The sequence below is a fragment of the Camellia sinensis genome, chromosome 10 (genome assembly GCF_055761805.1).
Source record: "Camellia sinensis isolate YWXY chromosome 10, ASM5576180v1, whole genome shotgun sequence".
Lineage (NCBI taxonomy): Eukaryota > Viridiplantae > Streptophyta > Magnoliopsida > Ericales > Theaceae > Camellia > Camellia sinensis.
Window position 1 is genome coordinate 28,259,320 of NC_138970.1, and position 72,089 is coordinate 28,331,408.

At 37.5% G+C, this 72,089-nt stretch overlaps 2 protein-coding genes across 2 annotated transcripts; both read left to right on the top strand.

Moving 5' to 3' along the window:
* Positions 1-3,023: 3,023 nt before the first annotated feature.
* Positions 3,024-31,412, top strand: LOC145800254 (uncharacterized). The gene is made up of 3 exons (XM_082889916.1): positions 3,024-4,495; positions 4,577-5,404; positions 31,179-31,412. Exons 1-3 carry the CDS (start codon positions 4,016-4,018, stop codon positions 31,410-31,412), a joined length of 1,542 nt encoding a protein of 513 aa, XP_082746042.1. The 5' UTR covers positions 3,024-4,015.
* A 30,724-nt stretch (positions 31,413-62,136) lies between these two features.
* LOC114281662 (Pentatricopeptide repeat (PPR) superfamily protein) lies at positions 62,137-64,470 on the top strand. The gene has a single exon (XM_028224219.2). The coding sequence runs from the start codon at positions 62,207-62,209 to the stop codon at positions 63,935-63,937; it is 1,731 nt and encodes a 576-aa protein (XP_028080020.2). The 5' UTR covers positions 62,137-62,206; the 3' UTR covers positions 63,938-64,470.
* The last annotated feature ends 7,619 nt before the right edge of the window (positions 64,471-72,089 follow it).

The following is a 72,089-nucleotide window of genomic DNA, read 5'->3' on the forward strand; positions in this document are numbered from 1 at the left end:
ATTGAAAATTATCTTCCCTAATTTGACTTGTTTTAAAACCAGTTTTGTTAGGTATTTATTTATTATTATTTTGTGACATTTATTCAATTTTTATTGTTTTTACTTTCTGGTTCTTTTGAACTAGAAGTCTCTAAAAATTTAAAATTAAAAAATATTTCTAAGAAAAAAATTAAAATTTTCTAGAAAAAATTGCCCTTTAATCTAGTATCTGAAAATTAATTAGTTGTCATAAAATCTTACTTAAAAACAAATGAGAGAATAAATTCAAAGGCACCATAGAAAGGGCCAATGAAATGGATCACACATAGCTTATGTAATCATTATATTATAATTATGTATTATTATAATAGAGATTTTTTTTAAGGTCCATAATATGAGGATTTTATAAGATAAATGATATAATATTTTTATAATAATTAAGATTTCTCAACATTTTTACAGAGAAAATGCGCCTTAGAAAAATTTTAATTTTCACAGAGAAATTTTGAAATTTTCTTAGTGTGATCACATAGAAATTTCATTGAGGAACTTTAACTAATGAAAAAAATAAAAAATCTTAAACCTCTCTTATTATATAAAATTAGAGAAAAATATTTAACTAATTTTCCCTATTATGATAATAAGACTGGACTACCTTTCCTCTTTTGTGCCATTAAATATTAAGAACCCATATATTAGCGGATGAAAAGTGGATGAAATGCCAATACTTTTGACTAAAAATGCGGTATCATTATCAATTAAATATGTTCTTTTGTCTTCCCCATTAAATTTATGCCCTAGCAAAGATTCCTCTTTGCGAAGACATTAGTCAAATTATAAAATATATAATTTTATAAATTATTCTTATTAATCATTTTTGTTTAGTGAATGGATTCAATTATGGACTTGTTTGGTACAAATTTTCAACTTTCACATAATTAACTTTTTAAAATTTATTTAAGTTATTTTAATTTTATAAATTATAAATAAAAAATGTATCAAATACTTGACACGAATGTTTAAAATAAAAGTAAAAATGGTTCCAATAAACTGCACCAAGCCTATGTGGGCTACAAAGAGATAAAAACAATATAAAGAGTTTGTTTGACCGAATTGTATATAAAATTTGGCAAAATTTCTAGAAACAATCCAATATTTCATCCATTACTAATTATTTTCAAAAAGTTGGGTTTAAAACATTTTCAATAAATGATCGTAGTTTCAAATATTTGATCATTTTTTATTTAGAAAAAATCTTGACAAATGAATTCCAAAAGTAAGAACAAGAACAAGTGAATTTAAAAATGCCAAACTAGGCATTCCTCTTGCAAAAGCAAGCACGCAACAATTTCAAGACTTGTTGATGATATGTCTTCTCACTCAACATCCTATTATTTTTTTAAGGGGAGCTTACTCATAAGTTTTATATACAAAATTTAAAATTTATTTAGTCTCAAAATAAAATATTTATATCAATTAATTTTATATATTTTTAGTTGTTACCAAAAAATTCTATTTTTAATTTTTTTTTTAAAGATACTACTACATTTTACTATTGTTGGAGTTCTATCAGACGTCATCGGAGCCTCGCTAGAATGCTCAATGTGTGGGTAAAAATCTGACCACACTACCCGTTTAGTGATCAGCAGCTAAGCACCGGCAGAATAGATGGCTCCAGCAACCTGTAACAGAAAAGAAAAGCTCCGGCGGTGGTTCTTCCACCCGGGGGCACTCCGACGATCAAGTCAGTATGATTCTCAAGGATAATCAAGTATTAAACTGAATACTCAAAGTATGAATTACATACCTTAGACCCACGGGGGTGCCTTTCTTTTTATAATGTACTCAATCCAAGTCCAACTAGAAGTATGACTTCTATGAACTCCAATCTTAGTGCTTACTCTGGACTCTTTAAGAGATAGAGATAAACTCCCTAAGAGCTTTATCCTTATCTTAACTAAGTCCCCTCTTTGCCTTAGGACTCTTGTCCCTTATCTTCGGACTCCGACATCTTCGGAGATGACCTCGGCTTCTCCGAGATTACCTCGGCTTCTCCGAGATTACCTCGGCTTAACTACCAGGGCACGTGGCACTTCGGCTGACACGTCGGCGTCATCATGCCACGTGTTGGTATTCAAAAAATATGTCCCCACAACTGCCCCCTAGGTTCTATTACCTCGGCATTCTGAGGTGATAGAACCTATTCCGAATTTTTTGTCACTTCCTTTCTGAATAATGGCTCAAGAAGACTGCTTTGCCAGGATTATCTTCTTTCAGCCGACGTGTTCTCTTCGGAGAACGAGGCTTCGGTCGTACTCCCCTATGCACATGAGCTGTCATTCATGTCTAACTGTTTCTCCCACGTGTTTCGTCTTTGTTTGAGCGTGTCAGTGACGCGCCTGGAAGCTGTCTGTTCGTTCGTCTGCGCCGTCTGACGCGTGCGTTACCCTAGGCGCAATAATTGCCCTATTTTTGCCGCCGTTTCAAATTTTTGACAAAACTTCTTTTGCCTCTATCTTTTCTTCACTTTTTCTTTTCATCTTCTTTACTCTTTCTCTTCCGAAAGCTCGTTCTTCCTCTTCAAATCTGCCATTGCTTCAATTTCTTCTCTGGAACTGTTCTTAATCCCGTATTTCTTGCAAAGCCTCTTTTGCTGTCGCAACTGGTTTCTGGGTTCGACGAGTATTGCCTTGGCTTCACTTCTCCTGGTAAGTCCCCTTCCTTTAATTTCTTTCATTCTCTTTATGCGCTATTGTCAGTCTGTTGCCATTACTGATCTTACTCGAGGTCTGGGATTTATTTGTATTTTGAATTTTGTGGCTATATTTTGAACCTCTATGCTTTTCCATCATTCTTTTCGCCGCTGTTCTTGATTTTTTTCTGTACCTCTATTGTTTCTGAAAATTATACCTCTGTTCTTGAATCTGAAACCTCGTTTTTGTTTTCTCTTTTTTGTATCTGCCCCAGATCTGTGCCCCCGATCTTTATCTTAATAGTTCGTAGATTTGGGATTTGTCTGTAGAACCCTTAATCTTTAGGGAAACCTTAAAAACGCCCGTCTTCTGAAACATATTCCTCTTAATTTAGGCCGACACAATGGGTATGTGGAGGCACAGGGTAAATACCCCAACAAGTCTTGAATACTTTAGGCAAGAATTCTCTATCCCAGCCGACGTTCATCTTAAGCTGGCTGGGGATAATGACACTATCGTGCCTACAGACCATACAATGCCTTTTCCAGTAGTTGCTTTTATCGAATGTGGACTTCGGCTTCCACTTGATCCCCTTTTTCGTCAAGTTCTCTATTTCTATAAGCTAAACCCCATGCAACTTACTATCAATTCCTATAGGATAATTAATGGTATTATAGCCTTAGCTAGGCAAGAAAACCTCAGAATCACCCTCGCCGACCTTCAATATTGTTATACCATGTGCCCTCTTGATCTGAAGGATAGGGGTTTTGTATATTACCTTAAGCCGAGATCCACTCAGTACAAGATTATAGCCGACCTTCCAGACTCCAACAAGGGGGCTGGAGATGACTATCTTATTGCCTCTGGAAATTGGGAATTTGGCCCAGATGAAGATGTCCACCTTTACCCTCTTCCTCGAACACTTACAGAGGGCAAGAGTAAGAGCCCTGAGTCAACACTTAGTTGTTTTCATTCAACACTTAAATACTTTTGTTGTTTCTGACGTCTGATTCTTTGCAGATCTTCATCAACCACCGAAAAATTTTCGTCAATCCTTCTTCCCAGGACCAGATCTGAGAACACTTCTTGGTCTTCCAATCCTTAAACGAAAAGCCCCAGTATTATTAAACTTTGTCCCCACACACAAATCCATTTTACCCGACGTCCCTCGAAAAAGGAAGAAGAGTCTCTCTCCACCAACAGCCACAACCTTAACTGCTTCTACATCTCGGACAGATCAAGAGTCCACATCTGACCCAGCCGATCTTCCATCAACTTCGGCTCCCTTCTTAATACCAATTCCTGAACGTAAACGCCGACGAAGGCTAGTAAAGACTGCCGAGATGGTTCGTCCGAGGCCTGTCGTCCAAGACCTTCTCGCCGATATTCCAACTGATGCCGAAGCCGCACCGGCGCAATCAACGCTCCCTCCCAAACAAAAGAGAGTAAAAAAGGCTCAGCCTAAGGCCAAGGCTACAGACGCCGAGGCTGAGGATGCTCTGCCGATTTCGAAGCTAGCTGAAAGCAAAAAATCGGCCTCTACTTCAACCAAAAGGTCTGCTGAGGGCCAACCCTCAGGATCTACACAAACAAAGAGGCCAAGGTCATCGTCTGCGACGACCTCGGCTTCAAAGAAGCCCGACGTCCCATGGGCCCCTGATCTATCTCTAGAGGACAGGCCTATCATGGCTAGTGAAAGTACTGATGATATCAACGTTGCTGTCGCCCTTAGTACCGCTCTTCTTCTACCGAATGATTTGGAGCGAAATGCCAAGTTCAGTGAGTATGAAAATTACGCTCTGATGCTCCAACACTCTGCCCAAGTAAGTATTTCTATTTGTTTTTGTGTTTTTTCCTTCTGTTTCTTTCTGAGAACACTTTCTGATACTCTTGTTTTCATTCAGGCTATCCAACATGCCCATTCATTTTCAATGCAATCCTTTGAGAATCGTCAAAGATTGGTTGATATGAAGAGGGAAGCAACTTCAATGAAGAGAGAATTAAGGGCCCTTGAAGTAAAAATGAAAAAACTAGAGGATCAAGCCGAGGCTGCAACGAAGAACCAAACCTTAGCTCTTGAAAAGGCCGAAGCTGCTGAGGCCGTTAAAAAAGTAGCTGAAGCCGAGAAAAGGGAGGCCGAGGCTCAGAAGGTCCAAGCGCAAAAAGAACTTCAACAAGCTTTGGCCACCAAGGAGGCCGAAGTCAAAGAGGCCGATGAAAAGGCCTATGCTCAAGGCATGGCCGACGTTGCAGAAGAATACAAACTTCAAGTCAGGCAGGCATGCAACAGGGGATTTTCCCTTGGTTGGATGTCTCTGATAAAGAAGCTTGATCTCCCTGCTGACTCGCCATTGCGCCAGGTTGATGCTAATCTTCTACCATTTCTTCCTCCAAGTCAAGCTGAGGATGAATCAGAGACCGAGGTAGAAGCTGAGGGTGAAGACGAAGAGAAAGATGAAGGTGAAGCCTTGGTGAGAAAACCCAAGGGCGCTACTGAGGCCAAGTCCTTTCCAGCTGAGCAAATTTTAGACTTAACTCAAGATGAAGTGGGTGATGAGGCTGAGGAAGTGCCCAGGGAACCTGTTCAGGGGTGTCCATCATCTGACCTTCTTCTGACTGACAGAAGTCTTGACACAACTTTAGCAGAGATAGATGCCGAGATACGAGCGGAGAAGGTGGCCGAGGATATTCCAGCTGAATCATTCGAGGTTCCAGTTTCTGCTGCTGCTGATGTTCAAGAGTCTTGATTTTCCCTTCTTTCTTTTCTGGATTTTGGACTTTGTTTTTTCTTTTAATTCCTGAACAATGTACGTTCCTTCTTATGGCCGATGTGCCTTTTTCAGTATGTAATTGCAACTGTTCTTGCAATGGATATTTTTGATCTTGTGATGTTCTGTTGCTTGCTTCTGCATAGTTCTATACTTAGAAATTTTTGCATGCTTTCTTTGTGCAATCTTCTCGGGGCTACATACCCTGGGTATAACTGCAAGGCTTTTACTTTGGCAAGATACTGTCCTGCAAACTTTGTATAAATTCTGTGAAGAACTAAACATATACTACTCAATGTATACTTTTGCCATTTTTTTAAGTTTTCAATAAGTATTTAAACAATGATTTCGTTCTAACCTACTTGTAAATTGCTACAAATTTCAACAAGTGTTTAAATAATATACTTAACCTTTGTATCGACCCGTTAATTTTCTGTATACCTCAGCGGGTGATCATACGTCGGCTTAACATAGCCTTGTAAATGGCTACAACTTTCAACAAGTGTTAAGCATCTTCTCTAGGGTTCAGACAACCCACATATTGCTATGAGAACTTACGCAATAACCTCGGCCTATCTTCGACTTGTAAATTGCTACAAATTTCAACAAGTGAAGGTAGGGAATCAGCTTGATTCCAACTTGTGAATTGCTACAAATTTCAACAAGTGGATCAAGGAATAACATCGGCTTAACTTCAACTTGTAAATTGCTACAAATTTCAACAAGTGAAGATAAGGAATCAGCTTGATTCCAACTTGTAAATTGCTACAAATTTCAACAAGTGGATCAAGGAATAATATCGGCTTAACTTCAACTTGTAAATTGCTACAAATTTCAACAAGTGAAGATAAGGAATCAGCTTGATTCCAACTTGTAAATTGCTACAAATTTCAACAAGTGGATCAAGGAATAATATCGGCTTAACTTCAACTTGTAAATTGCTACAAATTTCAACAAGTGAAGATAAGGAATCAGCTTGATTCCAACTTGTAAATTGCTACAAATTTCAACAAGTGAATCAAGGAATAATATCGGCTTAACTTCAACTTGTAAATTGCTACAAATTTCAACAAGTGAAGATAAGGAATCAGCTTGATTCCAACTTGTAAATTGCTACAAATTTCAACAAGTGGATCAAGGAATTATATCGGCTTAACTTCAACTTGTAAATTGCTACAAATTTCAACAAGTGAAGATAAGGAATCAGCTTGATTCCAACTTGTAAATTGCTACAAATTTCAACAAGTGGATCAAGGAATAATATCGGCTTAACTTCAACTTGTAAATTGCTACAAATTTCAACAAGTGAAGATAAGGAATCAGCTTGATTCCAACTTGTAAATTGCTACAAATTTCAACAAGTGGATCAAGGAATAATATCGGCTTAACTTCAACTTGTAAATTGCTACAAATTTCAACAAGTGAAGATAAGGAATCAGCTTGATTCCAACTTGTAAATTGCTACAAATTTCAACAAGTGGATCAAGGAATAACATCGGCTTAGTTTGCCTGAGTTTGATATGTCTTCAATAACCATTACTCATACGTGTTGAGAGAATTCTGAAAAGACTTTATTGATAATATCGGCCAAACAATGATGTTTATCTAATGATAGAAGAATTTCAAGTTACAAGTATTCCAAGGTCTGGGTAGTGCTTTGCCCTCATTGTCTTTAAGCCGATATGCTCCATTGCCCAATACTGAAGTAACTCTGTAGGGTCCTTCCCAGTTCGGGCCAAGCTTGCCTTCCCTGGGATCCTTCTTGTTTCCGACGACTTTTCTTAGGACTAAGTCGCCAACTTGAAAATCCCTTGGATTAACCTTCTTGTTGTAAGCTCTGGCAAGCTGTTGCTGGTATACTGCAAGCTGAATTGCAGCCTTCTCTCTTCGTTCTTCCAGTAGATCCAGGTCTCGGGCTAAGAGTATGTCATTGGTGCCATTCTCTACTCCCTGGGTTCTGATCCCTGGGATGCCGATCTCCAATGGGATGACTGCTTCTGTGCCATAGGCCATGGCAAAAGGGGATTCTCCCGTTGATCTTCTCGGCGTGGTCCGATATGCCCAAAGTACGTTAGGCAGCTCGTCCACCCACTTTCCCTTTGCTGCTTGGAGCCTCTTCTTTATCCCATCCAGGATTACTTTGTTGGACGCCTCTGCTTGCCCATTACTTTGAGGAAAACTTGGAGTTGAGAAATAGTTTTTGATCTTGAATTTCGCACAGAAGTTTTTGATAAGTTTGCTGTCGAACTGTGTTCCGTTGTCGGCAACTATTGCTCTTGGAATCCCAAATCTGGTGATTATGTTTCGCCAAATAAAATTCTTGACATCCACATCTCGGATTTTGGCAAGAGGTTCTGCCTCTATCCATTTTGTGAAGTAGTCCGTTGCTACCAGTAAATATTTTCTTTGCCCAGTTGCCTGGGGAAGTTGTCCCACCAGATCCATGCCCCATTGGGCAAACGGCCAGGGGCTGGATACTGGGTTTAGGTCGGCAGCTGGCTGATGTATCAAAGGTGCAAACCTTTGACATTGCTCACATCTCTTTACATAGGCTTCGGCATCCTTTTGCATGTAGGGCCACCAATACCCCTGGGTAATGGCCCTATGGGCTAACGATCTGCCCCCGGCATGGCTTCCACAAATTCCTTCATGGATCTCATAAAGAAAATCTTCAACCTGCAAAGGGTGTACGCACCTTAAAAGTGGTCCAGTGAAGGACCTCCTGTAAAGATGGCCTTCCGCTGTTAGGCTGAATCTGGCGGATTTCAGCCTAATTTTATGTGCTTCTTTGTGGTCTTCTGGCAGCTTCCCCTCTTTTAGGAACGCAATGATTGCATCCATCCAGCTTGGTCCAAGGCCCACGCACATTGTTTCTTGTTCGGTGCTCTGTTTATCTATACTCGGGGCCGACATGTAGTCGATCATAATTGTCCTTGTTTTTCCAGTTTGAATTGAACTGGCCAGGTTGGCTAATGCGTCGGCATGGGTGTTGTCATCTCGGCTGACTTGGAGTAATCTGCAGTTCTGAAATAGGGCCGCCAGTCGGATGACTTCCTTTGCATATGCCGACATTCTTTCGTCTCTGGCTGCAAATTCTCCTGTTGACTGGTTAACAATTAATTGCGAATCACAAAAAACAATTACCTCGTCTGCCTCTGCTGCTGTTGCTAGCTTTAGTCCTGCAATTAATGCCTCGTATTCTGCTTCGTTATTGGAGGCTTTGAACCCCAGTCGGATGGATTGTTCTACAATCTCTCCATCTGGAGATATCAGCAGTACTCCTGCTCCTGCTCCCTGGCGGTTTGAACTTCCATCGACATATAGTCTGAACGAATCGCCGATGTAGATGCTGCATGGTCTGAGCCTTTCTTTCTCTTGCTGTTTTGTCTTTGACTGGGTTTCTTTTTGTTTGTCGGGGTGATGCTCATCTCGGCTCGACGGAGCCTGAGGTGCGATGGCTTCAGGTGTGAGTTCTGCGACGAAGTCGGCCAAAACTTGGCCCTTTATTGCTGTTCTTGGCCTGAATTCTAGGTCAAACTGTCCCAGTGTTACTGCCCATTTTGCTATCCTTCCTGTTAAGTCTCCTTGATGTAATAAGGACTTCAATGGGTGCTCTGTTAGAACCACAATCTTGTGTGCCTGGAAGTAATGGCTTAGTTTCTTTGAGGCCATTACCAAGGCTAGCATTAATTTTTCCAGTGGTAGGTACCTTGTTTCTGCGTTAGCCAAAGTCTTGCTTACATAATAGACAGCTTTCTGTTCCCCTTTTTCCTCGCGGATTAGCACTGCACTGACTGCGTGTTCAGAGACTGCTAAGTACAAAAATAATTCTTCTCCTGGAACAGGGTTAGAAAGGACCGGGGTTGTGGTCAGGTACTTTTTCAGATCGGCTAAGGCTGCTTCACATTCTTCGGTCCACAGGAAGTCTGTGGCTTTTTTTACCAGGTTAAAGAAGGGTCTGCACTTGTCCGAGCTTCTGCTGATGAATCGGTTCAGGGCTGCGGCCCTTCCAGTGAGCATTTGGACTTGCTTTGCCGATGTTGGGCTCTGTAGCTCCAGGATGGCTTTGATTTGGTCTGGGCTGGCCTCTATGCCCTTTCTTGTTACCAGATAGCCTAGGAATTTACCTGACCCAACTCCGAAGGCACACTTTGCGGCGTTGAGTCGGAGCCGATATCTTTTGAGTATGTCAAAGACCTCTTTTAGGTCGGCAAGATGACCTTTTGACTCCTTGGTCTTTACGACCATGTCATCAATGTAAACTTCTACTGTTTTGCCGATCAGATGTTTAAACATCTTTGTTACTAACCTCTGATAGGTTGCTCCTGCGTTTTTCAGCCCAAAAGGCATTACCTTATAACAGTACAGGCCTTTCGGGGTGATGAACGCGGTCTTCTCCTCATCTGGAGGGTACATAGCAATCTGGTGGTACCCTCTGTATGCGTCTAAAAAACTCATCCTTTCGTGTCCCGAAGTGGCGTCAACCAGTTGGTCGATTTTGGGCAGAGGGAAACTGTCCTTGGGGCAAGCTTTGTTGAGGCTGGTAAAATCCACACAAACCCTCCACTTGCCATTTTTCTTTTTTACTACTACTGTGTTGGACAGCCACGTTGGGTACTGGACTTCTCGGATTGCCCTGGCTTCAAGGAGTTTGTCTACCTCTTCCTCCACTGCTTCGACGTGTAATAACGTCGGCCTTCTGGCTCGTTGAATCACTGGTTTTGCCGATCTGTCGACATTCAAACTGTGGCAAGTGACCTCGGGGTCAATGCCAGGCATTTCATAGGGTGTCCAGGCAAATGTCTCTATGTTTGCCCTTAAAAAATCTTCTAGTTCTTTTTCTTCTTCTTTGGCTAGGCCGGAGCCGAGAAGAAAAAATCGTTCTTCGTCGCCCTCCTGGACGAAGATTTTCTTTAGTGCTTCTTCGCTTTTCTCGGTCGGTTCTTTCCCGACGTCTTCCAGGACTTCCATGTCTCCATCTTCAACTTCTGCTTTCTTTGGCTCCTGTATACTACAGGTGGACTTTATTGCTGCCATGGAGCAATTTTTGGCTTGTAGTTGATCCCCTCTGACTTCTTCAATCCCATGCTCCGTTGGGAACCGGAGTAGTTGATGCAACGTCGAGGGAACTGCCCCCATTGCATGCAACCACGGTCTTCCAAGGATGATGTTGTATGGTGAGGGTGTGTCAATGACCAGGAATTCTGTCCTGATCTTCTTAGTGCCGGCTTGTACTTCTAAGCTTGTTGCACCCAGTGGCCATGTTGGTGTTCCATTAAAGCCGACCATCGGGCCGCTGGATTGCTCTAGGTCATCGGGGTGAAGGCCTAGCTCTCTGTAACATCTGACGTACATGATGTCACAGGAGCTGCCTTGGTCTATTAGGATGCGTTTTACTTGGCATTCCCCAACCTGGAGGGATACTACCAAGGCATCATTATGCGGATGTTGGACCAGTTCTAGGTCGGCTTCGGTAAAGGCTATCGTTGGCCCTTGGCATTCTTCTGGCCGATGTCTCTTGTCCCCAACTTGGTGGATATGCTGTAAATGTCTTACCCTCTGGGTTTCTCCTCTGACCTCGTTTTCGTTGACCCTTGAGTGGATCACATTGACCACCCTTGGTTCTCCTGCCTGTGGTCGCTGTGCTGGGGGAGGGGGTGCTGCTGGTGCTTGAGGCAACCTTGCCTGTTCTTCCCTTGTTCTGGCCTCATCGACCAGGTCCCTCAGAAGGCCTTGCCTTACTAGGTCCTCTAAGTGTGCTTTTAAGGCCCTGCAACCTTGAGTTGGATGCCCTCCTTCATTGTGGTAGGCACAATGTCTGCCGACGTTTTTTCCCATGAATTCCCCTGGTGCTCTTTCTGGAGCCCTGAAATATGGTTGATTCCGAATCCGATCCAAGATTTTATGGATGGGGATCCGGAATACCGTGGTTACCGCCTGTTTATTTCTTAATTCTATTTCTTGCCTGGTGAGTCCGTTGTTGACTCGGCCTCGCTTCGGTGAGCCGTTTCCCTTTTCTTGCTTCACTTCTTTGTTTCCCGACGTATCTTCCTCGGCCCTGGCGTATTTCTCAATTCTTGCCATGAGTTCCTCCATGCTCTTTGGCAATGTTTTTGCCAAAGACTTCCGTAGTGGGCAGTCATCGTTCAGGCCGTTCTTGAAAGACACGACTGCTACTTCCTGGTTGCATTCAGGTATTCGGTTGAACACCTCGTAGTATCTCTTCGCATAGGCCCTAAGGCCTTCTTCCTTGGTGATTCTTAGAGCCATCAAAGCATCAACCCTCAGGGGTTGCAGCTTGTTGGTTACGAACCTGGCCACAAACATCTCGGCCAGGCCTTCCCATGTCTTTATACTTCCTTTCGGTAACTTGTGGAACCAATCAGATGCAATTTCCCCAAAGGATGAGGGGAATACCTTGCAGAGCAATGGTTCGTTCCCGCTATATAGTGCCATTGAATTTAGGTATAGCCCAACATGAAAGTTTGGATCTGACTTACCATCATAGATTTGGAACCTCGGCATACTGAACCTCTTGGGTGGTTCGAATTTGTCCAGTTCTACCGAGAAGGCTGTCTTCGGTTTTACTGGGGAGTTTACCTCGGCCTCTGCATTTTGCTGCCTCCTCTTGAGGTAGTCCCTTAAGTCTTCTTTGCTCCTCCCTAGAGCTCGGCTGTCTTTTGATTTTAGTCTTTTTGGTATACTGCTCTCGGCCTCGAGGTGGGTCCGTTTGGGTCTTTCTTCATGGGTTGTGTCAAAGTGGAGTACTTGCCCCTGAACATGTCGATGTTCTTTGGGGTCTGGATTCTTCATGTGTTGCGTCCTTCGGGACTCCTCTTGCCTTGGCCTTTCTCGTCCGACTTCCCTGGAAGACCGGTGAGAATGCCTGCCGCTCCTGGTATGTTGAGGGACCTCGGGGATTGTTTTTCCTCCACCTTTCTGGGTGTTGGTTGCTGGCATCGGCGTATCTTGCAGCGGGTATGGTGGTTGCATAACATTGTTCTGCATCATGAAGTTGACGACCGACTGGAGGTCCGCCAACTTGTTTGCTAATTCCTTTACTTCCTCGTCTCTGCGTAGGCACCTGTCCCTCCATACCTGGAGGTTGTCTTCATTGTAGTATTTTCCTTGGTTTGATCTTTTTGTTGTGTCACCTTCCTGGATATCGTCGTTCTCCTTGTGACCCTGGTCACGGGTTTCTGTATTGCGATTGTCTCCTTCGGTGTCAAGGTTAATCGGTCTGCTGCTTCCAGAAGGAGCATCGTCCCCAGCGTTTCCTTGTTGTCCGTTACTGGCCATCTATTCTTCCTTCGTTCCCACAGACGGCGCCAAATTGTGTGGGTAAAAATCTGACCACACTACCCGTTTAGTGATCAGCAGCTAAGCACCGGCAGAATAGATGGCTCCAGCAACCTGTAACAGAAAAGAAAAGCTCCGGCGGTGGTTCTTCCACCCGGGGGCACTCCGACGATCAAGTCAGTATGATTCTCAAGGATAATCAAGTATTAAACTGAATACTCAAAGTATGAATTACATACCTTAGACCCACGGGGGTGCCTTTCTTTTTATAATGTACTCAATCCAAGTCCAACTAGAAGTATGACTTCTATGAACTCCAATCTTAGTGCTTACTCTAGACTCTTTAAGAGATAGAGATAAACTCCCTAAGAGCTTTATCCTTATCTTAACTAAGTCCCCTCTTTGCCTTAGGACTCTTGTCCCTTATCTTCGGACTCCGACATCTTCGGAGATGACCTCGGCTTCTCCGAGATTACCTCGGCTTCTCCGAGATTACCTCGGCTTAACTACCAGGGCACGTGGCACTTCGGCTGACACGTCGGCGTCATCATGCCACGTGTTGGTATTCAAAAAATATGTCCCCACACTCAACATCACCGGAAAATCGCCAGAGTATCGTCGGAATGTTTTTAAATGTTATGGGAAGTCGTTGGAATGTCTAGTATGTTCGCTAGACATCAAGAATATCACCGAAGACTCATCGGAATGTTTAAAATATTACCAGAAAAAAAGAAGAAGAATAAAATGAGAAATTAAGGTTAAAACACATAGCAAAATGTGTTAAATATTAAGAAACTGAAAGAAGAAAAAAAACCTAAGAACAATAAATAGCAATAATGGAAAAAAAAAATATGTTATTTTCAATTTTTGTAGGATTTAAGCAAATAATTTTTAATATTGAACAAACTAAAAATAAGTTTTGAAACTGTAAAATGTTACATTTTCAAAGTATGATTCTATTGTATTTATTCGTATTAATCAAATTGAAAAGCATGTTATAAAACTGTAAAATTTTATAATTTTAAAGAAAGTTATGAAACTGTAAAATTTTACAGTTCAAAAAAATGATTCATTTTAGCACCAAAAAAAAAAAAACTGAAACTGTAAAATTTTACAGTTTTCAACGCTTGTAATTAAAACTCGAAAATAACTTATTCAGAATTTGAAAATCTTTTCATTATAACAGGAAAATAGAAGTGTGTAGTATAAAAAAAAAATATTAAAAACTGAGAGATTGAAGGAAAGAGATAAATATAGAGAAATGCTTGTACTCCGACAACTGTTTTTGGGTTTAAATCTAGCCGAATCTAACGTAGATCTTCAGATCTGATGTAGATTTGAGCAGATCTATATCAGATTTGAGTAGATCTATTTCATCTTCTTTGCCTTCGGTGAGCACAAAGTAAGGAGTTGGTGCTTGACAAGTCGTTACATACACACAAAAAAACCACTAAACTATACCAAATTCTTTTAGAATAATGGCAAGTCGATATATCGATCCACATGGACAATTGTGAAATTAGACTAGTTTAATAGCTAAATTCCTAAATTAATTTTGATTAAAAAGATTGAGAGATTTTATGGCTAATAGGGAATTAAATGAAATTAAAAAATTAAATTGATAATTAAAATTAGGGTTTGAGATATTAATTTTTGAAAAAAATTTTAGGGCAAAGAATTCACCACTAACCATATAAACGAGATTAAACATCGGTTATCAATTGCAATCCAGTTTGAAATATCCAATATTTCTGTAACAACCCTCGTCACTATTTACTGATTAACTACCGATTACTGCTAAACTGAGACTGATTGTGATTGATAACTGAAGTAACTGAACTGATTGAAATACTGAACTGACTGACTGAAAGCTGAAACTGATTGATTGACTGTATCTGTTTAAATGCATTTCCTATCTATCGATTGTTAATTGATCTGTTCGTGTTTTTATGGTTAAATGGCGAATTGAAGGCCTTATCGGCGGCCGAACCTGAAATTGATTAATGTTCTGTGTTAGTTAGAATTTATAGGATTTTATGGCATATTTATCTGAAAATTGATTTGGTATGATTAAATTAGATTAATGAAGTTAAATTGCACAACTTAGACTTAATTACAACCTTGCCCTACTAGTGGCCACTATCTTACACATTGTGAGACTTGTAAACAAAACATTTCTTCTTCCATTTCTTGCACACAACCGACCAAGAGAGTGAGAGTGAGGGAATTGAGTTCAAGTGAGAGCCTAGCTTGGAGACTTGGAGAATTTGCAGGAGATTTGCTTAATTGAACTTCTACTCTTGTAATTGAAGACCTAGGTAAGGAAATTCAACCCCTCATTATTGTGTTTAAGTTGACTCTTGCATGGTTCATGTCTAATTGAAGGGTTAAGTCACGAATTGGTTCATTAATGTTGAATTGGAGCTCTTTCCATACATGCATGTTTGAATTGTTGAATGTTGAGTTGATTCCATGGAGAATTGTCTCATGCATGATCATGGTTATGTTAAGTCCATGATTTCATCTTATTTTTGGAACAATTGGCTCCTTAGAGCATCAAATTGAAGCTTTGAAATGATTTAAATTCATGCATGTTTGTATGTTCTTCATATTCATGGAAATTGGTTTGAATTGGATTTATTTGAAACACCCTTGGGCTTTGATTTTACAAATTGAGCTTTGACTCATGTTAAAGTATGAGTTTTGATGTGTTTTCTGGAAAATTGGCCCAAGAGGATCGAAATTTATGGTTTAAAACTTGGTTTTGAGCTTGAGGTTCAAATCTGGAATTTCCAGAATTTGGACTCACGCTCGAGCAGGGTGACTGGCGCTCAAGCGTGGAAATCGTGCTTCCAGCATTTTGTTCTGTTTTGAAGTCCGCTCGAGCGGAATAATTGACGCTCGAGCGGGACATTGTGTCTCATGCTCGAGCGGGTGTCGAGCGCCCAATTGAGCGTGATTTTCGCCTATCCAGCACTTTTGACTATTTTGCAGAACGCTCGAGCGGGTAATTCTACGCTCGAGCGGAAACCTTTGTCTGCATATCCGCTCGAGCGAAGTAACCTACGCTCGAGTGTGACCCCTGTTTTCTGAAAAGTCTGAAAATGCTTTTAAAGTGCATCTTTGCATCCTCATCTCATCCTAGGTATTCTTAGGCCTAGTTTAAGGCATCTTAATGAGGACATAGATGTAGAACACACCGAGGCAAATTAGGGATTAAGTTATTATTTTCCCAACTGTGTAGCTTAGTGTGTGTTCAATTTGTAACTGTGTAGGGTTGGCGACTGGGGACGCGCTCTAGTTTTACTGTAGCTCAGAACTCTGAGTAACAATTGTGTAAAGATATGTTCAAAATGATTATCTTCTGAACAATTGAACTGTACTGCTTTCTGAACTGTTACTGTTAATTGAATGAATGTATGTCCTATATTCTGAACTGTATTGTGGCATCCTTAGCAACTACTGTTTACTATTACTGTTATAGAGATCTCTGTCGGTTCCCTCGTTGGAACCACTACTGTTACTGACTGATGGCCATCATTTACTGTTCGGTCTTTTAAGACCTACTGTTCATTGTACTGTTATGCTAATGGATGTACCACATATGATTATATCAACTGAACGACTGAAATACTGATTTAATGAACTATTTTCATTACTGTAAGGACATTCGTTCTTAACCCCTTTACGCATTGTGTTATTCACTAGGCTTTAGCTCACTGCTCATATATATATGTAGGTGTCCAGGCACCAGACCGCAGCTAGGAGCGTCGGGGTAAACTCCAGTTTTGTCGAGCCAACCTATGTGCCTCAATGCGAGGTTCCGAGCCTGTCAAGCTACGGCTTAGGGGTGTTTTTAATTTCCCCGTCTGTCTCTGTATCTGTTTTGCATAACTGTTACCGTACTGTTTAATAGGGATTAGGTCCCGGAACTGAATGAATGTATATATGTATATACTGTTTTGTCTGATTGTATATATTTGAATGAAGTCTTTTTGCATACAGACTGCCACAGCTCATTGGAGACTATTTATTTACTGTATTGGCTTCCGCCAGCCCCTGTACTCTGTCTTACTGTACTACTGTTAAGCAGGCCTTCGGTAATCTTGGATTACTGGCCGGTTACGGTGCTAAACCCATAGGGGCGGGTTTGGGTCGTGACAGAGTGGTATCAGAGTGATACTTACCACGAGTTATACCGCACACACGTGTCCAAATGAGCTATAGGGTGTCCTAGAAAAGTAAATAGGGCATCACATGAGCACGATAAGTGTGTGGCTATGACATGACTGAATATATGCTAATGTGTTAATCTGTTTAAATGAAAGACTGCCTATGTTGATAACTGTTATAACTGCCTATAGTGAAATGGATAATGCGAGAACTGCAAACGAATCTGAAACCTCATCCTCTGAGGCAAGAATGGCAAGACTGGAAAGAATGATGGAACTAATAACTGAAAGACTGGACCAACAACAGAATCAACAGCCCCCACCTCCTCCTCCAATACAGCCGGAACAGAATGCCAATGTTAATGATGGGGACATAATTGCTCTCACCCATAAGTTCAACAAAATGAAACCGCCGTCCGTTTAGGGAGGCCTTGAACCGTTAAAAGCTGAAGCGTGGGTTTTTGAGACTGAAAAATTGTTTGAGGTTTTTCCATGCTCTGAAGCACATAAAGTACTATTGGCCACCTTTACTCTGCAGGAAGAAGCTAGAAGGTGGTGGATGCTTATCCGTGATAACAACACCGTAATGACTTAGGCTCAATTCAAAGGAGCCTTCTTCGAGAAGTATTTCCCTCAGTGTGTTAGGGATAGAAAGGTGACTAAGTTTAAACAACTAAAACAAGGCACCATGTCGGTGGCTGAATATGAAACAAAATTTACTGAACTTGCCCGTTATGCACCACATATGGTTGACACTGACTACAAGAAGGCCAGAAAGTTTGAAGGCGGCCTTAATGTTGTAATACTGGACAGAATAAATGTTTTGAAGCTACCGAATCATGTAAATGTTCTTGACCGAGCCTTGATGGCTGAATCGAATATCGAAGCACTGAAAACTGAAACACCAGCGTCTGAATGGCGTGGTAAAAGGCAGGGCTTTAAATACAAGAAAGGCAAGCATAATCCATTGAACAAGAAACAGAATACGGGGTCAACAACTAGCCCCAGCCTAGGGAGTGGATTCATACCACCCTGTTCTGAGTGTGGCAAGAAGCACAAAGGGGTCTGTTACAAAATATCTGGAGCCTGTTACAGTGTGGCAAGGTGGGCCACATGGTTAAAGACTGCCCCTCTGCTCCACAAACCAGTAGTAAAGCTGCACCAAGCGTGGCAGCATCAACTATTGCACCAAAATCGAACCCCAAAGCTACCGAGAAAGAGCCCATGAGGCAGGGCCGAGTGTTCGCCCTAGTACCGGGAGACGTGTAGAATACTGAGACCGTTGTGTCAGGTATTCTCTCTATTTGTACTCAAAATGCTTATGTACTGATTGATTCGGGGTCTACGCATTCATATGTGTCGCATGCTTTGTCGCGAAAACTGAATAGACCATTAGAACCCATGAATTATCTGTTAGCTGTATCCTCACCTATTGGGGAATCTATGACCTGTGCATATATGTACCCTGCTTGTGAAGTTATTGTTGGAGATGCACATTTGTTTATTGACTTACTGCCTCTGAACATTGATCATTTTGACGTAATATTGGGAATGGACTGGTTAACGAAATATCATGCTACCATAGACTGTGTAACGAAACAAGTAGTTTTCCGTCCACCGGGTTTACCCGAATTTGTGTTTAATGGGGTTTGAGTAGTACCTCCTCCGTATTTGATTTCATCTGTGAAAGCTGTTAAATTGATTAGAAACGGGTGTAAGGGATATCTGTGTTCTGTATTGACTGTATCTACTGATGATAATGCTAACGTGAACAGTATTCCTATAGTCAGAGAATTCCCAGATGTATTTCTAGATAATCTGCCAGGGGATTTGACTGACAGGGAGATTGAATTTACCGTTGATGTGATTCCGGGAACGCAGCCAGTATCTAAAGCTCTTTACCGAATGGCTCCAACTGAACTGAAAGAATTGAAAGTGCAACTGCAAGAACTGCTAGATAAGAAATTCATCAGGCCTAGCACTTCACCATGGGGCGCTCCTGTTTTATTTGTAAAAAAGAAAGACGGCTCACTGAGACTGTGTATTGACTATCGTGAACTAAACAAGGTAACTGTGAAAAATAAATACCTATTACTGCGCATTGATGACTTATTTGATCAGTTACAGGGTGCTCAAGTGTTTTCTAAGATCGACCTCAGATCAGGATACCATCAGTTGAAAGTTAAACCAGAGGACGTTGACAAAACTGCTTTTCGAACGAGGTATGGACATTACGAATTTTTAGTTATGCCTTTCGGAGTTACCAATGCACCTGCTGCATGCTAGGCTGTATCTTAGTTGCATTCATGCATGTCATGCATATTACATCGTGTTCGGGATAGGGGTTAGCCCGGGCACGGGAAACGAGGTGCATTTCGTACTCCGAGTGACGGAATGTGTCTCAATTCCAAGTCACCGACACTCCGGATCATCCATGATGGAGTTAGGTCTTGTTGTGTTTTCATGTGCATTCATCCTATATTGAGTTGTGCAATTCGACTCCTCGGCCATCATGCCTTGGTATGCGTGATTGGTGGCACGAGGATCGAGGTATGCATATATTTGTGAAATACATTGCTATGCCCCTTTCCTGCTCTCTGTTGCAGCAAAATCAGGAATCAGCAATTTTTCGGGACTTGGCACGCATTTCAAGAATAACTGCTAAACAGAGGCTAGTTGGGGCATCCTGGTGGATTTCCGCGCAAGACAACCCGGACATGCATCATCCATCAGAAGCGAGGCAGTCCCTGGCTTGCACACCAGTTTATTTATTTTCTTAGTTAATTTGTAAATTAATTAGGAATTTGTATATTATTTGGACTGTAATATTTGGGCTGTAATATTCTTTCATTCGGGACTGTATATTTATTTGGACCCTCTGCGCGAGGGCAATGCTGTAATAAGTGTGCGTGTGTGTGTTGTATGTCTTCCAACCCCACGTCTTTCTCCCTTTTATTTATCCGCTTTTGATGGTTAGATTAGGGCATATTTCAATTAGCATACAGTATGATAGCATGTTTGCATCATTCATCTGTATTGCATGCACCGGGCTCGGCGCACCATACTAACTGCATCGTACTTTCAATTCCAAATTGAATACATGATAGCTGTAGCATTCCATATGCCATGTTTAGAATAGCCGAGCCTGCTATAGTTGCATTTTTGCATGTGTTGCATTAGGCATTTTTTTGTATACTTAGGATCATGCATGATTTCTAATGTAGTTTCTATTTTGGCTTGGAGTACTCGGTAAGTTTTATGCTTTAGCATCCTTGCATGCGTGTGAGTGACTGCCATGAATAGCATGCTTACTATGAGGCTATATGCTTATGTGATATAACTGCCTGAATGCCTGTGGGTGAAGGTTGGGTTATTTGAATTGGAATAATTCATCAAATGCGTGTTTTAAGCCCACTGGATAGTGGCAAAATCATGTTTTCTAAGCCCACCCGAGGGTGGCAAATCCACGTCTTAGCCTACTTGCGGGTAGCACCATCAAACCACTTTCAAATAAACAAACATGAAATGTTTTGTTCCAATTCAGGCAACTCAGTGTATACTTATATGCTGTGTGCATCACATAGTAACCTAGGCTAATAACCGGAATAAGGACACACAAAGTTTTCAAAAATTGATATCATGGTTAGTAGAGGCCGATCTTTGATCGGGCGAGCGGGGGTGCTCACGAAGTGACCTTCCCCAATCGTACCCAAGTTCCCGAGCCGAGGCAACTCTGGTGATGACGGACACGTGGCCTTTGGCACCGAGTCAGGGTTTCCTAAATTTTCCAAAATAAAATATCTAGGTGGCGACTCTGTATCTGGCAAAGCAGTCCATGTTTGGCACTTCTTTTCAAAAATCTGTTTCTCAAAACGATTTGCCGGATTTGGACTCTTTAGTTCAGACTTAGAACCGTGACAAATTTGAGAGTCCTGAGCTGTAGTGACCCCAGTATGAACAGAACGGGAGCTCGTTCCTCCCGGGGCGTTCGGGGACGTCTACACTTAATAACTTAAGTTGAAAAGACTACGAATCCGAACAAGTCATTCTCTTTATTTTTCCTTAATTGTGCAATGTCTAAGTCCCTTAAGCTTTCTAATTAACCCATGTAATAAGTATTGGGCCAATGACTCCCAAACTAGACGGTTTTAGGGCACTAGGTGTAGAGGCACCTCTACGGGCTTAATAACTCAAGTTAAAAAGGTTACGAACCGAAATAAGTCAAGTGTTTTTTATTTTTTATTTAAGAATCTTGGCTACTCATTTGTTCTTTTCTGCAACCCTAGCCATTATCAATGATGTACACCAGGGATTATAATAAAGAGGTCACTGCTATGATAGTGTGTTCATGTGAATTAAGGCATATTCATGACAAGTGTACTAATACCACAAACACAAACAACTATCCTAGTGCAAACATCACATGTAAGTATTTACCCAATAAACCCTTTTCATACGAGTCCACTATGTTCCCCAATTAACATATGCTCACATCATTACCATACTGGCACAAAGTGAACGTTAAGTGAAGTGGTATAATCAAGTGTAGCAAGTACAAACATGAATGGTTATTATAAATAACCTCACCTCCCAACTGGAATACAACATTGTCCTCAATGTAAGCAATTGTACATGAGATAGTAAAACGAGAGAGAGGATCGTACCAGACTGTAATAACCCTGTCCTGTACTATGTTAATTAATCATGATTATGTTTGTAATTATGTGCTTAATTTGAATTTGGGTGTTAATTGCATGATTATATGTGATTTTGGCTTTGTATCTGTTCACCGTAAGAAAATCTGTTAGAATTTATGCTTTGAACTGAAAATTGAAGGCCTTATCGGCCACAGAAACCGAAATTGACTACGCCATTGTGATTGACATAATTTTTAGAGCCTAAGGTGAAATTTAATTAGAAATTGATTTGGATCAAAATAATTAGATTAAACTGATTGAATTGGGAACAATTAATTAGCCTTAACCAAGTCTAATTAGATAAGCCTATAAATAGGCTGATATACACTCAAGTCCCTCATTTGTTGAACTCAAAAATCTGAATGTACTCTAGAGAGAGAAAGGGGCTCAAATTATGAATTTTGGCTCAAAGCTTGAGGATTGGAAGCTAAACTCAAAGAACTAACTAGAATTTGGAAGATTGAAGTTCCTAGGTGAAGATTGAGCATAAATTTATGAGTTGAGTTTGTTATTTTGTAAATTCAAAATTAAATGGTGTTCAAAAGCATGAATTGAGTTGATTATGAAGAGATTGAAGTCTATATGCACATGCATGTTTAGAATTGCTATGAAATTGCATAAGTTAGCATGTAATGTGTTAGTTATGAAAAATTGAGCATTAAAGCATACATGCAAGCATGGTTTTGTTGAGTTTCATGATTATAAGCATCATTGGTGCCATTTGAAATGGAATTGAAGTAAAAAACTTACATGCATGCATGATTGATGGAGATATGAGGCTTGTATGAAGTTTGAATACATAGGTTTTGACCATACAAGAGGAATGTTGATTAATTTGAGAGTTAGATCAGGATTTTGAGCAATTGGCCTCATATTGGTTATGTTCTCATGTTATATAATGTGTTTCCATGTTTTTGAACCAAGATCATGAGTTTGGGGCCTTTGAATATTAAGTTTAAGCTTCAAGAACAGTTCTGGAAATTCCAGAATTTGGCATGTCCGCTCGAGCGGGGAAAGCGCCGCTCGAGCGTGAAATGTTAGCTCCCAGAACTTATGCAGATATTGATGTACGCTCGAGCGGGAGGAGTCGCGCTCGAGCGCCCTGTCACATACTTGACTCTCAGCTTGAGCATCCAAAGTCATGCTCGAGTGTAAAAATGAAGTAACCAGTACTTTTGCAGACCAAAGGGGTCCGCTCGAGCGGCGAAAGCTACGGTCCAGCGGGGAGCCTTGTTTCAGAAATTTTGTAAAGATAATTTTATGTTTTGTTTCCATTCTCTTCCACTTCTAAGCACTCTTAGGTATGCATTGAGCATTTTAAATGGACTAAGAAGGTAAGAAAGAGGCCTAAGAGGAATGTATGAGTTAAGAATGAATTGAATTGTTTGTGACCGATATGTCTTATGTATTATGTAGGGTCGAGTATAAGGACGAATCTACCGGCAGAACACTGTGAGTAATATCTTAGTATAGATATTTTCAAGTATGTTATTTTTCAAATGCTACTACTGCATAAACTTCATGGACTTGTTGATTTGAAATATGAATGAGTACTCTATATGCCTAATTTTGTATAAGGCTGTTTGACACGTTTGATATGTCTGAATTGGGCCTAAGGCCGTTTGCCGTTTGATACGTTTGATATCTCTGAATTGGCCCTAAGGTCGTTTGTCGTTTGATACGTTTGATATATCTAAATTGGGCCTAAGGCCGTTTGCCGTTTGATATATCCAAATTGGCCCTAAAGCCGTTTGCTATTTCATACTTTGATATATCCGAATTGGGCCTAAAGCCGTTTGCCATTTGATACGTTTGATATATCCGAATTGGGTCTAAAGCCGTTTGCCGTTTGATACGTTTGATATATCCGAATTGGGCCTAAAGCCATTTGCCATTTGATACGTTTGATATGTCCGAATTGGGCCTAAGGCCGTTTGCCATTTGATATGTTTGAGTATAAAGATGGGCCAAAGGCCATTTGAATACCGTGATGGTCCAAAGGCCGTTTGAACATGAGCGTAATGGGCCAAAGGCCATTTGAATGAAAAAGGGATCATGATCATGAATATGAAATATGCGTAGATATAAATATAAAGAGAATGGGTCCGAGGTTGTTTGATATGCCTGATATGTTTGAATTGGGCCTGAGGCCATTTGACATGTTTGAATTGGACCAAAGGTCGTTTTGAATAAAGAGTTGGTTGGACCAAAGGTCGTTTTGTATAGATGGACCCAAGGTTGTTTTGTTTTATATAAGAATCGGACCAAAGGTCGTTTTGTATAGATGGACCCAAGGTCGTTTTGTTTTATGTAAGAATTGGACCTGAGGTCGTTTTGTATATGGATATGATGTGTTGGACCCAAGGTCGTTTTGCTTTGTTGAGATTTGTAAATCGGATGTGAATGAGAATAGTGGTTCAAATGTGTACATCATAAGTATGACTCATTTATAAACGAATCTCATTCATTAACCTCTTTATTTTGATATTATTCATTAGGCGTTAGCTCACTCTTATTTATATGTATGTAGGTGAGCAAAGGGACGTTCAACCCCAGCCTTAGTGGAATTTAATAAAGGAACCCGAGTTTTGTGAAGTCAGCCCAGGTGCCTAACGCAAGAGGCTTTGTTTATGATCTTTTGTATTTCTTTTGCTACTTCTATTGGTCATGATAGACTGTTTATGTGTATAAGCTTTTGGTTTAGCTGACTATGTGTCTGAAAGATCCTGGATATACACCAATATGTGGTGTGAGGTATTATTAAGTTATGTGAAATGTTTTGATATGCCATATAAGCATAGCTCATTGGACAAAATTTTTAAGTTTGTTTCCGCATCTAGCCCCATATTATTAATTATAAATTGATATTAGGTTTGAGGCCGTAGGTGATCTCATAATTACTGACCGGTTATAACCTTAATCTATAGGGGCGGGTTCGGGTCATGATAGAGTGGTATCAGAGCACGAGTTAATAACTCACGCACTTGTCCAAATGAGCTATAAGGTGTCTAGCAAAGACTTAAGATGCATCTATTTGATAAGTACATGATGTAAGCATTGAGAACATGTGATTATATGAGATATAAATTGTTGCACTAATGTGTACAACAAGTTTTGTTTTGTTATAATGCACGTACATGAACATACGAATCATGAAAAGTTGCTTATGTGCATCTGTGTTTATTTCTGTATTGGGCATTCCTGTATTTGGTATGGCTTAATAAGAGTTTGTGTAGATCATGGATAAAGTAAGGGCATACGAGTTGGCAGACTCTTCCACAGCCCGACTTGATAGACTGGAAAGAGTAATACGGGAAATGGCAGAGATCTTAAGACAACAACATCGATTACTGCTACGGCAAGAACCTTTGCCACCACCAGCGCAAGAGCACCAAGTGAATGTATTGGAAGTCACAAAATATGTTGAGGTGCTAGACCGAACACGGATGACCGAAGCTAACATGAACTGATCTTCTGAATGGAAAAGCAAGAGACAAGGCTTTTTCTTAAAGAAAAGATCATTTAAAAAGCAAAATACGGGATCATCGCGCACATCAAACTCTACAAGGAATACAACGTCAACGTGTAATGAATGTGGTAAGAAACACCGAGGAGTTTGTTACCGAATTTCTGGGGCTTGTTATAGGTGTGGTAAAATGGACCACGTGGTAAGGAACTGTCCCCGGACTGAACAAAACGTGAATAGACCTGTTGTCTTAGCTGGATTCGTACCAATGGCGGGAACTGCTAATCAAGATAGAGTAATTGCACCCATCCCAGAAGACACTCAGAATACTGCGACCGTTATCCTAGGTATCTATATTGTTTATAAACGAATGCCTATATGTTGCCTGATTCTGGATTGGTACATGTGTACATCTTTGCTTGGGATATTATTTGATTCGATTCGGCGCATTCTTTCATATCTGCTAAATGTATCTAGATTGGTCGGGCCCACAGGATCAATGCTTTATTCACTGTATGTATCTACCCCATTTGGGAAATTTGTGAAATACGTATTGGGATATTAATTGACTCTGTACATGCACATATACATCTAAACCTATGCTCAGGGTGATTTGTTATATCACTGTCTTCAATGACTAAACCACTGGGATTATGACTCTGTGATTATGTGACTGAGTTGAGCACCCCAAATAATGAACTCTATGAATTGTGAGATCATGTATTTTGATTGGTAGAAAATTGACTGGACTATGTGACTATACTAGGCTTGACTCGTAAACCTATACTTTTGTGACTGATTTGGAACTTTTGCGTAACAAATTCTATATTATGTGCAACCGAGGAACTTTGTTTAATGTGTTACTGTACACCATGTACTTGCATATAAGTCTTATTTGGAAACTGCTGTATTGATCAGGATACATTCCTCCTAATATGAACAACTGTATGCATATGCAACTACATATGAACTTTTGTGGACAATGCCATATTGTACATGACCTAAAATACTTTGATATGGACAATTGTGATGAATGACTCTGATATGACTTTGAGAACTGACGAACTTAAGGAAATTGTGAAACTCTTGACTACGTACCTAAGCAAACGAAGTATGCCTTACAGAACCAAATGCACCCTATTTGAGAAAACTTTTATCTGATTCGATCTGATAGAACTTATATTTGATTGGGCCTGATAGGACCCTCATTTGATATAATTTGATGGGACCTTTGTTTGATTTAATTTGACAAGACCTTTGCCTGGATTGATTTGATAAGAATCTCTATCTGATTTGATTTTGTTAAGAGGGATTACGAATTGTTCATGAATAAATAACCTGGTTATTCTTGACGAGAAAACTGATAGACCCAAAACTTGAATCCATTTGGAATACTTGACTTATTTAGAAGACCTTGTGTGGGCTATTAACAGACCGATCTAACTAAGAACACCATTAAGAACCAACCTTTAATTGTTGGAGACATACGTGCTATAAATGAACGGAATTGAGCAAATCCAGTGATTGGATGTTTAAGGAATGACTGCTTCTGTGTTACTGAATTCTTATCTATTTGACACTATGGGAATCGATGGCGGCAAATTGATTTGATTATAAACAGTACTGAACATTTATCTTTGACTGGTCGAAATATGTTTTGTTTTGAATGGGAGAATAGTTGTTTCAGTGTTATCGGAGGTTGGGAATTTATGTTACGGTAATTGTTAACCGGGAACAGCCTTGATTGTGAACACCATTGGGATTAGAAAACCTCGATTATCCGAAAATGTGTGAATTTAGTGTGCCCTGTAAATGACTGCCCAGTGCCATTATATTATGCAATTAGGGCTTTGAGGATGTATAAATTGTGTTTAACATGTGATTGACTCCTCCGATGTTACCTTTGATGTCATGGGATTAATATACGAATTGTTTTATGCTCATTGACGACTATTAGATAACGTTGAAAGACTTGATGGAATAGGGAACCAAACATTGAATTGAATTGTAAACTGTAAACTGTTGAATGATTGAGAACACGTGTATTATGTTAGAAATTGACTGCTTCGATATTATTGTACTTTACAATCAATACTATAGGGATATAAGAGTTATGTACGTCGTTTGGTTGATTGCTTGGTTGTTACCTTTGTTGATTCGGGAATCAGTGTTTGGATCCACTTTATATTCCTGAAGACTTTTGATTGACCTTGGATAACTGTGATGAGTCACTAAACTAAATACCGAATTGGATTGTGAATTGCGATTATGAATTGCAGAATTATTGAAGAATGAATTTAACTTCTATGACAAGGGAATAGACCAAACTTCTATGGTAAAGTTAGCTGACATTTAAAGTAAATATGTTGGTGACCTATTATGAAGAAGGCAATTGTTGAATTTGTGTCTAAATATTTTGGGTGCCAACAAGTCAAAGTCGAACATCAAATATAGGAGGAGCTACTCCAATCTCTCTCTATTTCGGGATGGAAATAGGAATCCTAAATTGTGTCTAGATTCTGGCAAGCCTTCAACAGGCAATGGGAACTGAATTGTGATTCAACACTGCTTTCCATCCGCAAATTGATGTATAATCATAAAGAACTTTTTAGATTTTGGGAGAAATGCTCCAAATGTATGCATTAGATTTTCAGGGAAGTTGGAAAAATCTATCCATTGTTGGCAGACTCTGCTTACTACAACAGCTTACACTTTAGTTTTGGTGTGGCACCGTGTAACGCCTTTTATGGCAGAAAAGGTACGTCTCTGACTGGTTGAGGATAGAGTGTCGCTTGATTTAGAGACTGAGCAAATGACTATCAAAAGGATTGGAACCGTTGAATAAAAGCATTCCGAATTGTTTTCGACTAAAGGTAAAATAAGTTTGGAGGACCAAACTTCCTAAAGGGGGAAAGATTGTAATAACCCTGTCCTGTACTATGTTAATTAATCATGATTATGTTTGTAATTATGTGCTTAATTTGAATTTGGGTGTTAATTGCATGATTATTTGTGATTTTGGCTTTGTATCTGTTCACCGTAGGAAAATCTGTTAGAATCTGCGCTTTGAGTTGAAAATTGAAGGCCTTATCGGCCACAGAAACCGAAATTGACTACGCCATTGTGATTGGCATAATTTTTAGAGCCTACGGTGAAATTTAATTAGAAATTGATTTGGATCAAAATAATTAGATTAAATTGATTGAATTGGGTACAATTAATTAGCCTTAACCAAGTCTAATTAGATAAGCCTATAAATAGGCTGATATACACTCAAGTCCCTCATTTGTTGAACTCAAAAATCTGAATGTACTCTAGAAAGAGAAAGGGGCTCAAATTATGAATTTTGGCTCAAAGCTTGAGGATTGGCAGCTAAACTCAAAGAACTAACTAGAATTTGGAAGATTGAAGCTCTTAGGTGAGGATTGAGCATAAATTTATGAGTTGAGTTTGTTATTTTGTAAATTCAAAATTAAATGATGTTCAAAAGCATGAATTGAGTTGATTATGAAGAGATTGAAGTCTATATACACATGCATGTTTAGAATTGCCATGAAATTGCATAAGTTAGCATGTAATGTGTTAATTATGAAAAATTGAGCATTAAAGCATACATGCAAGCATGGTTTTGTTGAGTTTCATGATTATAAGCATCATTGATGCCATTTGAAATGGAATTGATGTAAAAAACTTACATGCATGCATGATTGATGAAGATATGAGGCTTGTATGAAGTTCGAATACATAGGTTTTGACCATACAAGAGGAATGTTGATTAATTTGAGAGTTAGATCAAAATTTTGAGCAATTGGCCTCATATTGGTTATGTTCTCATGTTATATAATGTGATTCCATGTTTTTGAACCAAGATCATGAGTTTGGGGCCTTTGAATATTAAGTTTAAGCTTCAAGAACAGTTCTGGAAATTTCAGAATTTGGCATGTCCGCTCGAGTGGGGAAAGCGCCGCTCGAGCGTGAAATGTTAGCTCCCAGAACTTTTGTAGACATTGATGTACGCTCGAGTGGGAGGAGTCGGGCTCGAGTGCCCTGTCACATACTTGACTCTCAGCTCGAGCATCTGAAGTCATGTTCGAGTGTAAAAATGAAGTAACTAGTACTTTTGCAGACCAAAGGGGTTCGCTCGAGCGGCGAAAGCTACGGTCTAGCGAGGAGCCTTGTTTCAGAAATTTTGTAAAGAGGATTTTATGTTTTGTTTCCATTCTCTTCCACTTCTAAGCACTCTTAGGTATGCATTGAGCATTTTAAATGGACTAAGAAGGTAAGAAAGAGGTCTAAGAGGAATGTATGAGTTAAGAATGAATTGAATTGTTTGTGACCCGATATGTCTTATGTATTATGTAGGGTCGAGTATAAGGACGAATCTACCGGCAGAACACTTTGAGTAATATCTCAGTATAGATATTTTCAAGTATGTTATTTTTCAAATGCTACTACTGCATAAGCTTCATGGACTTGTTGATTTGAAATATGAATGAGTACTCTATATGCCTAATTTTGTATAAGGCCGTTTGACACGTTTGATATGTCGGAATTGGGCCTAAGGCCGTTTTCCGTTTGATACGTTTGATATGTCCGAATTGGCCCTAAGGCCGTTTGTCGTTTGATACGTTTGATATATCTAAATTGGGCCTAAGGCTGTTTGCCGTTTGATACGTTTGATATATCCGAATTGGCCCTAAAGCTGTTTGCTATTTGATACGTTTGATATATCCGAATTGGGCCTAAAGCCGTTTGCCGTTTGATATGTCCGAATTGGGCCTAAGGCCGTTTGCCATTTGATATGTTTGCGTATAAAGATGGGCCAAAGGCCGTTTGAATACCGTGATGGGCCAAAGGCCGTTTGAACATGAGCATAATGGCCCAAAGGCTGTTTGAATGAAAAAGGGATCATGATCATGAATATGAAATATGCGTAGATATGAATATAAAGAGAATGGGTCCGAGGTTGTTTGTTATGCCTGATATGTTTGAATTGGGCCCGAGGCCATTTGATATGTTTGAATTGGACCAAAGGTCGTTTTGAATAAAGAGTTGGTTGGACCAAAGGTCGTTTTGTATAGATGGACCCAAGGTTGTTTTGTTTTATATAAGAATCGGACCAAAGGTCGTTTTGTATAAATGGACCCAAGGTCGTTTTATTTTTTGTAAGAGTTGGACCTGAGGTCATTTTGTATATCGATATGATGTGTTGGACCCGAGGTCGTTTTGCTTTGTTGAGATTTGTAAATCTAATGTAAATGAGAATAGTGGTTCAAATGTGTACATCATAAGTATGACTCATTTATAAACGAATCTCATTCATTAACCTCTTTATTTTGATATTCTTCATTGGGCGTTAGCTCACTCTTATTTATATGTATGTAGGTGAGCAAAGGGACGTTTAACCCCAGCCTTAGTGGAATTTATGAAAGGAACCCGAGTTTTGTTGAGTCAGCCCAGGTGCCTCACGCAAGAGGCTTTGTTTATGATCTTTTGTATTTCTTTTGCTACTTCTATTGGTCATGATAGACTGTTTATGTGTATAAGCTTTTGGTTTAGCTGACTATGTGTCTGAAAGATCCTGGATATACGAGACGTTAATTACCAATATGTGGTGTGAGGTATTATTAAGTTATGTGAAATGTTTTGATATGCCATATAAGCATAGCTCATTGGACAAAATTTTTAAGTTTGCTTCCGCATCTGGCCCCATATTATTAATTATAAATTGATATTAGGTTTGAGGCCGTAGGTGATCTCATGATTACTGATCGGTTATGACCTTAATCTATAGGGGGCGAGTTTGGGTCATGATAGAGTGGTATCAGAGCACGAGTTAATAACTCACGCACTTGTCCAAATGAGCTATAAGGTGTCTAGTAAAGACTTAAGATGCATCTATTTGATAAGTACATGATGTAAGCATTGAGAACATGTGATTATATGAGATATGAATTGTTGCACTAATGTGTACAACAAGTTTTGTTTTGTTATAATGCACGTACATGAACATACGAATCATGAAAAGTTACTTATGTGTATCTGTGTTTATTTCTGTATTGGGCATTCCTGTATTTGGTATGGCTTAATAAGAGTTTGTGTAGATCATGGATAAAGTAAGGGCATATGAGTTGGCAGACTCTTCCACAGCCCGACTTGATAGACTGGAAAGAGTAGTACGAGAAATGGCAGAGATCTTAAGACAACAACATCGGTTACTGCTACGGCAAGAACCTTTGCCACCACCAGCGCAAGAGCACCAAGTGAATGTGTTGGACGTCACAAAATATGTTGAGGTGCTAGACCGAACACGGATGACTGAAGCTAACATGAACTGATCTTTTGAATGGAAAAGCAAGAGACAAGGCTTTTTCTTAAAGAAAAGATCATTTAAAAAGCAAAATACGGGATCATCGCGCACATCAAACTCTACAAGGAATACAGCGCCAACGTGTAATGAATGTGGTAAGAAACACCGAGGAGTTTGTTACCGAATTTCTGGGGCTTGTTATAGGTGTGGTAAAATGGACCACATGGTAAAGAACTGTCCCCGGACTGAACAAAACGTGAATAGACTTGTTGTCTCAGCTAGATTCGTACCAATGGCGGGAACTGCTAATCAAGATAGAGTAATTGCACCCGTCCCAGAAAACACTCAGAATACTGCGACCGTTATCCTAGGTATCTATATTGTTTATAAACGAATGCCTATATGTTGCCTGATTCTGGATTGGTACATGTGTACATCTTTGCTTGGGATATTATTTGATTCAATTTGGCGCATTCTTTCATATCTGCTAAATGTATCTAGATTGGTCGGGCCCACAGGATCAATGCTTTATTCACTGTATGTATCTACCCCATTTGGGAAATTTGTGAAATATGTATTGGGATATTGATTGGCTCTGTACATGCACATATACATCTAAACCTATGCTCAGGGTGATTTGTTATATCACTGTCTTCAATGACTAAACCACTGGAATTATGACTCTGTGATCGTGTGACTGAGTTGAGCACCCCAAATAATGAACTCTATGAATTGTGAGATCATGTATTTTGATTGGTAGAAAATTGACTGGACTATGTGACTATACTAGGCTTGACTCGTAAACCTATACTTTTGTGACCGATTTGGAACTTTTGCGTAACAAATCCTATATTATGTGCAACCGAGGAACTTTGTTTAATGTGTTACTGTATGCCATGTACTTGCATATAAGACTTATTTGGGAACTGCTATATTGATCAGGATACATACCTCCTGATATGAACAACTGCATGCATATGTAACTACATATGAACTTTTGTGGACAATGCCATATTGTACATGACCTGAAATACTTTGATATGGACAATTGTGATGAATGACTCTGATATGACTTTGAGAACTGACAAACTTAGGGCAATTGTGAAACTCTTGACTACGTACCTAAGCAAACGAAATATGCCTTAAAGAACCAAATGCACCCTATTTGAGAAAACTTTTATCTGATTCGATCTGATAGAACTTATATTTGATTGGGCCTGATAGAACCCTCATTTGATTATAATTTGATGAGACCTTTGTTTGATTTAATTTGACATGACCTTTGCTGGATTGATTTGATAAGAACCTCTATCTGATTTGATTTTGTTAAGGGGGATTACGAATTATTCATGAATAAATAACTTGGTTATTCTTGACGAGAAAACTGATAGACCCAAAACTTGAATCCATTTGGAATACTTGACTTATTTAGAAGACCTTGTGTGGGCTATCAACAGACCGATCTAACTAAGAACACCATTAAGAACCAACCTTTAATTGTTGGAGACATACGTGCTATAAATGAACGGAATTGAGCAAATCCAGTGATTGGATGTTTAAGGAATGACTGCTTCTGTGTTACTGAATTCTTATCTATTTAACACTATGGGAATCGATGGCGGCAAATTGATTTGATTATAAACAATACTGAACATTTATCTTTGACTGGTCGAAATATGTTTTGTTTTGAATGGGAGAATAGTTGTTTCAGTGTTATCGGAGGTTGGGAATTTATGTTACGGTAATTGTTAACCGCGAACAGCCTTGATTGTGAACACCATTGGGATTAGAAAACCTCGATTATCCGAAAATGTGTGAATTTAGTGTGCCCTGTAAATGACTGCTCAGTGCCATTATATTATGCAATTAGGGCTTTGAGGATGTATAAATTGTGTTTAACATGTGATTGACTCCTCCGATGTTACCTTTGATGTCATGGGATTAATATACGAATTGTTTTATGCTCATTGACGACTATCAGATAACGTTGAAAGACTTGATGGAATAGGAAACCAAATATTGAATTGAATTGTAAACTGTAAACTATTGAATGATTAAGAACACGTGTATTATGTTAGAATTGACTGCTTCGATATTATTGTACTTTACAATCAATACTATGGGGATATAAGAGTTATGTACGTCGTTTGGTTGATTGCTTGGTTGTTACCTTTGTTGATTCGGGAATCAGTGTTTGGATCCACTTTATATTCCTGAAGACTTTTGATTGACCTTGGATAACTGTGATGAGTCACTAAACTAAATACCGAATTGGATTATGAATTGCGATTATGAATTGCAGAATTATTGAAGAATGAATTTAACTTCTGTGACAAGGGAATAGACCAAACTTCTATGGTAAAGTTAGCTGACATTTAAAGTAAATATGTTGGTGACCTATTATGAAGAAGGCAATTGTTGAATTTGTGTCTAAATATTTTGGGTGCCAACAAGTCAAAGTCGAACATCAAATATAGGCGGAGCTACTCCAATCTCTCTCTATTTCGGGATGGAAATAAGAATCCTAAATTGTGTCTAGATTCCGGCAAGCCTTCAAGAGGCAGTGGGAACTGAATTGTGATTCAACACTGCTTTCCATCCGCAAATTGATGTATAATCAGAAAGAACTTTTTAGATTTTGGGAGAAATGCTCCAAATGTATGCATTAGATTTTCAGGGAAGTTGGAAAAATCTATCCATTGTTGGCAGACTCTGCTTACTACAACAGCTTACACTTTAGTTTTGGTGTGGCACCGTGTAAAGCCTTTTATGGCAGAAAAGGTAAGTCTCTGACTGGTTGAGGACAGAGTGTCGCTTGATTGAGAGACTGAGCAAATGACAATCAAAAGGATTGGAACCGTTGAATAAAAGCATTCCGAATTGTTTTCGACTAAAGGTAAAATAAGTTTCGAGGACCAAACTTCCTAAAGGGGGAAAGATTGTAATAACCCTGTCCTGTACTATGTTAATTAATCATGATTATGTTTGTAATTATGTGCTTAATTTGAATTTGGGTGTTAATTGCATGATTATTTGTGATTTTGGCTTTGTATCTGTTCACCGTAGGAAAATCTGTTAGAATCTGTGCTTTGAATTGAAAATTGAAGGCCTTATCGGCCACAGAAACCGAAATTGACTACGCCATTGTGATTGGCATAATTTTTAGAGCCTACGGTGAAATTTAATTAGAAATTGATTTGGATCAAAATAATTAGATTAAATTGATTGAATTGGGTACAATTAATTAGCCTTAACTAAGTCTAATTAGATAAGCCTATAAATAGGCTGATATACACTCAAGTCCCTCATTTGTTGAACTCAAAAATCTGAATGTACTCTAGAAAGAGAAAGGGGCTCAAATTATGAATTTTGGCTCAAAGCTTGAGGATTGGCAGCTAAACTCAAAGAACTAACTAGAATTTGGAAAATTGAAGCTCCTAGGTGAGGATTGAGCATAAATTTATGAGTTGAGTTTGTTATTTTGTAAATTCAAAATTAAATGATGTTCAAAAGCATGAATTGAGTTGATTATGAAGAGATTGAAGTCTATATGCACATGCATGTTTAGAATTGCCATGAAATTGCATAAGTTAGCATGTAATGTGTTAATTATGAAAAATTGAGCATTAAAGCATGCATGCAAGCATGGTTTTGTTGAGTTTCATGATTATAAGCATCATTGATGCCATTTGAAATGGAATTGAAGTAAAAAACTTACATGCATGCATGATTGATGAAGATATGAGGCTTGTATGAAGTTCGAATACATAGGTTTTGACCATACAAGAGGAATGTTGATTAATTTGAGAGTTAGATCAGGATTTTGAGCAATTGGCCTCATATTGGTTATGTTCTCATGTTATATAATGTGTTTCCATGTTTTTGAACCAAGATCATGAGTTTGGGGCCTTTGAATATCAAGTTTAAGCTTCAAGAATAGTTCTGGAAATTCCAGAATTTGGCATGTCCGCTCGAGCGGGGAAAGCGCCGCTCGAGCGTGAAATGTTAGCTCCCAGAACTTTTGCAGACATTGATGTACGCTCGAGCGGGAGGAGTCGGGCTCGAGCGCCCTGTCACATACTTGACTCTTAGCTCGAGCATCTGAAGTCATGCTCGAGTGTAAAAATGAAGTAACCAGTACTTTTGCAGACCAAAGGGGTCCGCTCGAGCGGCGAAAGCTGCGGTCGAGCGGGGAGCCCTATTTCAGAAATTTTGTAAAGATGATTTTATGTTTTGTTTCCATTCTCTTCCATTTCTAAGCACTGTTAGGCATGCATTGAGCATTGTAAATGGACTAAGAAGGTAAGAAAGAGGCCTAAGAGGAATGTATGAGTTAAGAATGGATTGAATCGTTTGTGACCCGATATGTGTTATGTATTATGCAGGGTCGAGCATAAGGACGAATCCATCGGCAGAACACTGTGAGTAATATCTTAGTAAATATATTTTCAAGTATGTTACTTTCCAAATACTATTCCTGCATAAGCTTCGTGGACTTGTTGATTGGAAATATGAATGAGTACTCTATATGCCTAATTTTGTATAAGGCCATTTGACACGTTTGATATGTCCGAATTGGGCCTAAGGCCATTTGCCATTTGATATGTTTGATATGTCCAAATTGGGCCTAAAGCCGTTTGCCGTTTGATACGTTTGATATATCTGAATTGGGCCTAAGGCCGTTTGTCGTTTGATACGTTTGATATGTCTGAATTGGGCCTAAGGCCGTTTATCATTTGATATGTTTGAGTATAAAGATGGGCCAGAGGCCGTTTGAATATAATGATAATGGGCCAAAGGCCATTTGAATACTGCATAAGCTTCATGGACTTGTTGATTTGAAATATGAATGAGTACTCTATATGCCTAATTTTGTATAAGGCCATTTGACACGTTTGATATGTCCGAGTTGGGCCTAAGGCTGTTTGCCATTTGATATGTTTGATATGTCTGAATTGGGCCTAAAGTCGTTTGCCGTTTGCCGTTTGATACGTTTGATATATCTGAATTGGGCCTAAGGCCGTTTGCCGTTTGATACGTTTGATATGTCTGAACTGGGCCTAAGGCCGTTTATCTTTTGATATGTTTGAGTATAAAGATGGGCCAAAGGCCATTTGAATATAATGATAACGGTCCAAAGGCCATTTGAATACCGTGATGGGCCAAAGGCCGTTTGAACATGAGCATAATGGGCCAAAGGTCGTTTGAATGAAAAATGGATCATGATCATGAATATGAAATATGCGTAGATACGAACATAAAGAGAATGGGTCCGAGGTCGTTTGATACGCCTAATATGTTTGAATTGGGCCCGAGGCCGTTTGATATGTTTGAATTGGACCAAATGTCGTTTTGAATAAAAAGTTGGTTGGACTAAAGGTCATTTTTTTTTTATATAAGAATTGGACCAAAGGTCGTTTTGTATAGATGGACCCAAGGTCGTTTTGTTTTATGTAAGAATTGGACCTGAGGTTGTTTTGTATATGGATATGATGTGTTGGACCTGAGGTCGTTTTGCTTTGTTGAGATTTGTAAATCTGATGTGAATGAGAATAGTGGTTCAAATGTGTACATCATAAGTATGACTCATTTATGAACGAATCTCATTCATTAACCTCTTTATTTTGATATTATTCACTGGGCGTTAACTCACTCTTATTTATATGTATGTAGGTGAGCAAAGGGACGTTCAACCCTAGCCTTAGGGGAATTTAAGAAAGGAACCCGAGTTTTGTGAAGTCAGCCCAAGAGCCTCATACAAGAGGCTTTGTTTATGATCTTTTGTATTTCTTTTGCTACTTCTATTGGTCATGATAGACCGTTTATGTGTATAAGCTTTTGGTTTAGCTGACTATGTGTTTGAAAGATCCTGGATATACGAGACATTAATTACCAATATGTGGTGTGAGGTATTATTAAGTTATGTGAAATGTTTTGATATGCCATGTAAGCATAGCTCATTGGACAAAATTTTTAAGTTTGCTTCCGCATCTGGTCCCATATTATTAATTATAAATTGATATCAGGTTTGAGGCCGTAGGTGATCTCGTGATTACTAGCCATTTATGACCTTAATCTATAGGGACGGGTTCGGGTGATGACACAGGCAGCACGGGCGCACATCCAGTGAAGCGAGGACACCCAAACACACACACACACACATTTTTTTTTGAACTGTACAGTATAAAAAGAAAAGAAAAATAAAACAAAACAAAACAAAAATAAAGAAAGAAATAAAACAAAGAAAATATACAAACATCAGTGATGTGGATCCGGTGGTGGTGGGAAATACTGCTTAAATAGGGCATGTAATAGTGTCCGAGTCTCGAACGCCTCATCATGAACCCTAGCGCCAAGCTGATCAAACCGCTGCTCGTTTGAGTCGTGGTATGCGTAGAAGTCAGTTTGCAGAGATGCAACTGACTGTTGATACCCATCAAATGCCGCTTGTGAGTAATTCCGATAGGCCTAATAGTCGGCCTGGAGATCAACCACTGATTGCTAAATAGCAGTTTGATTATCTAAAAGAGCCTGATATTGCGCCCTCGTCATACGAAATGGTGTTGGCGCTGGCGTTGGTGCGGCGGCGGGCTCTACTGGGGCATCATTAGGATTGGCCGGGGCTTTGGGGAGGAGTAGTGGAGGCGGCAGACGAGTAGTGGTTTGGCGCTAGTGGGTTTTTCCATAAAGTGTGGGCAACGAAAGCTGAACCTCATTGGATTCGAGAGGGTATGTCCCTTGGGCTTTTATAAGCACAGTGATGAGGTTGGCGAAATGGAGGGCCTATGTAGAACTGCCCCAAGTGTCGTGCACTTTGACTTTATTAAGGATTCTGTTCATCTAGTTGTAGATCAAAGTAGGAATGTCAACCCAAAACCCGAAGTCAAATTGATGCAAGGCACAGAGGAAGTCCCCTCGCCGCTCTTCCTTGTGGCCTAGAGGGATGATATTCTTTTTGAAAACCACATCGAGGAAGAGAAGGTGACGTGGTAAGTTAGCTTGCCGGATGCTAGTATGGTTGTCATCATCCTATTGCCTCTCATGAAATTTAGTTACCAGTGCCGGGATGGCGAGTTCCCGAGTGAATACCGAGAACTGTTCTGCATTGTTAGTGTCCATGGAACAGTGGAGGACCTCGGCAATGGAAACTTGTGTGACGGCTAACTCCACCCCGTCAACAAGGGACAAAAGTGCTTCCGGGGCCTCTTCATTGGTGTACATATTTTGATAAAATACTCGTACAATGCGAGGATACGCCGGTTTAGTGACGGTGCAGACACCTAAGAGGCTTTGGTCTTCAAGTTGCCGGACACTTCACGTAGTGAATTGATGGCTTTGAAAGTATTCCACATCAAAGGATGTATCACAAGCAACTGGTTTGTTGGCCCAAGCGTCGGTTGGCACATCCTTAAATGCAATGTTGGTATTATGAGGTCGTTTGGGTGCTCGACGGGATGATGAAGACATATCTGCACAAAATAATTCAACCAACACAACAAAAAATGTGGAACTGTTATATTTGCACTCATCAAAGATGACATGTATGCACAAATTACTCAAAACCTCATTGTCATCACACCACCGGAATTTTATTTATTTATTTATTTTTTAATATGTTATTAAATTAATTACAGAAAATTAACTTACACTAAGTTAGCATGAGACAAATTTACAAACACACATATGAACTACAGTGCATAAATAAATAAGAAAATAAAATAAAATAAAATAATCTAAGTGAGTAGAAGAAAATAAAATAAAATAAAATAAAAATTCAGAAAACAAAAACAAAAACTAAACATTTAAACTGCAATTAAATCACTAAATAAAAATAAAACTACATCACTAACTAAACAATTAAACAAAAATAAAAATAAAAATAAAAACAATCCACTACCCAATTAAACTAACAAGAACCACTAACTAAACAATTTAAACTAAACAACTACAGTATATAAAAATAAGCCAAATTATTATTATGATTATTACCTTTATTTTTGAGCCTTTTTTTAAAAATATTTATTTTAATAAAAACCCAATCACCACCCAAATAAAAATTTAAACAATTTCTACCTTCAATGCACATTTGAAATAAAAAAAATAGAACATCGAAAATATCAAAATGCGCAACAAAAGTATAATCTTCACGCGAAAACCATGGGTACTACTTTTCTCCCTAACAGTGTGTGTAACTTTCCCTATTCTCCAATAGGGTGATAAACTAGGTTGATTCGGTATCCAAAATCGAGGCAGATAAAGTTAACTCGACCTATGGGGCTACTATACAGAGTTCAAGCCGGGGTGGTTTTGAAGCAATCTCCACACCCCTGGGTATTTAAACCAGATTTTGGTCTTGGAAATTCCAAACTTTTGCGTTCTAGGCTTTGCCATTCGAACTTTAGTTTCCATCGTCTAAGTTGGTCTCTTAGGAACTCACTACAAACACAGTTAGATGGCTATACCAGACCATCAAATGCCGTTTGGGTACGACAAACACCAAAGGAATTACACCTTTACAAGAATTAAAGTCTCCTAGACTCAAAGTAATCACTATGGAATATATATTGGGTCTGTCAAATGGACAACCTTAATCATCTCCCATTTCTCAATACCATCCACATAGTGTTTCAATCTTTGGCCATTGACCTTGAAGGTCGTACTATCTTGTGGATTTTTAATTTCAACCGCCCCATGCAGAAAGACTTATATAACCTTATATGGGCCATCCTATTGAGACCGGAGTTTACCTGGGAACAACCGCAATTTGGCATTGAACAACCACACTTTTTGGTGAGGCTTGAAGGACTTACGAGAAATATGTTTATCATGAAATGCCTTAGTCCTAGCCTTATAAATTTTAGAGCTCTCATACGCATCATTGCAGAGCTCCTCTAACTCACCGAGTTAGAATTTTCGATGGTCACCGGCTTTGGCCATATCAAAATTGAATTTCCTAATGGCCCACAAAGCCCAGTGTTCTAACTCAACAGGGAGATGGCATGTTTTCCAAACACAATCCTATATGGAGACATCCTAATGGGTGTCTTATATGCAGTGCAATAGGCCCAAAGTGCATTAACTATCCTAGTGGACCAATCTTTCCTATCGAGCCTCACAGTTTTCTCTAGGATGTGTTTAACTTCCCTATTAGATACCTCTACCTGACCACTAGTCTGGGGATGGTAGGGAGTGCCAACTTTGTGCATGATCAAGTATTTACGCACTACTGCTTCGAAGAATCGGTTGCAAAAATCTTTGCCACCGTCACTAATTATGGCACGTGGAAACCCAAAACGACAAAAAATAGTCTCATGAAGGAATTTAACGACAACCTTGTGGTCATTCATTCTGGTTGCCACTGTCTCCACACACTTGGAGACATAGTCCACAACCACCAAAATGTATTCAAAGCAAAAGATGGTGGAAAGAGACCCATAAAGTCGACGCCCCAAACATCAAAAATCTTAACAATTAAAATAGGGGTCATCAGCATCATATCTCGCCATAACATAGAGCCCATGCATTGACAACGCTCGCAAGCTCTACAGAAGTCATGGGCATCTTTGAAGATATAAGGCCTGTAGAACCCACATTGTAAAACCTTGGCGACTGTTTCTGCCCACTGAAATGGCCGCTACATGCATGAGAGTGACAAAAGGTGAGAATGCTATGGGTTTCACTCTCAGGCACATAACGCCGAATCACTTGATTCAGACAATACTTAAACAATTCCAGGTCTTCCCAGAAATAATGCTTGGCTTGTGAAAACAATCGGTCTTTCTCTTGCTTAGACCAAGTTTTCAAAATTTGACCAACTGCCAAGTAATTCACTATATGAGCAAACCACGGGCGGGTCACATGTGAAACCGCAAGAAGTTGCTCGTCCGAAAATGAGTCGTGCAAGGCTAAGGGATCACTCGTGTGCTCAATAAAGATGCTTGATAGATGATCCGCAATTACATTCTCGGATTCTTTCTTGTCCCGGATTTCTAGGTCGAACTCCTAAAGGAGTAAAATCCACCAATCAATCTGGGTTTGGTCTCTTTCTTTGATAGTAAATACCGCAAAATGGCATGATCAGTGAAGACGATGACCTTGGAACCTAGGAGATAGGACCGAAATTTATCTAGGGCAAAGACAATAGCTAGTAACTTTTTCTCAGTGGTAGTGTAGTTTAATTGAGCATCAGAAAGAGTACGACTAGCATAGGATATGACATGGGGCACTTTATTCACCCTTTGGCCCAAGACGGCGCTGAGGGCATAATCAGATGCATCGCACATGATTTCGAAAGGAAGGGACCACTCAGGAGATTGCATGATAGGGGTAGTAAAAAGGGCCACTCACAATGTTCAAAGGCTTTAAGACAAGTCTAATCAAAGACAAAAGGTGCATCCTTAGCAAGTAAACTACACAAAGGACGAGGTATTTTACTAAAATCTTTGATGAATCGATGATAAAAACTTGCGTGCCCTAGGAAAGACCTAACCTGACGCACAAAATTGGGTCGAGGAAGGCCTGTAATGAGGTCAACCTTAGTTTTGTCAACTTCTATACCTCGAGGGGACACAATATGTCCCAAGACTATCCCCTCGCGAACCATAAATGACTCTTCTCCCAACTCAAAATCAGATTTGTCTCCACACAACGAATAAGGACTTTAGTTAAGTTTTGGAGACATTCCACAAAAGACGGCCAAAATGTAGAGAAGTCATCCATGAAAACCTCTAAAAATTTCTTTACCATGTCAGAGAAAATAGCCATCATACACCGTTGAAAAGTCGCCGGTGCATTACATAGCCCAAAAGACATGCGCCTATAAGCAAAAGTGCCAAAAAGACATGTGAATGTGGTCTTTTCTTGGTTACCAGGGTACACCGGGACTTGATTATACCCCGAGTAGCCATCAAGAAAACAATAAAAACCCTGCCCCGCTAACCTCTCAAGAATTTGAACAATAAATGGCAAAGGAAAATGGTCATTCTTAGTCATGGAATTTAATCTCCTATAATCAATGCACACTCGCCACCCAGTAGTGGTTCGTGTGGGGACCAACTTTCCTCGCTCATTCTTAACAATAGTGATGCCTGATTTCTTGGGCACCACTTGTGTGGGACTTACCCACTTACTATCCGAGATGGGGTATATAATACCCGCATCTAACAGTTTCAATACCTCATTTTTCACCACATCTTTTATATTAGGATTAAGCCTCCGTTGCATTTCACGAGAAGGCTTGGTGTCCTCTTCTAGATGTATATGATACATGTACACGGAGGGATCTATCCTTCTCAAATCAGCCACAGACCACCCTATAGCACTCCGATGTGCCACAAGAATACTCATTAATTGACTTTCCTGCTCAACAGTTAAGTAAGATGCAATGATGACAGGTAAAGTATCATTTGGCCCTAAAAATGCATACTTGAGTGTTGTCGGGAGTGGCTTCAACTCAAATGTAGGTAGTGTGACTAAAGATGGTATGGCGGGCTCTCTTGATAGAGAAGGAAGTGACTCAAACCGGGCTTTCCACGGAAGAAAATCTGGTGTAAAAAAAGCATTAAGTAAAGCGTTCACCTCCTCAACCAACCCATCAATATCAAAATTTTCAAACCCAAAATGAGCTAGACAAGACTCTAGAGGGTCCTCTACAAGAATGGAGGGTAAAACTTCCTCCACAATCCCATCCATAATATCCACAAATAAGCACTCATCTCTCTTATGGGGTTGTTGGGATGCTTGGAAAATATTAAGTTTCACTTGCATATTCCCAAATGAAACTTCCATAACCCTGGTACAACAATTTATGCAAGCATTGGCCGTAACCAAGAAAGGTCAACCTAAGATCACCGGGATTTGTTTCCTAGAATTGGCTATCGGTTCCATATCTAAGACCAAAAAGTCAATAGGAAAATAAAACTTATCGACCTTTACTAGCATATCCATAATCATGCCACGTGGCACCTTGAGGGACCGGTCAGCCAACGGGAGAGTAACAGTAGTGGGCTTCAACTCACCAAGCCCAAATTCCTCGTACACAGAGTACGACAACAAATTGACACTAGCCTCTAAATCTAACAAGGCCCTATCAATGAAATGGTCCTCTATAATGCATGCAATGGTTGGGGCACCCGGGTCTTTAAGCTTAGGGGAAGTGTCATTCAACAAGATGGAGCTTACTTTCTAGGGACACATGTGTCCTAGATTTATGCTTTTGCATACATAGGTCCTTTAGAAATTTAGCATAGGAGGGTACTTGCTTAATCGCCTCCAATAGGGAGAGGTTGATTTTTACCTGTTTAAAGACCTCCATCATCGCTTCCATGGATGCCCTTTTTTTATTGAAAGGGGACAGTGTATCAAGGCATTGGGGAAAGGGTGTCTTAGGCACATATGGTGCCTTAGGCTCATGTAAAGTGCTAGGGACTAAGTCATCCCTCTTAGGTGTTTCCCCCTCACCTTTGCTCTTATTGGGTGTATCACCGTGGTCACCATTCTTAGCTCTAGTTGCATCAGACGCAATTGGCCGAGGCTTTAACTCCCTCCCACTTCTTAAGGTAATCACAGCTTGCACCTGCTCATGGTGCTTTCCATTCCCACCCGAACCCTCTACCCCGTATTGACTCTTAGGGTTGGCCACGGTCTAACTCAGTAATTTTCCCTCCTCTCTTCCATTCATGTTGTTAGCTATTTGACCTAATTGGGCCTCTAGCTTGGCAATGGAGTGAGTGTGGGAGTGAACTACTGGTGCTAACCCCTTAAGTTCTAAGAGAACTTCTAACACCTAAGTCTTAAAGGCAAAGTTGCCTTGAGGAACATGTGGGGGTTGTGGTTGCCGGTAAGGTTGTGGTGGTCAGTAAGAAGATTGGTTGGCAAAATTATTAAATTTTGCCTTGGTGGTGGAGGGTTGTAAGAAGTGCCTTGTGAAGGAGGTCTCCATGAAAAATTAGGGTGATTTCTCTATCCCAGATTGTATGTGTTGGAGAATGGGTCATTACCAGAGTTATAGAATCCTTGAGCCGTATTCACATGCTCTTGGACTAACTCTGGAGATTGTGATGCCGAAGGGCACTCACTCAAGTCATGAGCAAGGCTCGCACAAATAGCACACGCCTCATGAAATTGAGGTTGATCTTGCTGTGTCGGGGCATGTCCCGTAGCTAATAATTGGTCCATTTTCTAGGACAATGCTTCTACTTATTGGGCTAACTCTAGGTTTTGCCCCATCTCATAAATGCTCACTTTCTTTGGGGCTCTAACTACGGGTTTCCAAACTTGTCGAGCTGTAGAGGCATGGTGAAGGGAATTATCATTTAGGTTCTCAAACAATTGTCATGCCTTGGCATCATTTTTGGACATGAATGTCCCATCACAAGAGGAATCCACCATTTGGCAGTGAGGTTTAGTTAGGCCATAGTAAAAGGTCTGCACAAGTTGCCAATTAGGCACTTAGTGGTGAGGACACTATTGGAGAAGGTCACGAAGTCTTTCCCACGTCTCATGAAATTTCTCGCCATTAATTTGAGCAAAATTGGTGATGGCTCGCCTAAGTTGGTTGGTTTTACCGATGGGAAAGTACTTCTCCAAGAACCGTTGCTGTAATTGGTCCCAAGTTGTAATTGAATTAGCAGGTAAGGAGTTCAGCCAGTGTTTGGCTTTGTCCTTTAATGAGAATGAGAACAATCGCAACCACAACATTAAGGCCACATTTGTGAAATTCTGAATCCTCACTGTAGAGCAAATTTTCAGAAATTCATTCAAATATTTATAAGGATCATCATATGCTAGTCCATGGAATGATGGGAGCATTTGTATAGTGCTGGACTTAATCTCATAATGAGCAGCAGTGGTGTTGGGTAGTTGGATGCATGATGGTGATGTGTATGCAATGGGTGTGAAGTAATCCTTAAGGGTCTGGTTGGGCCCATTTAGGCCATTCGGGTTTTCCATATCTATTGGTTCAATGTATGGATATGAATATTCCAGCCTAGGAACACGGGCAGAGGCTCTAAGTTTCCTAAGAGTCCTTTCTAGTTCAAGGTCCAAACTCCACAATTCAGGGCGGCAAGAACGGCGCCCGTGCATACACTACTCACTCACACACACTAAGTTCAGACTCTGTGCACTAAGTTATGTAAGCAAAAATATCAAAGAAGAGAATACTCACGGCGATTTAACAAAAATGCTTTACTCATCTTGCTTGACGTGTAGACGTTGTCTCCAACCTCCAATTGAGCTTTGTCTTTCTTTGTAGCTCTTTGGTGCCTTGCTTGCAAGTGTTTGCTTCTTTTTTTTAAGCACTTTAGTGCTGCGGTTTGTTTTTTGTTTTTGTTTTTTTAAAGCTTGGTTGGCTCCGCTTGCACTTCAGTGATAGCTTCTATTTTCAAACACTCTGCACACTTAGCAACACGAAAGCATAAAATCCTAAAATAAAAATTAAAATAAGAATATAACTTTAAATTAATTAATTTTGTTAGAAGTCCCCGGCAGCGGCGCCAAAATTTGATGAGTCGTTACACACACCAAATATAAATACTAAACTATACCAAATTCTTTTAGACTAATGGCAAGTTCAGGTATTGATCCACAGGGACAATTGTGAAATTAGACTAGTTTAATCGCTAAATTCCTAATTAATTTTGATTAAAAAGATTGAGAGATTTTATGGTTAAAAAGGAATTAAATGAAATTAAGAAATTAAATTGATAATTAAAATTAGGGTTTGAGATATTAATTTTTGAGAAAAATCCTAGGGCAAAAAATTCACCATTAACCATATAAATGAGATTAAACATCGGCTATCAATTGCAATCTGGTTTAAAATATCCAATATTTCACAACTACAAGTTTGAAATATTGATCAAGAGGGTTGTTGCATTTAACGTACAGGCACATGAGTCATCCCGAGTAACACGAGGCGTTTGCTCTAAACTACGGCAGCCGCACAACCCGTCTCTCGTAGCATGAATCGTCTCGTACTTTAAACACAAACACAAAGAAAACTAATGTATGAAAAGCATTAAACAATCATAGAGAGTAAAATACTTGAAGAGACGAAAATAATGATTATTAAAAACTTCTAAAACATCCATACATTGATTCAAACCGAATCACAATCAAAACATATGAAAAATCCTATTTTATGGCTAGGGTTTCATCAAAACCCTAGAAAAGAATAACCTAGCTACTCATGGAGGAGTGGGAAGAGGAAGAGGATGAGGAAGAACCATGGAAGTCTCCTTTAAGCTTGGGAGGAAATCACCTCTTTAAAACCCTAGTCTCCATTTTCTTCAGAATAAATTTCAAACCCTAATTTTGCCTATTTTTTTTCCTTTTATTCTCAACAAAATAGACCCAAAATTATGCGCACGCGTCCCTAGGTGGACCGCTCGAGCGGTGGTGGGCCACACGTGTGGTGGTTTGACTGACTCGAATTTTTCGCTTCTCGCTCGGAGAACTTACTTTCGCGCACTTTTTGATTGAATATGCGTGTTACCTGCCAAATCTGTACAAGTACACAAAACACATCAACTCCACTAAATAAACAATATTGAAAGACTAAAAATGTAACTTCAGTGGCTTCAATGTGGTACTTTTCGGCCTACATCAGTGCTTAGTGGTTGCTCGTGAACTCCAATCAATGGTGATTGTTGGTGACTGTAGATTAGAAAGTGAAAGAAAAGAAAGAAGGTGTTGTTGTGGTTGTCGTCACCACCGATATCAGAGAAAGAGAGATAAAGAGCAAAAGTAAAGTGTAGGGAAGAGATGAGAAGATAAATGGATATAAAATTTTTAGATTTATCTAAAAAAAATGTAAAATTAAATAGAATATACCCTTTTTAAAATGGACTTATGACTAATTTGTCGTTTTTTTAATCCCTGGTGCACCCATATTGATCATGGATCTTGTTTGACTGGGCTTTTTCATGTTACTTCTCCTGCTAAGCCCTTAGCCCATTCGTATGGGTCCAATCTTAATTACGTATCTTTTTACTTATTACAAACATACATTGTTTTTTTTTTAGATGGAGACAAACATATTGTTAGACTCATTTTTTTAGCAACTTAAATTTTTGAGACTATTGGTGATTAATATAAGTTTTGTCTAATCAACCTATACTTTTGTAGCCAAAAGTTGATTAATTATTTCAGAAACAAAATTTGGCACACTATCACACTTTTGGTCCAAAACACATTGCAGAAAGACAGACACACACCCATTTAAGTTGCTCAGGATTCCACTAGCACCCTGATGATCTTCAGTGGACGATACAATTCAATCTCCATTTTTACTCAAAAAAAAAAAAAAAAACAAACAAACAAACAGACAAACCCTCTCTATGTCATCTCCAACTCATGCCAAAGGCCAAGATCTAACCACAAAGCCGCTTTCGATATTCCAACCACAAAATGAAAAAGTACAAAGAATTTTACCTACAAAACAGGGAGATGGGGTGTTGTGCCTTAATCTACACAATTTTGGGCTCTTTTGATTTTTGTTTTTTAATTTTATTTTAATTACTAGTTTTGAGTTGTTTAAGGTTAAAAAATAAAAATAAAACAAAATATTGGTACACTCTTAGGTCACATTTGTTTCGTTGACTGAGGAGGTAAGAGTGGATTATGAATGAAATGGGCTCCATATAAATCTTGTTTGGTTGGTTTACTAGCGCTTGGATTCTTACTCTGAAGGGAGTGGTAGTCCTCCACTACGGTGGGTTAGAATGCCTTTACTGGGGTGGGATTGAAATTTTAATCCAGTGGCATAGTGTTCCAAAGTTTTCTTTTTATTTATTTTATGTTATTATATTTAATATATAATATATATACATAATATAATGTAAAAAACATATTTATGAAATTTCATATATTAATTCCATTTAAAATGATAAAATAAACAATAATGGTATTATTAATCCGGTAGTGTACAAACAAACACTCTTTATCTTACATATCTAACTTAATACCACCATATCACTAATCTTCTCACTCAATATCATCGTAATCATAATCTTATCCAACATAATCCGCCAAACAAACATGGCATTAGAGCAACAAATTCATAATATTTTATTAATTGAAATATGAATATTCACATTTATAATTTTTACATTTATTAAAAAATATTTCTCAAAAGTTTCACACATCAAATCCAAAAAAGTGTGAAAATTTTACTTTTTCATTATACATAATTTTAGATTCAATTAAACTTTGTTTGATAGATTTGAGTAATTTAAATAAATAAATTTTATAAAAAACGGGGGTGTATTTTGAAATTTATGAATTTTAAAAATTTTAAAACATAAAAAAAAAAAAACTGCAATATAAACTTGTTCAAAAAAATAAATAAAATAAACAAGAATGTACTTATCATGAAAAAAAACTAATTCAAAAAAAGATCTTCTAGAATACAATTCCAAAAAAGTTCAAAAAAATAAAATTTTCACTAATTTTTTCATATAAATGTAAAAAAAATAGGAAAAATTAGTCTAGGGTCCTTCTCCCACTTTTCGTAATGGAAGAGATCCACAAATTTATTTTTTGATGTCTAAGGTCCTTAAACATATCCCCTCTTTGTCTCTCCTTCCGTGCCCGATCATTTACAGCAATTTTCTTTGCAGCAAGAATTTTGATCCTAACATCTCTTAAGGCACTTAAAGCCACCTTAAAACTATACTCTGATGCCATCCCTTCCTCTACACAGTTAATCTATCTACATGTATTACTTTTCTTCATGGGCACAACTTTGTACGTTTGACATTTCCTCATTTATGATGGACATGGATGTCTCTCCTCCAGATTACAACAACAATGGCAAACCGACGGTGCTGGGTTATACTCTGATGCTGTCGGTTTTTTGCACCGGTGGTAGCACTTGTTTCTGGGTTTGCATCGGTGGTCATGGTGTGTGGGGAAGAAAGATGCAGCGTGTTGGATATTCTCCTCTGTGATATTGGTACTGGTGTTGGGTATTTTCAGGCGAGTAAGAAAACAAATTCAGCAAAACAAAAGCATTAAGTTTGGCAAATTTGATTTTCTGGGTAAACAAACAGAGTGGAGTGGAGTTGATAAATGTTATATATATATGATACATACATATATATATATATATACAATGTCAGCACATATATATATATATATATATCCAGTGTTGAATATAACATCTTCAGGTTCACAATTTCTCTGAGTGTTGAATATAACGTCTTTTGATTTTCTGGGTTTCGTAGAATTGGAGTTGTTTCTGGAAAAGCAATATTTGGACCCCTACTTGAAGAATATTGGAAAAAGAAGCTTGAGGAAGAGGCAGCAGTAAAGGAAGGCTTAAAGTGATCCGGAGAAATTCTTCATTCATTTTCTCTGAAAAAAATTTCTATCCAGATAAATTTTGGACCAGAGAAATTCATAGCTTTAAGCTTAAAGAAAATCTATCACAAACTCATAGAAGAACTATTAATTTGTTTGTGCAGGAAATTGTGATTGAATCAGCAGTAGTAGAACAAAAGATGAATTGATCAAATCTGAGTTTTATAGTTCCAGAGAAATTTGAATTTTCTCTGGGTTGAACCCAGAGAAATTCTTTGGAAGTCTAGAATTTCTTTGCTTCCAACTGATGATGGGTTGCTTTGTTTCCAACTGTCAAAATTGAACTGCTTATACATACTCTCTCTCTCTCTGTCTCTCTGTCTCTCTTTGATTGTTGGGTTTGATTACGGAGCTAGATGAATTTTGAATAATCTGGGAAGTTATTGGCCGATCCATTTCTTTAGCCATCTTATCATTCTTATTCATGCTACCCATTCCCTTTTTTTTTTTTTTTTTTTTCCAATTTTACAATGCATGGTGAGTGCTTGATTAGTTTCCTGCAAATTATATATACACACGCAATGATTTTATATATATTATGTATATTTTCATAGATTTCACACTCACATATACCTGTACCCACATGTGTATGTTTAATTTCATTCCTTCAATGGTTGTGCTTCTTAGTCTGCAAATCCCATTGATGTTATTGCTTCTTTTTTTTTTTTTTTGGTAATCAGCTCGATGTTGTATGCACTTTCTGTCCTCCATCAACCACTCCTCCACCGTCTCTTTCCCCAACGAGTGCAACCTCTTTTTTTCCAACTTTCTCTGGATTTCCAGCAAGAGTAAAGGTTGCTTGAAGAAAGGGTTGCTACGTTGTCTGGAGAAATTTTCAAAATTTCTCTGGAAAGTCCGGAGAAATTCTTCCCAGAATTTCTTTGGACCAATTTTCTCTGTAACGTGAATTTTCTCTGGACTAATTTTCTCTGAACCAATTTTCTCTGGACTAATTTTCCCTGGACCAATTTTCTCTGGATCAACTTGAGGGGCCTTAGACGTTATGAAAATATTAGATGTCCTTTATGCTATAAAATCTTAATACGAGGGACCTTAAAAAAAAACCCAAAAAAATAAGCATTATGTTTGGTTTTGAAAATTTCAAAAACAGTTTTTCAATTTTAAATTTGTATGCTTTTATTTTAAATCGTAGGAATACATTGGTCTAATCGTGAAGTTGGGTTTGACCGCCGTTTGGTCCATTAATTAGTTGTGGAGTCGACATCTATGGTAGGGAAAATATGATTTCCCACAAGTAAATCAATCAATGGGAATAAAAATTAATGTGAAAAATTAAATCAAAAGCAACACAAGAATTTTTACGTAGTTCCCTCAATGTGAGGTACGTCCACGGGACTGAAATCCGATTCTACTATCAACCAAAAAGTTTCCAAACGATTACAAACGAGACACGAATGGTTTCACAAAACTAACCTTAGGTGAATTTCAAATAATCACAAATAAACAAGAGGAAAGACCTCACCAAATAGATGAACAAAAATCTTCAAAACCAAAGTTGTAGAAGACCCAAAATAATAATCCAAATCAACTTCACGAAACCAGCCGAAACGAAGTAAAGAAAATTCCACACAGCTGCAGCCGAATAACAGTGCTTTGGAAGAACAAAACTTGAATCAATTTGTAGCACACTTACCAACAATGAATAATCAAATAGTTGCTGCCTCATTTTTGGTGAAAACCAATATCTATCTCTCAAATATATTATTAAATAATATATATATCTAAAATCTTGGACTTGTTTTATCAAACCCTAGTTGTTACCAAACTAAATTAGGTCTCTAAAAATTAGATATAATATATTAAAATATATTATACCTAAACCAAACCAAATTAAAATTCTTTAACAAATCAATTGGGTCTCAAACTCCAATAAAGAGATACACCCCAACAATCTACACATCCACGACGTCGTCCGTCATCCCAGGAACACATGGCTCCAGGTATGTACTACATTAGTTGTTGATGCCTGCCTGTGATTATCTCTGATACGAATTGGTAAAATAGTGTTGTTACATTATCTCCCCACCTCGATTGTTGGTCTTGTGTACGAGAATACGTTGAAATGGTGCTGTAAAGTATGTCATACATGGAAATAGTTGCTGATGTTGTATAACTTTTGGTGATGTGGTTATATCGTAATGTGGGTTAGTGTCTTAGTTTGATTAAGTTGGTGTGGTAGTCCTGTTTGTTTTTGTTGTTACATTCCTATGTTTGTATATGTCTGTGAGGGACCCCTACTTGTTGAGTGATGTGAAAATGATTGTTAAAAAGTCATGGGGTAGACACTGGAAAATGTTCTTTGTTGGTTTCTATGGACATGTCTGTTTTGCCGCATCGATGTGGACTGTGGTGCCCTGTTAGTCATGGGTTTGAAAGTTAGTAATTGGTGTTGTGATAGTGTCAACATTGCAATATACATTACAATTGGTATGCTCATAAATTTTTAGTGAGAATGGTAACAATGGGTAAAATTAATGTTTGTAGATTATGTGAGTTGGGATAATGCAATGTTCACACTCAGAGTGGGGTACCCAATTCATGGTTGTACAAAATTATGTTGATAAAAAGTTGTGCTACAAAGCTAGTGTCACTACTAATTGTTTTGTTGTTAGAGTCTTGTTTATTGTTCTTGTGGTGACATCGGTTTTGTTATGTTGGTTGTTATTGTTGTTATGTTGGTTGTTCATGTGCTTATTTGGTAATTTTAATATTATTGCAAGCAGTTCAAGCAAGCAGAATGGGGGTCGGAAAGATAATGTTAGAACTCCATCCTTGCATTCATCAGTTCAGACTTCGACATGGTTGGTAACGAGGAGACAAGCACAACTACCCTTCAAAAAACTAGGAACAACATCTAGGCTTACAAAAAAAAATTCGTGGACACAACGAAGCTAATGTATCGGTCAAATATTGCCAAAGTGATCAAAACTGTCTTGGAGTTGGACTTTGGCGATGGTCATATTAAGCAATTACAGAAGACAAGGTTTTGGCTCATGATTGACGCTATCTGAGTGCATAAATTGGATCCGAACGCATATAAGAAGTGCGATGCAACGGTGTGTCATATAATTCAAACATAAAATCCAAACGATGAGAAGTTTTACATCGAGGGGAATGGGCCATATAATTCAAATATACATCTAAGTACCTGTATGGTTGCGATGTTACCAGCACGATGGATGGGCTAACGTCGCTTGAGTTACATGCGTTAATAGTGAAGATATTTTTGAACGACTCGGGCAAAGGACTCCGTGATATAATATGTTGAAGACGCTTTTCCTCATCCACCTAATCACACTACAATGCAAATTACACATGGTTGTTGGTGTTGAATTTTTTTTTTTTACAGTACACCCGTTGGTGGACGTAGTCAAATTTTTTTTTGGATGACATAATTGGAGGTGGGTAAGTGCAATGTTTTTTTTTTTTTTTTTTTTTTTTTTTTTTTTTTTTTTTTTGCGCGTGTCTCCATGACGTTTTGGTTTGGTTGTTGCATACGTTGTTAGTTACGAACAATTTACACATCGCCGTGTGATATCATTTATGTACTTCTCTGTCACGGTTGGTATATGTATTTCAGTGATGGCGGTAGGAATAATATGTTATTCATTGGCATTGTTTAAGTTATGTGGCATGTGTGTTGTGGACGACGCTATGATGAGAACAATGAATACTTCCTCTACATAATTTGCAGCGTTAATGTCATTGGTGGGTTTGTTATAATTTTGTGCTTGACACGCGAGTGTGAACTGTATTCATTTTGATTCATTAACATTGTGGCACCCTGTCACAAACTAACAAGGAAAAAAGTTGTCGGGAACATTTTGCTTGTTCAAATTTGTAGTTTATGTAAGCTTATTGAATTATCGTCCACGCTGTGGACATACATCACAAATTGTCATGTTGTAGCACAATGTTAAAAACCCATGGAAACACAGAAAAATGACACAACGAAACATGAACATACTATTGGATTTATTTTTTGGTACAACCCAATAGCCTACATATCTTTTACATTTTTTATTTTATTTGGACTCCATAATTAGATAAAGCCAATATTTGAGATAAAGTTCAGTAATTATAATTTTAATATAATTACTCTTCTAAGATAAGAAGGAAATCTTGATGGACAGGAATTCTTCTAATAGAGTTTATTTGGCCCTCTTCTCTCCGTTATATAAGGATGGGTGGCTCCCCTTTCATATGATAAGTATTTTTTCATCATTCTAAGTTATATAGTCATCCTAATTAAGGGAGATAGAGAGAAGAAGGTGAGCCAAGAATTCAAGGTTCAACTATTAAGGATATTTTCTCAACTTCTCTAATTCAATGGTTGATAAAGGTATGTTCGTTTTATTCTTAAGTTGTATAGAATTGAAGATCCTATAAAGTTCAATTCCGCATTATTATGGTTACATGTATGTTAACATTTACATATGGTATCAGAGCCTTAGTTTTGTGAATCAATACACCTTGGAATATTAAATATCTAATATTTATCATCAATTGTATATATTATTGATGAAAATTCCATAGTAAACCCTATACGTTTATTGTGAGTCGTTATGCCATTATGTTTGTTGCTTCTTGGTTACTTGTAAAGGATTTTTTTTCCAAATATTTTAAACTAATTTGAATTTCTAATCCTATACACCACCGCATCGTGATCCTCAAATATTTTGTTAAATAATAATATTTTATGGGTTTTGATTTAAATTAAAACATTCTCTTCTTTTATATATATATATATATAAAGGAGACTTCGAAATTTCTAGAACGTTTTGAATTTTTGACATTGTGGACCAGTATGTGATCGGTAAGTATTATTCATAAGTAAGGTGATTACCGAGTAAACTTTGTTGTATATATATGTTAGAAATTTTATATGACATTGAATATTAAATATTGAAGTAGTTAATTTACATTAGGTGTAATTCTTATTGACCATTATATCAGATATTCATGATTGTCATATTGCATAATTTTATATATATATATATATATATATATATTCATGTTCATCTAGAGTTATTATTATTATCATATTGGTAATTGCAATCACATAAAAGAAATATTAGAAATTATAAAAATAGTGATTTCATTAAATAGTTATTCAATTAATGATAATTAAATAACTCAAATTAATGAATAGAGAATATTGTTAGTTAGTTCCGTATTCATAAGGTATAATAATTTAGTAGCTGCCAAAGTGGCATATATTTGTAAAACTTATGAATATAGAACTACATAAAAGAATTGTTAAAATGGTAATATTAAGGGTGATAATACTCTCAATTGCAGTTATAATTAGGAGATTGAGACTAGTACAAAGGAGAGTCACTTTCAAATGATTATGAACTGGGTAAGGTAATGTAACTTATGTAATTTGACAGATTAGAATTGAATACCCAAAGGTAACATGACTAACTGAAAAGTTGCATAAATTACTTTAGACCTAAGTGTTTCTTGACGAGTGGACAATAGATATACCTAAGTTTTGCCCCAAGAAAAGACTTATGTGATGTCAATAGTTCATCATTATAATTCTCAATGCTTTAATATGTATATTGTTTATGCCTACTTTCGCGTTACTTATGAGACCTTGTGTTAATACCTCTTAAGATCTATCAAAAAGATAGCTTGCTATCTACAGTGACTGGACTTAGAAAGGGGGCCATATTGACTCCTCCGACCTTCTTGAGATCTTACTTGGTTATTGACCAAAGGACTCTTTAGTGACGTTACCCTAACCCTTAGAGGAAAATTTGGGACGTCATATGTTCTATCTTATTTCAGTGACAGTTCCTATCTCATTACACTCTCTTGTATCGGGCATCCTTCTACTTACTGGCACTATTATGGTTGAATTGACAATAATGAAATATGATGGCAACCGAGGAGTTTAGGATCACATCCTCAATATGGCTGACAAAATTGCAAAGCTTAAAACTTTAGGGATGCAAGTTGATGAAACTTTTCTCGTGCAGTTTATTCTTGACTCACTTCCATCAAAGTTTGACGCATTCAAAATTCACTATAACATCAATAAAGATAAGCGGAGTTTGAATGAGTTGACTAATATGTGTGCAGGAGGAAGTGAGGTTGATAGAAGGACGTCAAACTGCATTGGCTGTAACTCTTGGAGCTATAAAGAAAAAGAATGGGCCTAGGGAAGAAAATCAGGCTCAGAATGGTTTCACTATTAAGTGCTACTTTTGTGGCAAGAAAGGACATGTGAAGAAAAACTACCGCAAGCGAAAGGCTTGGTTCGAAAAGAAATGAATACCTCTCAACTAGAAAACCGAAGAAAAGTGAAAGATTTGTCTATATGGGGAACCGTCTCAAAGCTGAAGTCATAATTGTAGGAATCTATCGACTGATCTTAGAGACGGGTCATCAGATGGATCTGGAAGTCACTTTTTATGTTCCTTCAATTTCTAGGAATTTAGTTTTGTTATCCAAATTAGATTGTGTTGTATATTAAATTTAATTTAGTTGTGGAAAACTTAATTTAATTTTTAATTCAATAATGATTGGTTTTGGTAATTTATGTGATGGTTTATATAAAACTACTTTAAATCATAAGTTTGCACAATCATTAGTAACTCTGCATTCGAATATTAGTTTAAAACGTGGTCTAATTAATGAAAAATCCTCAATCTTGTGGCATAGACGGTTGGGACATATCTCTAGAAATAGAATTGAAAAAATTGGTAAAGAATGGGATTTTGGAAAACCTAAACTTTACTGATTTTGAGATATGTGTGGATTGCATTAAAGGAAAGTAAACCAAACACACCAAGAAACGTGCCACAAGAAGTAATGAACTTCTTGAGATAATTCACACAGATATTTGTAGGCCGCTCAACATCCAATGTCTTAGTGGTGAAAAATATTTCATCACATTTATAAATGATTTCTCATGTTATGGATATGTGTATCTAATTCATGAAAAGTCTCAAGCTGTTAACATCCTTGAGGTTGTACAAAACTAAAGTTGAGAGACAATTAAATAGAAATGTTAAAATAGTGAGATCAGAAAGGGGTGGTGAATATTATGGAAAATATGATGAATTGGGCCAAAATCCTGGCCAATTTGCCAAATTATTAGAAAAGAAAGGCATTCGTGCTTAATATATAATGCCTTGGTACGCCACAGCAGAATGAAGTTGCTGAAAGGCGTAATCGTACACTTAAAGATATGGTTATGAGTATGTTAAGTTACTCAATTGTACCTATTTCACTGTGGGGTGAAGCTTTAAAGGCTATAATGTATATCTTAAATAGGGTTCCTAGTAAGGCGGTCCCAACAACTCCTTTTGAGTTATGGACTAGTAGGAAACCTAGTTTGAGACACTTACATACTTGGGGTTGTCCAACAAAGGCAAGAATCTTTAACCCACAAAAGAAAAAGTTGGACTTAAGAACAATATTTGGATATTTCATTGGTTATCTAGACAAGTCAAAAGGTTACAAATTTTATTGTCCTAATCACAATACAAGGATGGTGGAGACTGGTAAGGCTAGATTCCTATAGAATGGTGAAATTAGTGGGAGTACGAAAACACGAGTGGTAATTTCGAGGAAATTAGGGTGGATGTGCCAACATTTGACCCTTATCGAAAAATTGTTGTTCCTTAGACTATTCCACAGGCTGAGGGAAACTAATAATAAAATGAAAATCTTTCACCACCTCATGTTTCACCACTTTATGAAGATAACACCATTGAAAATATTGTAGAACCATCACAAGTTCTAAAAAGATCTCAAAGGGAAATAAAACCTGTCATTCCAAATGATTACATGATGTATCTATAGGAATCTGATTTTGATATTGGGATTAACAAAGATCTAGTCTCATTTTCACAAGCCAAGAATAGTGATGATTCTACTAAATGGGTCAATGCTATAAATGAAGAGTTAAAATCCTTGGAACATAATAGTGTTTAGGATCTCGTCGAATTGCTTAATAATTGTAAAAAGGTCTGGTGTAAATGGGTCTTCAAAACCAAGCGAGACGCAAAAGGCTAGGGATGGGCAGCGGATATACCGATCCGCCAAAATTGACCGAACCGAACCGATCTGCCGCATTTTGGACGGATGCATGATGACGAGCGGACGGTTGCAGATTGATTTTCTCCAATCCGCCAATTTGGCGGACAGATGATAGATTTGAGATTCCTTTGGCCGCAACCGAATTGCTAAACCGCAAGCACCCCTAATAATTTATACGATTTTATGTTTTCAATTTGTATAAATATTTTGTTTATGTTTTCAATTGAAAAAGAGTTTAAATATTCTGTTGAAAAAAAGTTTTCAACTTGAATATATTTTTTGAATTGAAAAAAATAAACGTATTATTTATCTATATTTTTTGGTTTTTAAATTTAACTCTAAAAATAATAAATAGAAAATATGATATATGCTGGTTGGTTTTTGTTTTTAAAAACATATATAAATACAACAATACAGAGACATACAATCTCTACTACTGCTCTGTTCATGGTTTTGGTAGTTTGAATTGTCATTATATTTTAAGAATCACAGATTATAATACTTTATGTGGATGAATCATGCTGTGATTGTAATATGTGGATGATGCATGCAGTGATTGTGATATTCTAAAGTTTCGAACTTTCTTTTTTTAGATGAGGCATACAGTGATTGTAATACTTTTTTAAGTCATTGACTGTAATAACTTCTTTTTTTTTTGAGGAAGTGCACAAGTTGAATTATGTTGAAAATTTATAAAATTTTAAACCGCTAAACTGATTCGCATCTATCCGCCAAACCGCTAATCTGCTCAATCCACATCCGCCGGATTGGCAGACGAATGTGGATTGATTTTCTTCAATCTGCCAATCTGACGGACGGATGACAGATTGAATGTTCCGTGGCCGCAACCAACCTGCGCCCACCCCTACAAAAGGCAATATCGAACGATTTAAAGTCAGACTTGTTACCAAGGGTTTTACTCAAAAAGAAGGCATAGACTATAAAAGAGACATTCTCTTCAGTATCTAAGAAGAACTCGCTTAGAATCATTCTAGCATTGGTAGCTCATTACAACTTAGAGTTATATCAAATGGATATGAAAACTGCTTTTCTAAATGGGAATTTGGATAAAGAAATTTATATAGAGTAGCCAGAAGGATGTGCAAAGAAAGGTAAAGAATATTTAGCTTGCAAATTAAAGAAATCCATATATGGCCTTAACAAGCTTCCAGGCAATGGTATTTAAGGTTTAATGATACCATTACCTCCTTTGGATTTAAGGAAAATGCAGTTGATCAGTGCATATATTTGAAGGTTAGTAGGAGTAAGTTCATTATTTTGATGTTATATGTGGATGACATTTTGTTAGCTAGTAATGATCTTGGCTTATTGCATGAAACCAAGGAATATCTCTCCAAGAACTTTAAAATGGTTGATATGGGTGAGGCAAACTATGTTATTGGCATAGAGATCTTTAGGGATCGATCTGGAGGATTGCTAGGACTATCTCAGAAAGGATATATTGATTGTGTTTTGGAGAGATTCAATATGCAGTTTTGTTCAGTCGGTAATGCACCCATCATGAAGGGTGATAAATTAAGCGAAAAATAGTGTCCAAGGAATGACTTGGAAAGAAAACAAATTAAGGACATTCTATATGCATCAGCAGTAAGGACCTTGATGTATGCTTATATATGTACCAGGCCAGATATTAGTTTTGCTATTGGAATGTTGGGAAGATTCCAAAGTAATCTTGGAATGGAACATTGGAAAGCAGTAAAGAAAGTTATGAGATATCTTCAAGGAACAAAGAACTATATGCTCACCCATAGGAGATCAGAATAGTTGGAAGTGACCGGATACTCAAACTCAGATTTTGCTAGTTGCATTGATAGTGGAAAATCTACATCAAGCTTTGTTTTTCTACTAGCTAGTGGAGCAATTTCATAGAAGTGTGTGAAGCAGTCCACTATTGCTTCATCTACTATAGAGGCTGAGTTTATGGCATACTTTGAGGCTACAAATCATGCTTTATGGTTGCGAAATTTCATGTCAGGATTTGGTGTTTTTGACTTAATTGCCAGGCCGCTGAAGATATATTGTGACAATACCGTAACAGTTTTCTTCTCTAAGAATAGAAAGTACTCCAGTGGTTCCAAACACATGGAAGTAAAGTTCTTAGTTGTTAGAGAAAGAGTCTAGAAATAACAAGTGTTAATTGAAAACTTAAACACCTCTCTTATGATTGCTGATCCATTCATAAAGGGATTGCCACCAAAGACATATAAAGAACATTTAAGCCACCCATGATGTGTATGGTTAATCTTGAGTGCTTATTTTTATTTGACACTATTTACTCAATAATAATTTTGTTTCTATTTTTTCTGTTTCTAAAAGTGCGTGTACACATTAATTTGAATATTGATAAATAGGAAATATCTTAACAAGACAAATTACAGGGGCCAGATATTAGTTTTGCTGTTGGAATGTTGGGAAGATTCCAAAGTAATCTTGGAATGAAACATTGGAAAGCAGTAAAGAAAGTTATGAGATATCTTCAAGGAATAAAGAACTATATGCTCACCCATAGGAGATCAGAATAGTTGGAAGTGACCGGATACTCAAACTCAGATTTTGCTAGTTGCCTTGATAGTGGAAAATCTACATCAGGTTTTGTTTTTCTACTAGCTAGTGGAGCAATTTCATGGAAGTGTGTGAAGCAGTCCACTATTGCTTCATCTACTATAGAGGCTGAGTTTATGGCATACTTTGAGGCTACAAATCATGCTTTATGGTTGCGAAATTTCATGTCAGGACTTGGTGTTTTTGACTTAATTGCCAGGCCGCTGAAGATATATTGTGACAATACCGTAACAGTTTTCTTCTCTAAGAATAGAAAGTACTCCAGTGGTTCCAAACACATGGAAGTAAAGTTCTTAGTTGTTAGAGAAAGAGTCTAGAAATAACAAGTGTTAATTGAAAACTTAAACACCTCTCTTATGATTGCTGATCCATTCATAAAGGGATTGCCACCAAAGACATATAAAGAACATTTAAGCCACCCATGATGTGTATGGTTAATCTTGAGTGCTTATTTTTATTTGACACTATTTACTCAATAATAATTTTGTTTCTATTTTTTCTGTTTCTAAAAGTGTGTGTACACATTAATTTGAATATTGATAAATAGGAAATATCTTAACAAGACAAATTACAGGGGCCTTTCAGGCAAATAATTACATATCCCGATAATGGACTGGGCTGGTGAAGGTTATCGATGGTGTGGTGTATAGAAGAAAATATGACATAAATGTTATATAACCGCTATGACTCACATTGGTAATCTAAAATAATCACGGTATTATAGTTTTTAATATACTCTTAAATGATAATTTTTTTTATTTTTTATTTTTTAACCAAATTAATTTTTAATTTTTAAATTTTTTTTCTAAAAATCAAACCATACCTAGCCTAAGAATTTTTTAATAAGTCATTTCTTACATTAGTAACTTATTTAATTATTTGTTAATTTTACGACATTTTTACCATCTGAGACCTGTTTGATAACTATTTTGTATTCAATTTTCAATTTATATTTACAAAATTTTAAAAACTGCCACAAAACTTATTTGATAATTTTTTGGATTTATAAATGAGTGTCTCAGTTTGTAAATTTGAAGAAAAAACATAAATTCAAAAAATGAGCTTATGTTGGTTTTTAAACAGAAATTTAAAAATTTTACTAACAAAATTTTTTTTCAATTAATTTTTTTTTCAAATAATTTTTTTTTTCCAATTAATTTTTTTTTCAATAAATTTTTTTTCCAACTAATACTAACCGAGAGGGCAATTGGTAATGCTACTTTAAATCTTAGGGAGGGATTGTAATTTCTAAAATGTGAGGGGCGTCAATGTAATTTACCTAGTGAGGGTAAAATTGGTATTTAAAAAAATTAAATTGCTGAGGGGGAATCTGTAATGAAACTTTAAACCTTGGAGGAGATGTAATTTTCAAAAAGTGAAGGAAAACTGTAATAAACATAAACCAAAGGATGTCAGTGTAATTTACCCTTTTTATTTTATTTTATTTTATTTTTTATTGTTTTTATGGCCTCAAATAGCAAGGTTTAAGAATAATGCTTGGGACCCCCTTTTGGGGGTTACCCCTCACCCCTTTGTCACATGACGGGTGGTGATTGGAGGTGCAGAAAGAAAAAAAAAAAAAAAAAAAAAAAAAAAAAAAAAAAAAAAAAAACCAATGAGGGGGGGGGGGGGTGTTTTTCAAAAGGGTGGGGAAAAAAGAGGGATGAATGCTGAAGTCAGTGTCTGAGTGCAGAACATCACTCCAACTCCTCTTCGGCCCATTTCATACCCATTTCAAACAAAAAAAATATAACCAATGAGGGGGGTGTTTTCAAAAGGGTGGAGAAAAAAGAGGGATGAATGCTGAAGTCAGTGTCTGAGTGCAGAACATCACTACAACTCCTCTTCGGCCCATTTCATACCCATTTCAAACAAAGCAATTCAAATCAATCTTCTAATTCTCTCATGGTTTCATTCTTCAGATCATCATCATCATCATCGTCATCATCAAGAAGTTTTTCTCACAAATACCATCTCAGAAAAACAAGAAAATGGCCACTCTCACCATACAAGGCCAAATGGCAAGAAACATTCAATGATCAACAAGCCATTCAAACCCTCAAACAATCATCATCAACAAACTCAACCCATCTTCTCTCTTCCCTCATCGATTCCTTCTCTGTCTACAGATCAAACCCAACTCCCAATGCCTACCATTTCGTCATCAAAACCCTAGCCAAAACCTCCAAATTCGACCAAATCCCCCAAGTTCTCGATCGCATCGAACGAGTCGAAAAATTCGAAACACCCGAGTTCATTTTCGTCGATTTGATCAGAATTTATGGCGATTCGAATTTGATTCGACAAGCCATTGATCTGTTCTTTAGGATACCTAAGTTCAGGTGTGTTCCTTCGGTGGATTCTCTCAATTCTTTGCTTTCAGTGCTTTGTAAGAATCGAGAGGGTATTTGGGTTGTTCCTCAAATTTTGTTGAAGAGTCAGTTGATGAATATACGTGTCGAAGAATCTAGCTTTTGTGTCTTAATCAAGGCTCTTTGTAGGATTAGGAAGGTGGGTTATGCGATTAAGTTGTTGAATTTTATGATTAGTGATGGGCATAGTCTTCTTGATGGGAGATTGTGTTCTTTAATTTTGTCAACTCTCTGTGAAGGAAAAGATTTGTCTGGTGTTGAGGTTATGTGTTTTTGGGAAGAAATTAGGAAATTAGGGTTTTACCCTAAGAGTTTGGATTGGTGCAATGTGATTAGGTTTTTGGTGAAGAATGGGAAGGGCATGGATGCTTTGGGTGCTCTTGAGGATATGAAAATGGATGGAATCAAGCCCAATGTAGTCTGTTATACTTTGGTTTTAGATGGGATTGTTGCAGAAGGGAAGTTCAAGAAGGTAGATGAACTGTTCGATGAAATGCTTGTGTTGGGTTTGGTTCCCGATATTCATACTTACAATGCATACATAAATGGTTTGTGTAAACAGAACAAGGCAGAGGAGGGAGTGAAGATGATTGGTTATATGGAGGAGTTGGGTTGCAAGCCCAATGTCGTTTCGTATAATACGATCTTGCAGGGGTTTTTTGATGTTGGGAAGTTGAGTAGGGCAATGGAGATTGTGAAGGAGATGGAGTCGAAGGGCGTGCGCCTTGACTCACAAACGTATGATATTATCATTGATGGGTTGGTAAAGGATGGTCAAATTGATGAAGCTTGTGGTCGATTAAAGGAAATTTTGGATAAGGGTTTAATTCCTCAGTCTTCAACATTTGATGAAGTGATATGTGGGTTGTGTCAAAGAGGGCTGGTTTGTAAGGCAATGGAACTGTTAAAAGAAACAGTTGGCAAGAATGTTGCTCCTGGGATTAGGGCATGGGAAGCTCTACTTGTATATGAGTTTAAACCTAGTGTTGAGGAGACAGCTTCAATGGATGCTAAAATTCCCATTCAAACTGATGGCAAGAATATTGCTCCTGGGATTAGGGCATGGGAAACCTTACTTGTATCTGAGTTTAAATCTAGTTTTGAGGAGACTGCTTCAATGGATGCTAAAATGTTCATTCAAACTGAATTACTTGGGTAGCCAGAATATTAACTTTGAGCATGAAATTTTGTTAACCTCCAACATTGATCTTTGGTGCATATTAGTGTTCATTCAAATTGAATTACTTGTATGTGAGTTTAAATCTAGTTTTGAGGAGACTGCTTCAATGGATGCTAAAATGTTCATTCAAACTGAATTACTTGGGTAGCCAGAATATTGACTTCGAGCGTGAAATTTTGTTAACCTCGAACATTAATCTTTGGTGCATGTTGGTGTTTCACACTGAAAACTCCTTTTTATGGACCACTGTTACTCACGTTTGAACATTGAATCCATACGTTCACACTTGCAAGTTGCTGGAGAAGAGCTAAAGCACAAAATCATGTACTATTGTGGAGTTCACTTATTTAACACAAAAGAGAACATACATTTTGAGAACATTGGTGCTATTCAATTTATTGCTACTATAAAAGAGGCATTGGCTGCCTTTTCTGTAATTGTGCGCTTGAGTTGCACCCTTTCTTAATCCGCTACTTGTTAATGCATCATCACTTGATTCTTTACTTTGCCAATTTCTGCTTTCATCTTTTATGAGAACTGAATTACAAATGTCAAGAATCATTTCAACTGCAAAGAATTCTATGCTTACACCATATAAACGCTTGCCTAACCCCTTTCTAGCATCGTGGTTCGAGGATTTGAGTTACAACCCATTGCCAATGTGCCATAGACTTCAATTGGTCATTGCTCTGCTGTGCTGCACATCCATGGAAATTGAGTGTACTTCATTTAAAGATGAAAGCTTAGAATTGAAACCTTCTGTCATGGATTGTCCTGTGTGATGCTTAGGTTGTCGGGAACATGAAGCTTAGTGGATCAATGGTTAGTGCTAAGCAATCCAATAGGTCTCTACTCTCGCCAATCTTATTGTAAGCGCGAGCCTTGTGCACTAGGTACGTCCTTTTTTGGGTCTGAAATACATTTTTTTTTTTCTGTATTGGTTTATGAGGATTTCTGTATTGGTTTATGAGGATTTCTTCCCTACAACAATGATTCATCCCACTAAAAACATCACCACTAATAGCACTAATGCATTAAAAAAGTAAAAAAAAAATAAAAAAAATACAACTCCAAGACCAAAACATCACATTATTAATGGCGGGACCCACTGCCACCTAATTAGTGGGAGCACTAATTAGTGCTCCCAAGAATTTTTCTTCTTCCCTATATCTCTCAATGCTATTGCACTAGGTACGTCCTCATTGGTTTATGAGGATTTCTTCCCTATATCTCTCAATTGCTATTGCACTAGATAAATTCTAGGTTCACATTACTGACTGGAACACTGAGTTGAGCCGAACCATTAGGTGCCAAATCAAACAGAATAATTATCATGTGATATAGATCATTGCCCAGGCCGGGGGCGTCAGCCCACAGGAAAACATTTTTGCAGATGTGATCATGAATCCAGCCTGATTGAAACATTGTCAGTTTCTTTTATTTATTTATTATTTTTAATTAAATAAAAATGTAAATAGTGTACATATTTGAAAACAAATGAAACTAAAGACAAAAATAAACATACTTGGTGAGTTGCCAAAAGGTGATAGAAAGGATCGGATGTGGTGGCCAGAGGCGGGTATTGGAGGTGGTGACGAGAGTGTCGCCCAAAATCATGGGAGGGTGACTTGAGAGTAGTTGGTGGTTGTTGGAGGTCACAAGGTGGCCACAGGGTCGTCGATGGTCAGCTAGCTAATGGCCAAAAGTAGTGGATGGCTGTGATGGGTGGGGGAGGAAGGAGTGAAATTTTACTTTAAAAATAAAAGAGAATAAATATTTTTTTATTTTCATTTTCTAAAGTTCTTAAAATTTTAGAATCAATTTCATTTTTATAAACATGAAAATAGGGGAAATTACAATAATAATAAAAAAAAAATCTAGAGTTTGAGTCTTGTATTAAAATAAATCCTGAGTTTTTAATTTTGTCAATTTAATTCCTAAACTTTTGATTTATTTTCAATCTAAATCATTTGTCTTCTTTCATTAAGTAAAATCGATAAAAAAATATATATATTTTTTAGTCATTAAACCCAATGAAAAATATATTTTAGATATTTTATGAATACTTACATCGAATTTAATGATTAAAATACTTTTTTTCCTTTGATTTTACTTAACAAAAAAAAAACATAATCTAAATTGAAAACAAATTAAAAGATTAGAATTCAAATTGATAAAATAAAAAATTTAGGATTTATTTTGATATAAGACTCAAACCTTGAAATTTTTTATGTAATTGTCCCATGAAAATAATATTTCAAATAAGTTTTTGTTATTAGTTTTTTAAAATAAAATAAAATATACCGAAAACATTTGGTAGCATTTCTATTTTCCCCTTTTTTCTTTTGAAAGTGGAAATGAAAAAATCGTTTTGTATATTGTTTCTATTTTCAAAACAAATGGTATATTGATTTCAAAATTTGTGAAAATTTTGGAAAAAAATTTTATTTATTTTTTTTAAAAAAAATTCACTCGCTCTGCTCTCTCCTAGCATATCTAGTCACCACATGCTTTTTCTCTAATAAGTTTCGGCCACTTTTTGATAAGCTTTGACACAAATTGATTTTTATTAGTAAATATAGGGTTGGTTTGGAAAGTTGATTAATTTTTTGATTTTTTGATTTTTTTGACTATTTTAGCCGAGGCTAAAAAGTTTAGTTTGGGAATAATTTTTTAATTTTTTTGTTTTTTTTTTTTGTGAGAGCAGAGTGTAATGATTATGGATTGGATGTAATGTTTTGTCTTTTGTGACTAAAATAGCATATTTTATTTTTTATGACTAAAATAGTTAAAAAAATCCCATATTCTTCTTCTCAAACGGTGCCATAATAAGACTTAATACTTTTTACTTCCAAGTTTGGGTACTTCCAAAAAAGTCAAAAAGTCAAAAAGTTACTCAAAAAGTTAAAAAGTTAACACTATTCACCAAAAGTCAACAATTACGGCTGCACAACTCCCAATTCAAATTTTTCCCTACAAATCAATTTTTACAATTTTTTATTACACATTTTTCAATAAAAAGTCAAGAAGTTAACCCAAACATCTATATTTTCAACTTCAATTTTTTAGTCTAAAAAGACAAAAAGTGCACTTTTTTACTCTTCCCAAACTTGACCATAGTTTATTGTAGACAACATAATAAAATAGTGTGTTGAATGATGCTGAGTATTACTTTAATACCATCAAATAATTACCCATCTGTCAAGGGTGTGTGACCCACTTCCCATGGGATCACCAGCGATGAAATGGGAAGTGGGGCTAGTGTCGGTGTTTGGCATTGGATACTTTGTTTTGATTTGGAGCAACTGTTAGCTGGCCGATCATCTACCTTTCTAGCTTGACATTTGAATCAAACCAAAGTTATTAACTTGGTGCTTAAGGAGTAATTATTTGATAGTTTTGAAATATTATCCTATATCGTTTATTACTTGATATTTGTCAAATTATTCTAAACAAGTATAATAAAAAGTACCAAGTTCTACTGTTGTAACTAATGGTTATTAAGTTGGAACATCACATAACATTCTCCCACGAGTAAAAAAAAAAATTTCTCATGAGCTCCTAAATGATAGTGCCTAAGAACAACTCCAGGCATAAGAGGCAAAATGTCTTGCAAAAGTATATAGAAAAATATTCTCTTTATTTTCCCTAATTTAGAGGAGCATAAATTATGGACTTAAGTGCTGAGGCTACATCTATTAGACGAGTAAGTATGATGAAAGGAGCATGGGTTAAAACCCAAGGAAAGTGGGTCAGCCAGAGGACCAAACTAGATCCGACCCGTCAAGGGTCCGAAATAGGCTCTTTGTAGCAAAGTGGCTAAAGGAAGTTACGAAAGCAACACTTACAGCGATCAAGTTACTGAGGTACTTTACCTTAACGCCACCATTTTCGGCATTGTTGGCACCGCCATTTGAACTTGTCGAGGTAGAGAGCAGCCACAACAACTATGAACCCTCCGAAAAACTACTTGTCAAGGCAACACTTGTAGTGGTCAAGTTGCTTAAACATTTTACCTTAGCGCCGCCATTTTCAGTATTGTTGCCATTTGCACTTGTTGAGGGAAAGAGTTGCCGCAACAACGACAACCGCCGCAACTACCTACCAAGGGAAGACTCTACAAGGATGATAACAGCATTTGAGGGTGGCTTCCCTTTCATAAGTGAAGGCTAATACTTGGCGCTGATAGCAAACCCTAAAACATTACTAGCTTAGGCTCGATAGTGGGCCCCAAAGCATTATTAGCCCGGTGTTGATAGCAAGCCCCGAAACTCTAGGTCGGCGCTAAAAGTAGGTCCGAAGCTCAATAGCTTAGCGCTGATAGCAGGCCCCAATGCTTACTGGTTGAAGTTGATAACAAGCCTAGAGATACTAGTATACCATGGCGACCCCACGAAGATGGAAGCAGGGCATCCTGAAAGTAAGGGACTCTCTTTCCATGTACCCAAGTCATGAGTCTGCCTTGCTTGCACAAGCAGGACCAAGGAAGCCCCATTGGGCATGGCACGAGGCACAACCCTTGCTGTGGCCTGTGCCTTAGGAAGTTGGAGAGTTTGTGGTTAGGTGGATAAGATGGGAGAATCACTAAAGTAAATATAAACATGGCTTATGGCATATAGCAGGCTATGAAGTTCTAAGAATGCATGCCTTGGCCAAACTGAACTGAGAAGGAAGTTGCAGCAGCAAGAACTACTGCTACAAAAGCACTTGCTGAGGTTCAAAAATGGAAGTTGCTGAGGTATATGTCAAACAAATAGTGCAGTGGCACATGTTGAGGTATTTGTGCCAAACAGATAGCACATAGTACATGTAGAGGGACATGTGGCTAGCTCAGTCTGGTGGTTCACGGCAGAATATTCCACGTGATCCTCAAGAACACATGTTATCACCTTATTTGGCTACTTGGTATTCTTTGGTACCAAGAAAAATCTATAAATATGACCCATTTCCTAAGGTTTAAGGAGAGAACTTACTGGGATTTGGAAGATATGCTACCCATTTTTTTACCCTCACCTGGCTACTCATTCTCCGGTTAACTCAAATTTGTTGGCTCATTGACATAGTTTTGTCTCTCCGATTACTCTCAAAATCATTGTTCACGTTGGATTCATACACCTAACTAGTTTAGTTAGTGTACACTACAATCATACTTTTTATTTTAGTTAATCAATCAAACTAACTTAACTAATTTTTAAAATAAAAATATTATAAACATAGATAAACAAATAAATAATCTTTTTATGACATGCTCCATATGTTGATGTGGCATTTGCAAATATACTGAGACCCCTAACTTTTGTAAATTCTATTAAATCCCTGACTTTTGAGATTTTATAATAAAACCTTTACTTTCGCGTTTATTCGCAAAATTAACCCTAGAACCAAAAACACATCACAAACAAACCCTACAAATCCTAATCAACCCCGATAACTTAGTAACCGATTTTGACAACATAATATTAACCGTGAGGCCCCTGACCTTGGTAATTATATTCTAGGCCCTCACTTTTGAACTCTTTCTCGATTCCTTATTTGTTTTCAATTTTAGCTATAAAGTCGAAAACGCGCGCCAATCGAAAACTCACAAACCCTGATTGAACTTGCGAACTCAGAGATCATTTCTAAAGTCCTAATAATAATTGTATTAAATCCCTAATTATATTTACATTTCAAAACCCTAGATTTCTAATTTTCATCACGATTCGCAATTTGATCCAAAATAAAGGAACTTTAACCGAATTGAATTTCTAAATCCTAATTTAAATTAAATATTACGTAAATGTTCTAATTCATAAATTAAGACCTTAGCCCTCACATTTTCTTGAATCACAAATGGATCTCAAATTAGTACTTTTGCATATATATATATACACACATTTGTACCTTAGATTTATTTTGTACACAAATATTTTCTAATTAGATACAATTTGTACACAAAAATTAAGGAAAAATCTCCCCAAATCCAAGTACTATGGCTAGCCACCTCATTCTTATATATAGGTGTGTACTTTTGTGATCAAATCTAAGATATGAAAAGATTTAGAAAGATATGAAAATTTTTTGAATGATATGGGGATATATGGAAAATTTTTGTACCTTTATATATATATATATATATATATGTCTACATGTTCCAATTTCCAAATTAAACACATGTGAGATCTTTTGTACACCAAATGATTGATAAAATCTCTCCAAATCTTCATCATCATAACACCCCCTAGGTTATAATAAGAATCAAATAAAATATTCTCTAAAATCATGAGAATCAAATCATATATATATATATATATATATATTTGTACCTTAATTCAATCTTTGTCTATAGATATTACATCAAATTATACACATAATTTCCCAAATATTGAGTACATGGCTGGCTATACCACCCTCCCTCTATGATACACTGGGATTTATTAGGATATACTAAATACAAAAATCTCTTGTAATCTTGGAGCAATAATGACGTTGGTAACTTATAGATTTGCTATATATATAAATACTTGAGACAACATCCTAAAAATTATGAAAAATCTTAGATTCTTGTACCAATTTGGATATATACATATGTGTGTGTGTGTGTGTGTGTGTGTGTCTACTTATAGCTAGAAGTGTTTAATTAGTTCTAAACCTAACTAAATCATAATTAAATACATAATTAAAGTCCTAATCATCCCTCATTCTATTACATTCCAATTAAATACAACTCAATTTTATTCCATTCCAATCAATAGGTATTTTGGACTTTTCACACCAAATCCTCTATAAATATACCATCCATCCTCATTGTTGAACACATATACACACCCACACTACACATTTCGGTTGAGGGAGAGAAAAAGAGGGAAAGAGAGCTTTGGTGGTAGAGGAAAGAAAAAAGAGAAAAAATTGTGCAAACATCATAGCTAGGCAAGAAGTAAGCCACAACACAACCCTCTATATTATTTTTCTTTTTCAAATACATGTTCTTAAAAGTTCTAAAAATTAATTTCATAAATGCTTTAATCGTGTTCTTGTGTTAAAAATGAAAATAGTTGAGTCTTGTTCCACACTTGTGTTTTCTTTTAATCAGTGCAAAACTATCTTTTTCTACACTTATCTCTCATAATTTCCAAAGGCGCACATTCAATCCAAATTTTTGAGTTTAATACATATATATATTATTTACCATGTTTTCATCACAATAGAAGTGAAAAATTATCCTTGGTTACCCTCTTTTCTTACTTTCTCTCTTATTTCAAGCTTTGTGCTCAAAAAATTAATTTTTCAGCCAACTTGCAAAAATTCCAGAAAAATGAAGAAAAATCTCCGTAGTCTCATTTTTATGTCAAAACCTTCTTTTAAATGTTATCTTTCATGGAAAAAAGTTTCATTGAAAAAGAGTGAGTGGTTTGAGAGAAAACCCGATATTTGTAACAGTTGACGAATCTGGATAACGCTGAAATATTTCTTAAATAGCTAAAATTTAGGAAAACTATGAAACTTCTAAAAGTTGTTCTGAAAATTAGATAAAATTCTGTACAAATCATAGGAAGGCCAAGTCTAGGAAAAATCTAAAAGTGTCTTTTTAATGGCAATCTTTAAAGTACACTAAAGCGGAAAATTTACTTTGTTGATGAACTTATGTTTTTGAATTCATGGAAATGCTTATTATCACTTGTTCATGACTCGGTATGATATTTGCATGTATTATAATTATGTTTCTTACCATACTTTTGATGATGCTCATGTTTATGTGGATATTATTGCCTTGATAAGATTGTTCTAACTTTAATATAAGACATTTAACTCAACGGAAAACTTAATTGGGATGGTATTGGGCTTTCGATCACTTGAATAATGAAGAGATGATAATGTGTTAAGTATGAATTGATGGGATGTGTTCCCTAACTAATGGTTAAGTCTTGCGTAAGCAGTTATCGCGTGAACCCTAGAATGGAACGGACGTATTCGAACTCTTTGCGATGGTTTAATTTAGTGAGATAAGGTTGGGTCTAAATGGGATATTCAAGAGGATAAAACTTTTCTTGAAAGGATAAGGTTGAATTCAGGATAATAAAACCTTTTTCTTTTCGCCACCCCTTTTGAGGTCCACCAATGGCGCTGCTCGGTATATAATCGTTGTAGGTAT

Excerpts from the sequence above, each read along its gene's own strand:
- LOC145800254 (XM_082889916.1), top strand. The coding sequence starts at position 4,016 with ATGGTTCGTCCGAGGCCTGTCGTCCAAGACCTTCTCGCCGATATTCCA. Across the intron at positions 4,496-4,576 it reads TGCTCCAACACTCTGCCCAA|GCTATCCAACATGCCCATTC; the intron begins GTAAGTATTTCT and ends GTTTTCATTCAG. Across the intron at positions 5,405-31,178 it reads CAGTTTCTGCTGCTGCTGAT|ATCATGGATAAAGTAAGGGC; the intron begins GTTCAAGAGTCT and ends GAGTTTGTGTAG.
- LOC114281662 (XM_028224219.2), top strand. The coding sequence starts at position 62,207 with ATGCTGAAGTCAGTGTCTGAGTGCAGAACATCACTACAACTCCTCTTC.